Source organism: Scardinius erythrophthalmus (genome assembly GCF_964197995.2).
Source record: "Scardinius erythrophthalmus genome assembly, chromosome: 4".
Lineage (NCBI taxonomy): Eukaryota > Metazoa > Chordata > Actinopteri > Cypriniformes > Leuciscidae > Scardinius > Scardinius erythrophthalmus.
Genome location: NC_138224.1, coordinates 10,983,168 through 11,044,115, shown reverse-complemented (window position 1 = coordinate 11,044,115; position 60,948 = coordinate 10,983,168). Strand labels below are relative to the sequence as shown.

General features: G+C 38.6%; 1 protein-coding gene across 1 annotated transcript; it reads right to left on the bottom strand.

Annotated features, from left to right (window-relative positions):
* Positions 1–4,250: 4,250 nt before the first annotated feature.
* On the bottom strand, positions 4,251–29,781 carry pdzrn4 (PDZ domain containing ring finger 4; the record flags this gene model as incomplete). Its single annotated transcript, XM_081362752.1, has 8 exons — positions 4,251–5,849; positions 5,942–6,034; positions 6,410–6,511; positions 7,433–7,495; positions 8,891–8,989; positions 11,347–11,449; positions 12,390–12,637; positions 29,713–29,781. 8 exons carry the CDS (start codon positions 29,779–29,781, stop codon positions 4,251–4,253), a joined length of 2,376 nt encoding a protein of 791 aa, XP_081218878.1.
* Positions 29,782–60,948: the final 31,167 nt, after the last annotated feature.

Sequence of the window (60,948 nt, the reverse complement as noted above, 5' to 3'; positions counted from 1 at the left end):
CCAATTTCCTATATCGAAACAAAAGAACAATAATGATGCAGCGGCATTGATCCACAAAACCAAAATCGCATTAGTTCCCAAAATATCAGTGTGTTACTCCAGATTTCCACTCTGCATAATTGCTTGAAATGGCATTTGAGATACAACAAAATCGAGGTAAGAATACGTTGAATGTTGCATTCTTTTGAAGAGAATAAAAAGAAGACAAAATGAGACTGATAAGTGTGTCTCTGTGTGTGTGTTTGTGTGTGTGCTGCTGGCATGTTGTCAGCTCAGCTAATTATTACTGTGCGTCTCCTCCTGTGTGCTCACGTTTTTGACTGCCAAAACTTGCTGTGCTAAAAACTGCACCTTAACAAACCAATGAGAGCTGAGGGGCGGGAGGGGGTTGATTGCACCTGCTGAGATCTGAGTGTCGAGGCTGAATGGATTTTCAATGGGCCTTGCACTACATGCAAAGTTATAAATGAATGCCACTGCATTACAACTGGCATAAAATTAAACTTTCCTCAACTGTGTCACTGGACATGCAGTCACTGTCCTTCATGTTGCTAAAATCCCCAACTCTCATTGACAACGAATAACTTCAGGTCATTTCTCTGCTGCCTACGCTTTAGGACCCTTTATGTGTGACACAAAGTCACCAAACCTGCCAAGATCTACAGCTGTCCTCGTCTATTTTCTCTCTGTCTCCCAAATGATCCCTTCTTGCCTGCAGAAAATTATTCCTTTTGTTCTCAGTGTTTTCCTGAATGTGAAACATGAATCCGTAATGCCGCGTGGAGGATTAGAGTCGCTGCCGTGTTCAGGAAGAGCACTGCCTTAGTTTCAGGTTGACTCCATCTCCATGCACAAACAGATGCTTACTGTGGGATTAACACCCGTTGTTCAATGAATCTCGACATGGGCACTGATGTCTCACAGTGTAAGCCTTCAATTATGCCAGACACTGTTTTTGTCTGTTTCAGGACTCAAATATGGTAGTTTCAGAACTGAAGACTCACAGTGAGATGCACAAGAAAACAGTTGCTGTCCAAATTAAATCATGTAACATTATTGTGGTATAACATTGTAGTATTATTTTAGTTTTAGGTTTCTGCTTTGACCTGAATTCACCTATCAGCTTTTCACCTCAACTCAGGTTTTCTGTGTTTGACAGCTTGTTAAGAAATGCCAGAAAATAAATGTTCTAGCCTTTGTGTCCATCATCACCAAAGTCAGATGTCCATATAGAAAAGACACACTACTGTTCTCCTCCCACCCCGTCAACTCTCTGTTCTTTTGTCTGTTCATCTGCCCTCGTTTTTTTGGATTCACCCCATTATTTCTGTCATGCTCTCTCATGTCTCTGCTTTCCCAACGGGCTTAGAGAGCTCTGAGAGCTGGAGCTTCAAAAAGCATGCAAAAGGATGTTGCAGAGGGGAAAAAAAAAACTATCAAATACTGCTGAGTTCAGCTCAAGTTCACCAAAAAAGAGGAAAGTGACACTATACACCTCAGAAAAGAAAAATCATTAGACCGTGTATTCAGTCTGTCTAGACTCAACAATTAATGTTCTGTCTGTCAATATTTTCTAACTGTATGCTGTTTTTTTGGCTTTTTTTCAGTGGTTATTTCATTTTTTTTCAAACAGTAAAAATATATATTTATTACATGGCTCCCTGAAATACTTGAATCTGATTGGTCAGTTACAGCATTCAGTTCAATATTCTATGTTGTCCGCATGATATATACACCCCTGTTCCCCCGAGGGTATGCAAGTATAAATGATAACAGAATGTTTCAGTTTTCGGTGCACTGTTATTTTAAAGTATAGATAAAGCTCTTCTGCTAGGTGAAGTGTGAACATCACAGAAACTGACAGCAGTGCTCTCCATTATTCTTTGTAGTAAAGTAGAGAGAGAGAGAGAGAAAGAGAGAGAGAGAGAGGAGAAAAAAGGCACTTGCTTTGATATCCCTTCTCCCGTTTCACAAGTCTCCGCTCTGTCGGTCATAATGAGCATTTATGAATAAATAAATGTGAAAGAGAACCATAACGAGGTAAACGTCTGGCACACATACATAATACAACATTCTTTCGCTATATTCAGTCTGAGAGAACATCTTTCCACATCAGGGCCATAACGCAAGATGAGAGCAATTTCTGTTGCTGGTAATTAGGAAAATGTCATAAACGTGAGAGTTCAGCTTATAGGCGGAAGTTTGAAAACATCAAGATGGGAAGAATAAAGATGGATGGAACTAAAAATGGAGATGATACATGATGAGAAGATGGATCCACACACCTCTACATGCTGAAATATTCAAGAGCTCCCATGGCATGATTTTTGTTGGCACCCCTGATTTATCAGTAACACAAAAGAGCCTTCTAACAGCATCACACAGGTGGTTATGAATACATTCTTACAATTAGAATATTGTAAATGTTTACTCAAATTAAGGAGACTGACCCCAATAGTACAATTAGGATGTGTTCAAAAAGGGTCTCAGTTCTAGTGACTCAATGCAGCTAAGATTTTTGGCACCCGTTCATTAAATTTATGGTAGTGTTATCACTTTGAAACAGAGACAGACAGGTCTTTACATGCTGCACACATTCACACCAAAGATGAAAAACATTAGACTTCAAAAAGCCTCTAACCTCCCTCACACACAAACCATCCTATAACAGCCTCAGGCAGCTTTCATCCATTCAGAACAATCTGCGTAAAAATAATCTACACATATTACATTTCATTTAGATTATTGGTTTTTAGAGCATTTGTTGTCATACTACAAAATAAGTAAAAATGTGTCTGGTCTAAATATCCTTAAAACAATACATATCCTTGAGGAGCAAAGTTGCATAAGACATGTTTTCAGATAGTATATTTGCCACAACTGGAAAATAAAGTCATTTAAACATAAACGTAACATCGTTTTGTGAGGTTTATGCCAAAAATAAAGACTGAATCATTTGCTAATTGTGTATAAGTAAACTTCATAATATCTTGTTCAATTTTTTCTTTTGTTTAGATATTTTTAACAGCAAAAATACTAAGAACATGATCTTTTTTGCAGTGCAGTGTTTGAAGGGCTGATGGCAAGATAACCATTTATATATTCATGCAAAGAATTACATGTATTTATAATCAAACAGATCTGATTTTAATGCTACTGTCTGACAGGATGTCAGTTTAACAATGACAGGTGTGGTATTTGGGTGAGATGCGAACCGGACAAATGCCAATTTATTTTGTCTGACTCTAATGATATAATCACAGTTTATCTCAGAAATGCGGTTCTTGATCTCGAGCTTAATTAGGTCAAGCCGTCAATCAAGAAAAGTAATCAATCAAAGCCGAAAGTTACAATTATCTTTGTATGTTGAACAAAACTAGAAAATCTGGAAACCATTATTTGAGAAGAAAGGATAACAAAAATGTTTAACTTATATAACAATAATTTATTATCCTTTGTTACCCCATGTAGCACACCTAGAACACGTAGACCCGGCTACAAAGATGTCTTACACATCAAAAAAAGACTAAAAACATGACAGCAAGATTACTCAGGGTGTCTCTTCACAAAGTGTGGTAGAAAAATGAGCCTCTATACAAGGCACAATGAGAGTGGTAGAAACTCCATGTTTAGCGCTTGACTGAGATACAGACTGGGTCATTTGGCATTATAAAGATGGAATAAAATAACTTATTAGACTCAAAAATATAAATAATGTTCATACAGAGCAGTACAAAAATTGTACGTATTGTATACAATACCATTAAAATGGTAACATCGTGTGGTATGTCAAACAACTCTTGTAAACCCATTAAGCGGCAAAGAAGACCTTTACCCATGAAGATCTTGTTATAAGAACAGTTACAGATATTTACATTTCAGATTTAAAAGATGTAATGGCAGCAAAAGCCGAAATTCAAGTAATGTATTTTATCTCGCATGAAAACTTGCCATTTATAAAATACAAATGCATGAAAACACTACATTAAATGACAATGTAGTGTGTAAAATCCTATTAAAACCATCTTTATACATTCTAGTATGAAAACACAGCGAGGTCTGTAACGGTAGTGTCAACGTGTCAGTGTATCAAAAGAGTTTTTGAACATTCACATTTCTTGAAGTCTTGAGTTTAGTTGAAATGAGTTTTCACAAAACATGAAAAATATCTGCATCTTCACCTTTATAAAATGGCTACTTGGAATGAGGCAAGTACATAGGGTCGAGACCGCCTGTGGTCACGCTCTTCACTAAACTGTGGTGACTGAAAGGAAGGCGTTGTGAACTTTGGTGCCCTCAGGTGCTCGTGCTCCATGGCTCATGAGCTCTTGAATGGTCATCCAATTGTCAAGGATCTTCTTGTTTCGTTTCTTCAGCATCTTCTTATGGCTGAGCTCCAGAATGCTGACTTCCCCACTTGCCGACCCCATGGTCTCCTTGAGGCACTCAAGCCGGCTCCTCTGCATGAACTCCCTCCTGCGTCGCTGTTCTCTTGCCCGCGCCAGCTGCTGCTTGCGTTCTTCTTTGCTCCAGTACCGCCCCATCTTCAGCTCGCTGACTGCGTCGTCATCTGTAGTCATCCCACCGCTGCGCTCCTCCCGGATCCGCAAGGCTCGTTCACGTAGGATACGGTCTCGTGCGGGCCGACGTGCCACATACCTGGTTCCGTCTGCTCGCACTTTAACTTTCCATTCAATTCGGCCAGGTTGTGAGGATCCAGGCCGTCCACGGAGGCTGAGGAGGCTAAGCTGGCTCTGGGAGTATTCCAGAGAGGAAGAGGAATGTTGTTGTAGGAGCTGTAGGTAACTCTGGTAATGGCGTGTGCTGGGAGGCTGGGTTGTTGTGGTGGTGCTGTGGTAGGGCGAATGGTAGTGCTGAGCGGTTGCAACCCTACTACGGTTTCTTTCTTTCTCACAGCGCTCGTCATCAGCAGGAAGCGCTGGGTCTGACTCCGAGGGGTTGCTGGGGCTTTGTTCCAAGCTGCTGGAGAAGGCCTGGCTGGGTCCTTGTGAACCGGGACTGGTGATGGGGGTCTGTAAGGGTGGTGTGGAGCTGGTGTATGTATGGCCACGACTGTAAGAAGGGCTACTTTGGCTGGGTAAAGACAAAATGGGACTGTTGTAGGGACTCTGCAGGTGTTGGGTACTCCGCAGGTTCCTCTGATTGGTCAGGTGGACTCGACGCTGTAGCGAATGGTCGGGAGATCCTTCTGTTCCCAGTGGAGTTGAGCGGGAACTTTCGGCTGTATTGTAGGCACTAGAGCTGTCTTTATCTCTGAGCTTCTCACTTTGAAGTCTCTCAGGATGCTCGTTTATATCTGCAAGCTTGCCACGGCGCAGTCGACTTTCCTTATCCGTTCGGGGCGAGTCGTGCTTGCTCCTGCGCAACTGGTGGGCTTTCATGATGCTCTGGCACTCTAGTTCAATGCTGCGCAGCTCTTCGTTGAGCATGTGCAGCTCCCGTGCCACTCCACTTCCACCCTGCTCCGTCAGGCTACACTCGATAGTACTACTTCGTCTGTAGACCAACCCGCATTCTCCACCATTACGGATCTGGCACTTTAGCTCCAGGAGTTGCTGGAAATGGTCACATTCAACCCCATTCTCGCTCAACCTGCCCTCCTGCCCCTTCTCCTGCCTGGCTAAGCTAACGGTGTCCATAGGAACCAAATGCGAGCCCGCTTCCCACCTGTCTCGAAGTTGTTTTTGAGTCTGTGTTTGGGGATGAGAGAGAAATTCATATTCAGAACTCTCCTCAAAGCTGCATTTCACACCACTGTCCTTCTCCAGAATGGAAGAGGAACATGTTGCTGTATCTGTACTTGCGGAGGCTTCCTCGTGTCTTTTCGACTGGAAAACATGAACAGATACAACCCCTTAATGCATGTCAGAACATAAAGACTTGGTGCTAAGGAACTTTTGGCAAGTATGGTCATACTTACCCACTTTGCTTCCTTTTTCTGTTCTTCTAAAATCTCCATCTTCAGCTCCTCTAGAAAATCATGATGGTCCTCATCGAGCCAGCTTCCATCCATCTAAGAGAGACAAACTCAAAAGGGTTAACCAGTTCTGGACTAACCATTTGGCTGGTTACCACGACTCAGTTAGTGTCAGCTAGTAGATGCCATAGCTACACTATTTGGCTGCAAAAATGCATCTTTGACAGCCATTCAAAATATTTGTCACTGTTTTCTGCCTTTGACATCACAACTGGGTATACTGTAGTCACTATTGAAGGGTTTAACCATCAGCCAATCAACATTTTACTGATATCATTTCACATGGTTTTAGAGAACATGGCATTTATGGCTCAGGTGATTGGCTCAAAATAAATAAATAAATAAAGCCACACAAATAAATCTGTGGTTTTAATGTGCTTTAAGATTAGCAACTATGTCCACTAGTCTCACCTGTCCTTCAGGTCTGGTGACGAGTAACACTATGGATCTGGAATGTTCATTTGAAAGGAGAGCAACAGCCTCTTCCCTGTTCTGTACATCATGACCATTTATCTAGAAGAAACATGGACACAGAGAGACAATTACATACACACAAAGATAATGACAGAGTGTCAGGAATTTCACACCATGAAGTACACTTCATCAGTGACAGAAGTGGAGTAAAATTGCATTTCCTCATACACACCAAAACTAGGCTCCCTGCGTGAGATAACAACCTTCAGTCAATTATGCATTTACTGGGGGAGAGACTTTGCATCGATTACTAAGACTGTCGACTGGGCTGCAGTAGCCACAGCATTTATAAAAAGCGTTGTGGCGGTACACGCCCAGACACACAATTAAGCAGCCTCTGACAGGTGCCGTTCATCTTTTCTTCTATAGAGTAATGGCACTGTCAAAAGAAGATAATAGGGGTGGAGAGAGTGAGACAGACGTGCACTGAACCATTGTATTCATCTCCCTCAATGTTACATCCACAGATGCCTTGCGTCCTTTGTATCTCGTCTTTCTTTATCTTCTTTTGCTCATAAATTCTCCAAACCCCTAACCCTACTGTCTCTGCTGAATGTCACACCAGCTTGGTCTACATTCTGCAAACGCAGATCTAGTCAAAACTGCTATTTAAGAGAAATTTATCATGATGATCCAGTGGCTGACTTCGTTTGTTCAAGATTTGTACAGACACACACACACACACATATACAAATATCCATTATATATTATATTATATTATATTATATTATATTATATTATATTATATTATATTATATTATATTATATTATATTATATTATATTATATTATATTATATTATATTATAGTAAGTAAAGAAAAATCAAATTCAATGTGTTTTTGGACCCACTGTATCTACCAAATAAATAATCAAAAACATCATCTGGATTCATGGGATGGTTGCACGGAGCGTGTGAATGAGCTTGTGTATAGGTGTATAACAAGATTAAATGTATCCCACCTGTAAAATTCTGTCTCCCTCTCTGATGCGTCCATCCCTTGCAGCTATGCTGTTCAGTTCAACCTATCAACAGGACAATAAACATGGCATCAATATGTAAATTGTCATAATTCATCTCAACACACCAGCAATAATACCATGACTTATCACAAAAAGAATTCATTATTGTAACAGATTAATTTGCATATCTGTTCTAAAATGAGAAAAATCTATTCCTTTCAGACTATTTACAAAAGAAGGCAACATAATGCCCCCATATAATATATAAGGATTGGAAGTGAATCCTGAACAGAATATATAAAGGATGTGGAAATATTTGTCTTTTCCCCCTCATTTTTACAAGATTTCTGATTAAAACAACCATATTCTTTATGCATTGTAAGAATTTACATAAGAACGAGGCTGAAAACATCATTGCTGTACATTATACGCATAAATGCATTTTAACTTACTTCCACAGACATGTATTAATAGAACATTTCTGTAGGTTGTTTATAATACATTTTCTGGAGATGATACGAAAAGGAGAAGCAGTTCCCTTCTGTTTGATGTCAGGTGCTCCACATTTACATATCTCTGAGCGAGAAATGGTGTAAGAACAGGCAATATCTGTACAACAAGTAGAATTCTCCCTGTTGAAATGCAGTCCCTGTTTTCAGCCTTTGTTTTCCTTTAGGTGTGTCAAGGTGGTGAGAGGGAAAAAAGTGCCATTTTACTCTCCACAGGAGACAAGAGGGGCGCCATTTCTTACTAATTAAAATCAGCAATTAAAACACTGAAAAAAAAAGAACTGTCTGTATGCAGAATAATTTTCCAAACTTGACTTGATCTCTTCATGCTTGACTCAGTCCTGGTAGACTTTCGTCTGCCATTTGAACTTTGGAAAACAGGAAAATTTTCCATATTAAACACTTTTAATTTCAGTGAAGGAATACAGTGATGTGGAACAATGAGAATGGATCAAACTCAGCTTTTATCTTTTAATTACTTTTCACAAAATTTAAATTGATGTTAAAAAGGGTTTGGTACGGTTAATTTGATTGCCTGCATCAAATTTGATGCTTAGTGCCACATCTTACAGGTGACTTCAACAGAGATCACCAAATTAACATAATAACATTTGTTCTAAAAGCATTATTCGGTTCATTTTCAGTAGATCTTTGTCTGTTAAATTGAACTGGTGCATAAAAATCCACAAAATAGAGTCTGAAACTATAAAGTCAAAGTTTTTCCTTTGCAACACTTGTTTTGTCTGTGAAAGGAGATGATTAACCTTCAAAAAAGGTTGAACTTCAACAACATTACCTATTATACTGTCCATATATATGTCCCGTTTTACAACCCAGACACTAAACATTTTGGAAACATATAAGTAAATTTAAAACCCCCGATTTGTGTGATTTTTTTTTTCCAGCAATAAACTTTAAAAGTAAATGTGTAAAATAAAAAAGTACCCACCTGACCAACGAAAATGGCTGTATCTTCTTCATCATCAGTACGATAACAGAGAGTCAGGCCCAGTTTTTCCTGGCTGTTCATTCGACAGAGTTCAACCTCCTGTAACAAACACACAAAACACACACACACACACACACACACACACACGTTAAGTTTCGTTATCTTTGTGGGGACTCTCCAAAGACATAATGATTTTTCACAGTACAAACTGTATTTTCGATCCCCTAAACCTACCCATCACAAAAACCTTTTTGCATTTTTACATTTTTTAATTAGATTTTAATTCAACCACTATCCTTGTGTGGACATTTGGTCCTCACAATGTACAAAACTCAGACTATTAACTTTATGCTGATTTTACAGGCAGATATTTTCTTATGAAAGCAACTAGAAAATAGCTCAGCTCAGTACGTTTCTCTTCAGTTCAGTTTATTACTTAAAAGATAAAAGCCACCTATAGCTTTTAAACTCCAGCACGAATAGCATTGTTTTAGAGTAGTAAAGTCATCTTAAATGTTTGGCTTCACATTAAAATGAAACAATGACCAGTTCCTTTGGCTACAAATGTGTCCTACAAAAGGCCACCGTGAAATATGATATAATCAAGCAGGCCGAGGGGGTTATATGTCAAGACTGAAGCCTGGTGCAAGTGACAGCGCTGTATTCGAGAGACATTCCCCTGTCAGAGAAGAGCTGTTAGCCACAGCTCAACATACCACTGACACCGGTCTCAGTTCAGTCAAGCAAAACGGCTCATTTATCGGTCGCCGCTCCTGACCGAGCACTAGCATCATACATCAAAAACTCCACCCTCCACATTAACCAGATTTACCACTCCATCTAGGGTTTTCCCTTTTCTTCCACAACCATATACACTGAACTGTCAAGTGTTCATATTTGGCAAATCATTTCTAAAAATGCGATACCAACAAGCTCACGGCAACGTCTGTGGTGTGATATAAAAAGGCGAACTCTTTCTCATATTTCAGCTGAATCTGGGTTACTGTCAGTCCGCACAATGGATGCAGTTCATCACCAGAAGCTTTAATACGGCTTCATATTGATCTGCTCTATAAGCTCAGTGATACTTCATATTTTCTGCAAGTCTATTGTTCAGACCACATGCTCATCAGAAAGGATCAACCGACGTGCCGAGCAAAATAATCCACACAATCTCCCTTAAACTAGTGCGGCAAGCGACGGAACTGGAAAATCATAGTGATAATTTAACAGATCACAGTAGTAATCTAGGATATGTTCCTAAAGCGGTTAGTTTCCTCTTGGCCTGATATGAAAAATTTGCTGGTGATTGACAGAAGTTATCTTGCATGGAAGGGGTTCATCCAGACATTTATCACTGCTTATGCATACTACACATGGCAACTTCAGCACTGTGCAATTTTGATTTTCCAAGAAGGAAATTGTCACAAATTCGCCTACAGAAAAAATGTTTATCATAGATACATCCCAAAATCTCTCTCTTTTGAAGAAACATCTGGTGACAAGCTGTTTTTGTACCTTCAAACAGTCATAATAATATTAATGATTCATTAACACACATGCATTTGTTTTCCAAAATGAGCAAGCGACCCAGTAGGAAAGAACATTAATGTCACTAAAATAAAACTAATTACACCTCAGTGGAGTGTAATGCGCCTGTTTATTAGCCAAAGGAAAAATAGCATCGTTTGAAAGCTCTCCAGCTGTAACATGCTACTTTAACTCATTAATAGCGAAGGAATCTGCCTTTTTGAAACTCTTATTTCTAAAGTTTCACAATTAAATGAACCCAATACATCATTTGATCATACAACTCTTTTAATTCATATTCTTTTATTGATAAAAAGGTAACACTACTATAGCTTTATTTGTTAACATTAGATAATTAACTACATTAGTTAACATGAACTAACTTGAACAATAGCCTACATAGATACAGCATTTGTTAATATCAATTATTGTTAATCTCAACATTTACTAATCCATTTTAGATTAAAAGTTGTATCTGTCAACATTACTTAATTCAGTGTAAACTAACAAGATTTTTTTTTAATTAACTAACATTAAAAAAGATTAACAAATGCTCTAAGAATATCTTGCTCATTGTTAGTTTATAATGGATTAACTGATGTTAACAAATGAGACTTTAATGTAAAGTGCTACTGATAAAATAATAGTACCTAATTTTTGGATAAAATATAAATTATGTGAAGCATGCAATATTGAGTATGAATATTTGTCAAAATGTAAAACAATTTTGTGTGTGTGTGTGTGTGTGTGTGTGTGTGTGTGTGTGTGTGTGTGTGTGTGTGCATTGTATCAACATGCATTAATGTATAATGTAGTGATTCATGCCATCATTGACCATTTGTCATCGGGTCACCCGAGATGAATGTTAACACCAGGTGTATATCACTATATATATATATTTAAAAAATCATTTTTCTTTCACTTACCTCACACTCGAATTCAACTGCCCTGTCCACCTCTGCCTGAGTGCTGGCCACATACTCTGGACAATCATAATATTCATGCTCCATAGTCTGAATGGAATGACAACTAGAGAAAGACAGAACAAGAGAAATGAACTTTATATTAGGCTAAGATTTATTTCTGCAATTTTATTTGCAGAACTACAGACCGACCCGTTGCACTTCTAAGAAGATAACAGAATTTGTTTGTAGTCAGGGGAAGCATGTAATTACAAACAATACTCATTAATCTGTTAACACATCATGCTGGGGTACAATTGCAAATGCACTGTTCCAAGATCCTAAGCAATCTGTGCAAAGCACATACACAGACAAATGAGCTGAATGTTTGATTTTGCTGAGTTGTAGCCAGACAAACAGATTAGCAGCATAAATAAACCCAAAGCACATGCACATAAGGAGCCAAACAATCAGATGTGCCCTATCATCCCCAGACACAAGTCTTATTGGACAAACTCAAGCAGTTGAAAAAGCCGTAAAAGGGCATTAAACACCAAGAGAAACCTCTGTGCCAGCACGTTTGATATTTTAGCACTCCATTAGGTTTTAATCACCCTGTATACTACTCATTACAGGAAATGGATAAGGGAAGCCACTATAATAATTACACATAGGCCCTGGCATGACTTTTATGACAGCAGTGGGGGATATTTTGTGGGGGGGATGAGGGGGGGAGGGGGTTATGGCTGTTGCCTGGTGATGAAGAAATATTTGATAATAACATGTGCTGATGTTAGTATGCGTGGTCATATGGTTAAGAAAGCATCACTCGTTGAGGAAGCATTTGTCAATTTTTTTTATAAAAATAACTCTAAAGTAAATAAATAAATAAACAAATAATGTGTGTATATATATATATATATATATATATATATATATATATATATATAAATTCATAATGTCATTTCTTGTAGTAATGACATACTATAAATAGTACAATTAACTTTACAGGAAGAGGATTAGGTCTGAATCTAAATGTAATTAACGGTGTTGGCAGCATACTGTACCTGTCCGACAGCAGGAATGGGCAGATGTCTGGCACAGGTGGGGTAGTGGGTCTCATCTTAGCCAGAGCCATGATGTGCTCAAAGGTGATGTCCGTCTGAGTACACACGTCCACCACACACACCTCCTGTAGGCTGTTCTGGTTCCGGCCGGAGGGTCCCCGCCTCAGCACCTGCACCACAATGGGTTCCTTTCGCATGGCCTCCACCGTTCCCTCATGTCCAGACTTGGAAAATTCACGTCCATTCACCTAAAGAGAAGAGAAAACCACAAATCGCAATAGATTTATTCACTATTCCAAACCATTTTTAAAAAAATATTATATTAGTTTTATATTCATAAATTAATGTTTTTTTTTTTCAAGAGATTTCCAGATTCTTAAATGAGATTGTGAATGTAGCTCTGATATATGAATTTCATAAGTGACCAAACGTAATCACAGTGACATCTGATATGTTGCACCTGACACCTGTCAAAGCCGCCCCATCAGAATTCACTCACCCGCATCAGCAGGTTCACTGCCAGACCAATTAAATGAGCTTGTTATAAGCTCAAAATACTCAGCCTTTCAACCATTTATTTAAGACAGAATCATACCCAAGGGAACACACAAACCCCTTTACCTTTATGCTGTAGGTCTGCAATATAAATGACATGTCAATACCCTACATGCCGCTGCTGAAAAATATTTTTGTGATTAGTCTTCCATGTGTGAACTTACTTTACTGGTCCACAAACCCAACAAAAATCAATGAAAAGCTAGAAATCAGTCAAAGTGTGTCAGAACGAGACCAGAAAGAGAAGAGATAAACCAGATGAAAGATATATCAAATGTATTTAAACTTAGTGAACGGACAGGGATATCAAACCTTTATTTGGTCCCCAAATAGCCTTAGTATTTTGCAATTCAAAGCAATAAGATTTGAATTTACAAGTCAACCTATTTTGGGCTCATCAGCTAATAAAAAAAAAAAAATAGGTCACATTGTCCACAGTGAGAGTGCAAGTGCATATGATTTATTTTAGACTGAGCAGTTTTTCTTAAGCTATGTGGTAGAACAAGAAACTAGTCTAATTATACAGGGCTTCCTTAAGATTCCTTATCCTCACTTCTCATTGCTCATGGGTGCCACCAACAAAGAGTGGCCTTTAGACCTTTTTCATCTCTTCTTTTGTTTTAGGGGAGCGCATAGCATTTGGCACCTCAGGCTGTCAGGTAAAACTGCTGTTGAACGACCTCAACATTCGACACAACATGACAGGAACCTTTGCTCTCAGACATTCATCAAGTCACACTTGCATCCTGCACTGTTCCTTATGGGAAGACTGAAGAGCAAGTTGGATCTCACCAGATGGGCCAATTAATCCGGTGGTAACTAGGGAACAGTCCAACAGTGCAAACTCAACAGATGTGATCCTCAACTCTGAAAATGATACTTGTTAAAGTTAAATGTATTTAGGCACAACCAAAATGTCTTTTGAAGAAATAAAGGAAACCAAAACATTACACCAACAAAATAATACACCAAATGAGATACCAATACCAATACCACTGAGATATCACTCTTAAGATACATAACGAAGTCACTGAAATTACTGGACTTTAAACATAAATTAAACCTAAAATAAGCATGCCAATGTTGGTTTTCAAGGCTGGCTACTTCTTTTATTAAGATAACAGTTGTTACTTCCAAAGAAAGTGGTATAAAACAGGCATAGTCAATGAATAGCCACCAGAGTAGAAACAGCCAATTGATTTCTATATCTTGTCTAAAAGATCAGCAGGTGAAGAAACTCTGAAGTTCATGTTGGTGAACGTTGATCCACAGCGATATTAATTTAAAGGTCATTAACGTCAATGAAACGTGGCAGTCGCACACCAACGAAGCTTCACCAACCCACCTCCACATTCCTCCTCAATACATGACTCTGAAAAGGTCAGGTGCCAACTGGGTTTGATAACAAGGTCTGGAGCTGGAATGTACCGCAGTCACCTTAGACCTGTCATATTGATTTCAGACTTATAATACCAGCTCTGCCTCAAGAGGACCATGTAGTACATCTGAATGCTGAAGTGGAGGACAGAATCACAGCTAACATCAGTGGTGGAGGGTAAAATATGTGTGTTTATTGTCAGAGCTGTCATATTTGGGTCAGTTCTCGTCAGGTGACACATATCTAGAGGCTTGTTTATTTTCTCCCAACTGAACGATTTTGCACAGGTGAGATAAGCACAAAGAAGTGATAAGACTGCATGTGTGTGTGTGTATGCGCGTGTGTGTATGTGTGTGTTTAACACATGTGGCATGTGAGATAAGAATTGGATGAGAACCTCTTGGCCATACAACCGAACAGTGGAAAATGCAACAGCTACAGGCACATGCACACACAAACAGCATTACGTCAACCCAAAATGTGCCAACTGTTGTTTGGCAAACTGACTGTGGTAACAAAGGATCTAAATAACAATAAAAGCCCAATGAAAAACGCTAGACTACAGTCTTTTATATGGCACATTTGTAAGGGAGTCACACTATGACTTTCTAAACACCGTGAATCCAAAAGGAATAAAAGAATGAGAGCATAATATAGTGAAATCCCACCTGGGAAGTGTCAAGTAATCAGAAAAGGGTATTATGTGTGAGCAAAAACACAATATCTGACTCACGCTCCCATTCACAACCCCAAAAGCATCTTATCTTCGTATTGAGCACATGGCGAAACACCCTGTCACCCATCTATTCACTGCAGGTGCTCAATGACAATGCCACAGAGAAGTCTAATTGAAAAAGAAGACTTTCTCATTATTAGAACTTATCATTTCTATCAAATATCCGAATTTAGCATATTGCTTTAGAGCTCAGACTCTCTCTTTCTCTACACAGCTGCAGGAGTCTATAAAACGCCCGTCGACAACCATCATCTCGCTTTAACTGTGGAAAAGAAACCACTCTGTCACAGTCTGTTATTATTCTAATTCATTTTCTTCCTTAGATTTACTCAGAGACTGATAACTAACTCTCCATGTCGTTAACTATTCAGATATTCAAAAAGAGACTATTAACTATTTGCATATGCTATTTTCCATGTCGTCTCTGCACTGATTAATCAATGTGGCAAGAAATTAATGAGAGGCAATTAGTACCCTGACGAAACGCATGACTGAGTGAGAGATCAGTAGAGAAAAAGAGAGAAAAAAACTGCAAAGACTTTCTGTATAAGTGAAATTTGGTGCAAATTACTGTTGATGTGTGGCAGCAAAAAGGGAGTTTTGTCTCATTACAAGTATAATCCAAGCATACTAAATAGACTGTAAACAAACAACAAATTGAGCATATCAGTCATGATAATAACTCGGGGTAATTAATTAAAATCACTACAGCTACGCCACATACCCATATTATTCACCATTATGAACTTGGTGTGAAAATGATTAATTTGACAAATCTTAACTCTTTCCCTGCCATTGCTGGAATTTTTTATTTAAATTTTTTGTCATTTATGACCGTGCTTGGCGAAGTATTCCGGCAATCCATGTTTTCACAGTCATATGGTAGGGGCGCTATTACACATCTTCTGTTTTTTTGTTTGTTTTGTTTTTATGAAACTTACCCACATTTAAAGGTATAGCGGAGGATTTTCCCGAATTTTAGAAAAGAACCGCCCTCTCCACTTTTTGAAAAATGCACATGCGCAACACTCTACCTGCTCCCGAGAGGGAACGCCTATTAAACGTGTGCACGAGAGAGCATGCACGAGCTAATCATAGCTTACATTAACTTTTACTAGCAGTGATTTTAAATGGATTTCTCCAAATAGCATGCCAAACTTTACCTGTCAAGTAGAAACTTCGCGACTGAGGCATCAGTGGGAAGCCCAACCTGTGTTTTGAGCGCACGCCATCGTAAACATATCACTTTACGTAAACATATCACCAGAATGATTGACACTTAGGAGGACCAATAGTCTTGATGATCCACCCGGAAAAAGAAAATCCTCCGCTATACCTTTAAGTGTTGATAAAAAAAAAAAAAATGAATGAAGCTTTTAGGGAAACCAGTTTGAAAACAACTATTTTTGCAATTCCTTTGGTGATGCTATTACAACCTAACACCACTACAAACTTAACCATTAATTATTCTTAACCTAATTATACTATATAAATAAGAAGCAACTTCTAGAACGCCGTAGGCACCTGCAAGCACAGCCCCTCCCCCACTTTGTCATTTTTCAACATACATCACATATGCACAGTATTCCCACATCAGTATCTGTGATTACACAGTATCACCATAGAGATTCAACCCTCTCTACTGCCATTGCTTATGCATGTGCTTTTGTGTTAAATTAAAATTCCTCTTTAGGGACAAAAAATTACTCCTCAAAGAGGTTTTCAGCAGCAATATGCCACTGACTTGTTCTGTGGGAATCAGGCAGTGGGAGTTTGACTACACAACACAACGATGACAGAGTTCACCCTGCAGGGAAATGTCTACCTTTCGCAACATAATTAAATTCTCCATTAGCAACAACCTTGGGTTGATCCTCCAAGCTAAACAAATGCATCTCATTCTTCTCTATTTTCAGGTACAAAAATAAATAATGCATTTGAAATAACAGGCACATATATCACAGAGAGCTGTGTGTATGTGTAACTAATGAGTCCTTCAGCAGAACCCAGCCATGGATGACATGGGTTATGACAAACTGTGTCAACAAAATGCTTATTTAGCCTCAGTACATCAATACAATAACCTGATGCAAGCACTCTCCATAAGCACGATCATACTGCATGCTGTCATGGACTACATCATGTGTACTGAATCTAGATGTAGGGAATTGTTTTTCCATTGCTTGTCAACAGGAGTGTGAATAAATGAAATGTTCTCAGATTGATTTTTGACAGGGTTGTGTCTCTTTGTCCACATGTTGCCTGCACAATTTCCAGGCCTTAAACCGAAGTGTCGCAACATGTCCGGGCTTGTTGCTCTTCCATGGTCACTTATATATTTAATTAGGGTTTCTTTGGCACTTGAAATTGGTTTCCCAAAAACTCCCCCCATCTGCCATTGGTCAGAAAAACAGATAGTCCCGCCCCAAACTCATGCCATTGGTGGAGCCGATGTTTCTATATTGAGCTGGTCAGGATGTTCAAAAAAAATTAGAACCACATACTATCATGCTACTCTTTTTACCATCTTTCTATGGCAGAAATAGCTTGAGTAGTACGAAGGTATGTGGATCCAAATTCAGCAAATGTTTTGATAGGAGAAAGCATTTTCACACTGAAAAAAAAATGCACACTTTAGCTTTAAATGCCAGCCTTCAAAATCACTGATCCTTATTGAAGCAAAAAAACTGGACCAAGGCCTGAATTTAGCTATTGGTTTTGCTTTGCAGTCGAGTTCACTTCAAGGTTCACCAATAAATGTCAGGGCGAAAATTCTGTGGAACAAGCCAACATTAATCATAACCACCATGAAAATAACACAAGGCTATGCAATACAACAATACAAGTGAGAGTGACCTAAGGTTCAGGGCTAAACTTGCCCTTTTTTTTGTACATGCACTCACTTGACCTAATGCTGAAAATTTTGATTGTTCCTGAAAGGCAATGAACCTGGTGTCTTGGCCTTAAAATGTTTGAGAAATCAGTCAAGCGAGCCAAGGAGAGTTATGGGTACTGCAGTCAGGCTGAGAGAGAGCAAGAGAGACAGATCTGAGGGTGATTTGTGGTTTCAGTGGGTATGCTTCATTATTTTATCTGATTTCGCTGGCAGGAGTGTCCCACCATGCCTTACTAATGACTTTAATGAAGGACTCTGCTCTTGAGAGATACCAGCTCTGTTCCAAAGCCTATGAGCTAATTCACTACATAATAAAAAAGGCATGGGACCTCATAAGCGACAGATTTGGAACGCTCTAGGCAACTCAACAAATTAACAAACATTTTATTTCAATAGAGTTTCATGTCAGCTTGTTGCTGGATAAAATAATAAGTTTGTAATTACTAAAAAACTATTTTTTGCTCATTTCAGTATTGAAATGAATTTTTGACCTTCCTCTGGCTTCATCAACAATCTTGATTTTCATCACAATGCAATGCATTCTGTGGTTGCCTTCAAGGATGATCATACTATACTTTTCATTCCATTAACTTCCATTCATACGCATAAGAATGCAGGAGACAGGAAACACAGTTCAAGCGAATAAGTTCAAGTTTGGTGAACTCTGACCTGCAAATTTGTATCATGTGAAGATGTGTGACCAACAAAAGATTGTTACGCCACAGTGTGACCTTTTAGCTGAATTAAAAGAATGCAAATTTTAAATCTGCAGGATTGCAGTGTTGCAGTAGTAGATTGCAAATGTTTACATTTTTTTATGTTAAATCAGCATTGATTGTTTGATACGTTGAATTTTTTTTTTTTTTTTTTTTAGGTGACCGTTGCAGTGTCCATAGAAATTTTGTGTGCTCAAAGTCTAGTGTTAGGATTTTAAAATGAAAACTTTTCTTCTCAGCTCTCAACACGGGGATCAAGTTGGATAATGTCCTCTGAGTGAAAACTGTAGTACTAGTGTTCTAGTAGAGACAAACAGTCTAAATAGTGCCTTGTATTCCACGGTGAACTTCATGTGTCTCCCTCTCAGACTGACTTATAGATGTGGTGCGTCCAGTGCCAGAGGCTTATTGTCTGTTACTTCCTCCTACACACATTAGACACAGATTAACCTTACATCTGCCATCATTACAGGCAGGAACACCACAAACAATAGCGATTTGAATAGATAAACACACACACACACACACACACACACACACACACACACACACACACACTATGTTCCAGGGAATATTTAAATTAAATCAAGGCAGGGATACAGTAACTGCTTTCTAATCTGATGTATGTGAGTTCAAGAGGAGGTCAGAGCCTTTACCACAGCAAGTATTCAACAATGCATAAAGTTAATTTCTGAATTCTTAAGTTTTATACTAAATAACTTGAGTGTGGCCTAGCACATCAATATGACAGAAAGGCTTCTGTCGCTGTACTTTTCGCCTATAAAAGCACAATTGTTGTTGCACACTTGCGTGCCATCTCTTAACGAAAACATACTAATCAAAGTCCCTCCATCCACATGATTATGTGTGAATCTTTTGTCCTGCATCCCACTTTGTGGATCCAAAGCCTGATGAATGCGTCTGGCAGTTGCGCGTGGGTTGGCACGGGTCTTCATGCTCTGCGTGTAGTTAATGCACCACTACAGGTGTGGCACATGGCACCCGCCACCACACGGCCAAAACCGACATCTGCTCCCCATCAAATCTGAAGCCGAATATAAAAAGTTGAATCCAATAACCAGATATTTTAATGTGAAAACCTGCACCTTCTGAGTAAAACCAGAAACATTGTGCGAGTAGTTTAATGTGTGAACGACAGATTTAAATCAAAATATGTCAAACTTTTAATGAGCTACCAGCCATGAGATTTTTTTTTTCTCTGCCTTACTATGTGTCTAATTCCCGGATCTTCATGCCAATTAGCATTGTTTCTCAAGTGTGGAGTTGGATTTGGCTCTCAAGGGAAGAATGGGAAAAAAATAATGCACGCCTTCACACCTGAACAGTCTTCAAGAGCACATCAGATGTGTGTGAATGGACATCCAAACACGCACGCTTGCTTGAAGATTGTCTCTGACGCACACAGCCACATAATGCACATCACACTGAGATGTTTTGCAGTGCAATTTAGCTCTATTCAGTATGTCGACAGTCAGTCAGCTCCTGCTTTTACAGTTGCTCAACGGATGACTTGGAGTATGAATTGGGCGTAATTGGCTAATCAGAATATGGAAGAATTTGAATGAGCAGATAAAAAGACTCAATATTTTTCTTAGGATAATGCAAGGATAAGGGTGACACATTTGATTCCATTCATTATTCATCAATGTAGACTTATTCAATTATTATATTAATTATATGATGTTATATTATATTATATTACATTATATTTTGAATAGTCGCACTTTTGACTCCTCTAATTATTTCTAATGTAGATTTATTTTGTCAATTTATTAGATTTATTCTAAATTAATACACCAAAAAAGTTTATTTGAAATAAATAAATGTTAGACTCCATTCAATATTTATCAATGCATATTTAATAATATAATATAATATAATATAATATAATATAATATAATATAATATAATATAATATAATATAATATAATATAATATAATATAATATAATGTAAACAAAATATAATATAATATAATAACAAATAAATCGCTTTTAAACATTTATGGAGTTCAAAGAAATTGTTCTCATTTAAGACAGTTTAAAACTGGGTTTGAAATCAACATACTTGCTTGAATAAACAATAATAATTCAATAAGCTTATAACCCTGATATCCTTAATATATAGCCCCTGTGACAAATAGACCCCATCTCTTCTATATGCTTTAATAGGCCAATGCTGCATATCAAAGCACACAATAGGACATAAAAATTCAAATTTCCAAGAAACGATCTGCTCTAAGACTTGAACCCTACTGATGTTACAGAGAGCAGATCTGGTTACTGAGCGGAGACACCACGGCTTGCCCCACAGATGGGCCGCTTGATACTTAATACGCAAACGGACGGCGCAAGAGACCTCCGAGAGCTGCTAATGACTTTTCAAGCACACTAGAAACCCAACTCAAGTTTGATAGTGTCACAGTATTGAATGAACATACAGAACCTGTCCAAGACGTGCAAGTTTAGACTCATTGACCAAAAAGACCCGAGTGACAAGCAATGACAAGGGGAATCAAGGACATATGAGATCTACCAACCCGATCTCACGGCAATGCGTACGTATTTTACGAGGTGGCTAATTCATACGAATTCATACCTCACTCGTACGAAAAATTTCGCAAAAATCTTACATACTTTATGAGTTGCCCAATTCGTATGAATTGGTATTCGTATACCCCTGACCCCGCCCCTAAACCTACCCATCAAATTGTACGAATTCATACGAGTGAGGTTGTACGAATTCATACGAATTAGCCACCTTTTACTCATTCGTACAAACTGATCGTGAGGTGTTGGATCTACACGATTTACACAATTACATACCAGTCCAACACATTACAACCAAACACAGATATTAATGATTGGGTGGGACTTTTAGAAAATAAACAAACACATTTTTAACACTCTTACTGGTTTAGAATTGTCTTTTTTTTTATATGTAGCCTATCTGATGGTCTTGAACATTTCCACTTCAATGTCATTTCCACCACAAATTTTGCACATGACAATGGAAATGTAATCAAACATTTTGATTACCGCTATTGTTCATGGTTAGTTCATGTTAACTAATGTAAACAAATGAAACCTTATTGTAAAGTGTTACCAGTTAAATTTCAAGTTTTACTGTGGAAAAGGGTGAAATCTCAACCTCTCAGACATAAAAGTTTGTAGTTAAAGAAACCCCTGACTACAAGTTCAACACTTGCACTCATAAGGAATGTTTGACTGATATCAGCTTATCATTGTTGTTGAATAAAGGTTGTCGTGGTGTGCTTGTGTCAGACTCAGAGGAAATGACCTGGGCCAGTTTGTGTCTCACACTGACAGACTGTTACTCACACAGGGGGCCGGGGCCAGCCAAGAGGAACAGACAGGAGCAGTGACCTCCCTGTATATGTGTGTGTGTGTGTGTGTGAGACTGATGAAAGGTGAAATGTGTCCAATCCTGTATGCTACTGCCAGATGTAAGACAGCATGTCTGCAATGACAAGGTCTCTCTCCATTCTTCATCTCCATATAACAGTCCATTCAAGTGTACTAACAGTGTGAAGTTGACTCTGATAAACATTGCAATTTCAGTATCCCATAATTCCTCAGCCTTCTGCTCACTGTTTTCTCACAGAAAATGTCTCACCTTTGGAAGAACAAAAGAAGAGACAGAAAGTGAGTCGGGGGAGGGGTATCATCCCTCATTTCACGTGCCGTACAGAAACAAAACGCCCGACATCTATTTCTGTGCTTTAACCTTGCACACACAGATGCTTCATTAGCCTATTTGATCCATACCAAGTAACTGTGATACTGGGCTGAGCTGCAGCACAGATTGTTTTAATATCGCAGATACATCACACATAACCAATAAATTAACTGAATTTGACTGAAGAGCTCTTGAACTGTAATTCTCCACGATACACTGGCAGCTGCACAACAAACATGGTATTTCCTCCTTGGGTCCTCGGCCAGATGGGATATTAAGAATTGTCTAGCTAGAGATGTACCTGCTAATTGTATGTTAATTACAAATGGATCAATCCACTATCCTCCAGTGCACTATAAACCTGCTATATAGACCCAATCAATGTAGAACAAATCAACGCAAAACAACCTAATTTAAAGTCAATGTGTATTGCCATTTGAAACCCATTTTAATAGCTAGATGTATTTAAGATTGAAATCTAATATTAAGCATGGAAACATTTTTTTTTTTTGGTTGGTTTTATCAATAGGAAATCAATTGTTATCTACCTTGTCTAAATAGCTTGATAATGTGGCACTAAAAACAAAACTTTACAAGTGAATTAAAGCATCACAACATTGTTGTGAAAAAAAGAAAATTGTGTTAAAAAGTTTTTGTTTTTTTTTTAATGCTAGATCCATCACACTTGTGTTTCATTCGTGTAGCACCCATGTGTGACGGAGGTGTAATCAGCCCCTTTTGACTTGGCAAGTGGGCCGACTCAAAGAGGACTACATGATGAAGTAAAGACAAAACTCCATAACTTCTTATAATTACCAATCAGCTCTGAAGCCCAGCACTAATTACACACCAGTGTGTCTAGGGCAGACAAGCAGGTCATCTCCTCTGCGGTTCCAGACAAAGAACTTTTATTATCTCTTCTGCTGAAATTAGACTATGATTGTTTTAAGATTGAAAGAGAGACCAGGATCAGTTTAAGGATATAAAACGACAAGTTTGGGACAAAGGAATTTGATGTTCACATATTTTTTTATGCATCATCATCATTTTTAGCTTGTTTGGACTTCACAGTTTTAAAATGGAATTAGCAAATGAGTCTGTTCTGAAAGGGAAAAACGATGCTACAGTAAACGCAAATAATAAAATGCTCCTAAATGCAACCAAAAAGTGCAACCAAAAAATAGAGTTGTGAGTTAAACCCTATGCAATAACTATCCTCCAGAATGGCTGATGCAAGGTAGATTTTAGCAAGCTCGGCCACAGGTGGTGTATAGATATATACATATACATATATATATGGGAAAAATTGAGAGGAGAAAGAGGGGCAGATAGTAAAGACCTTCAATCAGAGAGTCTGGCTGGTCGAGTGGGTTTGCTATACATATGTAAAGGTCAAGCCTGCACTTTTTAAAATGAAATAACACAAAAAAGAAAAGGTCACCTCATCATTTCACTTGAGACAGTCATAAAGGAAGCAGATCAGACAAAAGTGTAAAATCTCATGAAACTCAATCCACTGAGCGGTAGAGACAGTAACAGCAATAACAATGACTCTGTTGGGACTTCTTTTTACAGTCAATGCTATACAACTTATAAAAATCCATAGAAATGAGTGCAACCTTACACCAATATATAAAAATTGTGGCCGATACCAATAAGCCGATTTGTTTTAGTTAATGTCGATAACCTTTAAATAGACAATATTAACATTCTATGCTATCTATACTGAGTAAATTAATAATGTACAGTAGCACTAAAACTACAAGTGAATTTATAACATTGCAATGAAAAACAAATATTCATTTTGTGGTATGCTGCAGATTACCTTTAACAGTGTTAGTATATAATCAGTGTTTTAAAGATTAACTTGAATGTTAGATTATGACAAAGGTAATCTAAATGTAAAAATAGAGGAAATAAGCATGCACAATTAATTATCCAATATCAAGCCATACAAACTAAGAATCATTTTTTAAAAAAAATCAGAATTTCTGCCAATAACAAATATGGTACTGAAATGTGATGCATCGCTAACAAAAGTGACTAATTTCATTAAATTTATTCAACAAATATGTAATTAACTGGATGCACAGTTATGAAAATTTTGTCCGATGTCGATAACCGATAATTCTTTATATTTGAAAGCCAAAAACCGATATATTGGCTGATAAATCTACATTTTTATGAGAGCCTGATTACAAAAACAAAAGTTTAACCATTAAATGTCCCAAGCACACAATTAGTTAGCCTATATGACACACTTGCGCTGCATATGTTGCACTGTAATTTCCTTTTTGAAGTGATCTCAATCATATTTCAAGCAATTCAAAACCATCATGGTGAACAGTACGCATCTGTGTGCTCAGTTGAAGGAAATAATTTTTATTTTATTTAATAATCGGCTTTAATATATCGGCCAAATTTCCTTATTGTGCCGATAACGATAAAAATGAACATATATCGGCCGATACCGATATGGTGGCCGATATATAGTGCATCCCTATAATGAACTCTCATACATCTGTTCATGTGTGCTTTTGAAATTTGAGATTACCTTGTATATATATTCACATGAAGTGTAAAAAAAGGTATGCAGTAAACATGAAACCATACACACAGCAGTAGGTAATACGGTGCATCTGGTAAGGAAGATCAGTGGCTGTGTAAATGACATGAGACAGAGGTTTAGATGAGGTCATCTGCTCTCTTTCCAGATCAGGATGAAAATATGTGAAATATGAAAATAAACTCCGCATCTGTTATTTCACTAAGGGAGAAAATCACCTGGACCACTAAGAGCGTAAAGTCTATTTTTAGCCATAATTATGCAATCATTCCATGCATGCTAGAGCCAAAAAGAATGATATGGGTTTTAAATGGGATTTCCATGATATGCACACACACATCCACACACGCTTCGCCTGGGCTGGAGTTGGCAGGGTCTGGTGATATGATCACCCCAGGGCCTGTGCTATCTGACAGGCTTATCATCCAACACGCTCACAAGATCAATCAAAACTACATGTTTCTCTGTCTTTGCCTTCTTTCGCTCCACACCCATCGCGTTTCATCAGCAAGGAGCATCATTCAGAGAAAGGCTCCGGGACAGGAAGATGGATGAGAGTGTTCTGAGAGAGAGACAGAGGACGTGGCCCAACAGTGACGATGCCAATAAGAGAGACCTCGGTTCAGGCAGGAGTGTGAAGCATCCTTACACAAATACACACTCGAAACTCAATCTAACACTCTTCACAAAAGCCAGTTCCTTTTGGCAAGTCTCTCTAAAGGTTGTCCTCCATCTGGAGACCCATTAAACTTGAAGGCTGTGATACACTGACTGCCCAATTCACTCGCACAGATCCATATGGCTGTTAGCGCTCTCGGGACCGACATTTCATCTGACCCTCGGTGGCCAGGGGGTGCAGAGGTAAACTTGTGCCAGCTTTTTCCATGTAAATTAAAAATCTAATTTTAATTTAATCGAGAGTTTGGAACAGATTTTTTAGAACAAGGTGAATTACAAATAATTCTAAATTTGGCCCATGCAAATTAAAGCTGAGGATGTGATTTCTTCTTGTAAATATTTTCTGTTTTTCATTATATCTCTGAATCTGTTGGATCTATAGTTGCTAAAAATGAATGTCTGAGTGAGAGTGAGTGAGTGAGTGGGAGGTGAAATCTCTCAGTCTCCTCCCGCTGATCCACAGACTGGAAATTACACAGAGCATCTGTCCCCATACGGGCTCCTGACCATGGCCGTAAAATGCACTGCTCCCATGAGCCTCAGCACTTCAGCTGAGTTTAGAGTTTTAGAGATTACCGAGGAAATAAATACATTAACATCCAGTTTTGATCAAATTTACCATTTGTTAACAACATTAAGTTTATTGCACTTTTTTGACTATTTTGGATTTAATGCTGATGAAGAAAATGCTGAAACTCTGAAAACTCATTAAATTGAGTAAGACCATTTATAGTGTTATATAATCAAATAGTTTAAAATATATCCATTTATTTACAAAAGAAATTACTGCTACACTGTAAAAAAAAATCTGTTAAATTTACGGTAAAAAACTGGCAGCTGTGGTTGCCAGAAATTTACTGTAAAAAATACGGTAGCAACATTTTAAGTTTTACAGTCTTAACTTAAATTTACAGTAATTTATTTTTTTATTTCATTATCTGATTTAATGTTAATTTACCGATTTATTGAAGTACTAATGTCTGTTTTGTACTATTGTAATACACTAACAACCACCAATCTCAGTGGTGAAGAGAGGGTTAGGCTAACCCTAACCCACATAATGAATCAAAGCTCATCACAAGCAGCTTTTCCACAAGTTGAGAAAGTTAATACTAATATTAAGAGGCGGCACAGTGTCATTCACACAAACACTAAACACCATCATGTTCACAAACATAAAATAAAAAAAAATGCAATAAACATTAATTTAACAACATTAAATGTGACATAAAACAAAGAAAAACTATGAAGAAACATAGTTATTAAAACAAAAATACATAAAATGTGAAGTGTCACGCAGGGAATTGTGGGAATATCAATTTACGTTTTTTCACTGTAAATTATACAATGACTTGTTCTTTTTCACTTCCAAAAACAGTAAATTTTACGGTAGTAGACTGTAACATGACATTAAATGTACGGTTAGATCTATCACAGTTATTCACCGTATATAGTACGGAAACTTCCTGTTAACCAATTAACAGTTTTTTACTGTAACAGTCTTTTACCGTTAAATCCAAGGATTCACATAATTTCTTTCCATCCTTTACTGTTAATGTTTACAGTTTGTTCAATAAAGACATGAAATACCTTTTCCCAGCAACTGTATATTAATAAACATCCACCATAATTTAACCTATACCTAACTGTCTCATGTGTATTTGCAGTCTTGTTTTTTACAGCACTGCAGGAAATAACACTTTTTCCCCCCTCAAAAGCTGTCATTTTGAAAGGTTACCTAATACAATTTAGTGTTTACCTCCCCCACAAATCATGTCATCTATAATAAGACTTTAAATGACATCACATTTTACATCATGATGGATAAACAGCAGCCAATCACAGAGATTTGCCAGCCAAATTAAGGTGAAATAGCTCAGATCTTACAATCCAAAACCTGATCTTGCTGATGGAACACAAACACACAGCTAAGTCCTCTGAGACTGAGAGTAAGAAAGAGCGAGGGAGAGAGAGTACGGGAAGTCATTGTAATGTGGCTAACAAAGAAAGAAGAATACATTTCCATGGTGAGCCCGTTGAGGGGCGAACACTCACACTAAACTCATAAATCTCACAGACCACCGGGGCTAAAAAGGCTGTGCTGCCAAGAATAGTGTCAAAATTGTCAAGGGGCGTGAAATTGCAGTGTAGGCGTGTGTTTGTGTTTATTCATGTCCGCTTGTTGTTGTGACTTCAAGAGTAACGCGGTGCAACATCTTCTTTGATTTCTTCTTGCGAACATAAAAGCTCAAAAATTTAAATTGCTGAATACCAGAAAAGGAAACATCTGAGGCAACACTTCCTTGACACACTTTCTTTTCAGCTTGGGAATTTACTCCACGGAGAGTAGATCCAGATTTCCTTTTCCTTTCAACCTTCCTTAGTACCTTCATCCTTCCTGGAGACATTGCACTATTTCTTTCTCTTCCCTTTCTGGTTTTCTTCTATTGAAAGTTGCATTCGGCTGCTAAAACACCAAAGGGACCAACATGTGACATATAAAAAGTCATCTCATGTCAAGAAAAAAAGCTAACCGTAACCCGCCAGACACACACACACAATGTCTAGGGTATCAAATGTCTTGGGTGTCAAAGCAGCAGCACGCCACTGGAAAAACGATGCCAGCCCCTCTTCACTCTATAGTGCCACAAAATAGCAAGCGTGTGTACAAGATTCGCAATCATAGGTTGTACCTCACTGCTGACAAGTCACTCTAAACACAAGCCCACTGTTTGAACCAGTAGAGATCAAACTTCTTTAACCTCAGCTCAGCCACCGACAGGGATAATCTCCCAGATTGGCATCCACACAGACAAAAGGCACGTTTTAACATCTAATTAGGGACCAAAGACATTTTGTACAACAGCTTAATGAGGCTGCGATAAGAGTATCATGAAAATATTATTTGGCACGCTTGATGCTCGGAAAGGAGCAGGGACTCTGACCTCCTGTGCAGCACTGGAACGTGGGTAATTCTCAACTCAGAGAGGAGCGGATCCAGGGGTTGAGCCAGTCTCAGACTAGCATCAACCTTGAACATTAGTGATGACCAAAAAAGCTAAAGCGTATCCCATTGTAGCATTGAACATTGTGCTATTGTGCAATCTGTTGCGGAGGTCCAATGGGTGCCAACTAAAGGTTTGGAAATATAGTGATATTATTCAGTGATATAATAAGCTACATAAATATGATATATCATGATGAATGTTCCTTCTGCAACTATTTGAAATGGTCTTTAATCAATTCTGGAAATCGCACCTTATCAAGGCTTGCTTCCTTCTTGCAGCTCTCACTTGCAGCTACATACCATAAAGACAAGTTTCACCAGTGTGTGCAATCCCAAATTCTCATCCTCCTACCTGCAAGCATCTTGTACAACAAGAATATTAAAAAGAATACTAGCACAGTTGTAAAGGGTGTGTGCTGCAAAACTTGCTTTGATCCCTGACAAATGCTTCCAGGTAAGTCCCCAATGCAGTTGGGGATTCATCACACACAACAAACAGTTCTCCTAAAGAACTCTTCCCACAAGACTGTGCAGATCCATAAAATTGGACAACTACTAGAATCAAACTAAAAGTCTTAGAAGACACTTCTCAAAACGGCACGTTTGAAGACTCATGGGCAAGCATTCCGACATGTAGCTTTGGGCAACCAGAGTTTGAATCCCAACTTGTTGTCCTTTCCATTCCCGCCCACCTCAATCTCTTCCACTTCGCTTTCTATCCACTCCCTGATTGTTGTTATCAAATTAGGGCAAAAAGGACAATAATAAATCTTTAAAACACAACATTTTTACCCATCGAATACTTGTAGGGGTACTTGTAGTGTCCTGTAACTTGAAACAACTGGTCCTACTGGCTCCTGTTATTCTCAAGTTGCTTTGGATAAACGAGTCTAAATTAACACTGTAAAGGATCCATTCTGAATCTGAATGAGTTGCAGAGAAAAGATTGTGAAGAAATGTCTAGAGAAGGTGAAAACTTGTGTTTTAACCCATGGAAATCCCATCTGATCTTATAACTCAACTTCACAAGGGTCTCAGGATATTCCAGAGTGGGTTAAACAAGTCGACTTACCTGGGAAATCTCGTAAAGCAGCTTGTAGTGCTCCTCTCTCTTCTGCAGCGAGCACAGGTTACAGCCCATCTCGCCGTCGCGGGTCCCCCAACAGATCTCTGGCAGTAGTGCACGCAAACAGGCACCCTGGGGATTTCCCTCAAATGTTGAGTAACGTCTTTCATCAGTGGGTACCTTTCACCCGTTCTTCTTTGTGTAAAAATCACGCATTGACCAGGCTGCCTGATGTAGCAGAATTCCTTGTGAATGACTGTGTGTGTGCATGCATCGTACCCCCTCGATCTCCTTGTGTCTCTCTCATCCACACTAGCTGACTAGCAGTCATCCACACACGCTGTACTAAACCCCTCTTCATAGAGACACACCCCCCTTATCTCTCTCTCTCTTTCTCTCTCTCTCTCAGTGCACATGACTACACCTACTCTAGCTCATGAATAATAATGAGTATCTGTTGGATATTCATTAAAAGATGATGTAGAAGGTGCTGTGACTGTGTTAACTGGGTATTTATCACAAGGCATTAAATAAGGTAGTAATGACCACCAACTAAACAACTACAAATACATCTCACATTCAGGTAACCCTAATTTATTTATTGATTGATTGATTTATGTTGTTTTTTTCACAGTCATTAGAGAGCATGCAGTATTTCAAGAATAGGGATCTGACTTGTGAACCGAGAATAAATACTTTCTGTTTTCAATATTTTCAGTCAAGTGTGAATTATTGTTGTCTAAAGGGATTTCAACCATTTTGTGAACACTGTGTCCAATCCAGACATGATGCAATATTGCAATAACAGAAAAAAGTATGTCTTTTATGTAAATCAGAGTTTTAATCAGCTGCAATTGGTGACTTGGTTTTTATGTCTGCTGTGTGGGTCAGCCTTGCCGACTGAGAAATATCATTGGTCTATAAGTGTGTATTAATCATTTAATTTCTTCTTGGCTGTGACTGTTTCACTTTGTGTACCAGATTTGGCCACCTTTTATCTGCCTGCAACCTTCGGCTGCAATTTGCCTCCCTAGTGCTAGTTGTAATGAACTTTAGTTTCAATGTGTTCATGAATCACGTTGGAAAACAAAGCAAAACGACAGAAAGCAAAACAACCATCCATTTAAAAAAAGTATCAGGACTTGGATCCGAAAATCGTACATACCACAGAATAGTCTGTCATAAGCATTGAAATGGCGCTAGACAAACTGGTTGGGTCACTCTGTCATCAACTGCATTATAATTGACAATATTTTGGCCATCAGCCACCCTGCTCTCAATATCAACACTGACACTTTAAACTATAGTATCGGTTGACCACTGTATACATGAAGCCACATATCCTGGACAGGGGCAAGAAATCAACTGAAAAACCCTCATTGGATGACCATTATTCTGAATATTGCAGGGGGACATCTGCAACTCATACTCTATGGTGATTATGGTCCTGCTGCTGCTGTATTTACCCACACGTGTCAGTGGTTGATAAATTAGATGAATGTTGAAAGACAATGGTCCAGTAAATATGCAAAAGAAACGGGAAGAGACACATACCTCTATTGATTGTCCTCAAATTAGTTTCCAGATTCACAGAGAGAGTAAAAAAGAGACACGCTGTGATAACAGTATACCAGGCAGTTGTCCACTGGCTGCGAGACTGCTCTCTTGGGAAGCAATAATCCGATTTGCAGAGCTTTAATTTCACTCAGTGGGTTTGGAAAGAATCTGAGCCAACTTTGCCCAAACAGGAGTTTCTCCCTTCCAAATACATCCCTCAACAATCCTCCACAACGTGTGCCTGGAGATACTGAATTCTGGAAGGTGCTTACTAACTCCATTTCCCTCCTTGCCATTGACAGAATTTTCCATCATTTATGAGACAACGTTTCCCCCGCCATTGACGTCATTTTATGGCTTTCCGGCTTTTACACATCTTCTGAAAGAGAACAGAATCTCCGGATCAAAACAGGCAAAAAAAAAAAAGAAGCAGAAACAAGCGATAAAAGCATTGCTCATGCACGTTGTAGTATTTAAAAAATAAATTAAATAAAACACGATTTTCTCAGCTTATTTTTCAAAATGTTGCTTTTTAATGAAACTTACCCATATTCAAGTTTCGATAAAAAAAGAATGCATGAAGTAAGAATAAAAGTTTTTTTAAAGCAGCGGCATATTCTTTTGATATATTGCATGTTCAAATATTCATGCAACAAAATATTCTGGGGGCCATGTACTGTACAGTACGTTCTTTTGAAAACGCTGGAGAGGAAAGAGTTTAAGAGGCTCCAAACAGCCTATAATCGGAAATGGTTGACTAAGACATTAAGAAATTACTACAACTAATAATAACAACAACAAAAAATATACTACTATAATATTGTTTGAAAGGTAAAAGCTATAAAACAAACCATGTTTACTCAATCACAAAACATCACCTACTACTGGTAATGAATCAATAACTAAACAGAACCATTAACCATCAAAGGGTTTCTTTGCCATTTAATCCCATTCCATTTCATTCAATGCCATTCCATTCTATTCTATCCCTTTCCACTCTAATTCAAAGTTCTAATCCATATTCACCAAGGAGGGAAAGGTCATCTGCAGGGATCAGAAGGCGCTGTAGCAGATAACATCAGCTGGTGACACCACGGGTCACTGAAGATGACCCCAAAAGGTGACATCATCAGGGATAAAAGTGCCTAGAGATGCTACAAAAAGGTGACCGCACGTATCAATTGGGTGTCTGAAAGCCCTGAAACTGCTTAATAGTATGTCTGAGTTAGCAAATACAGCTAAAGCAATGCCCGTCAATTGGTTAAGATTAGCATTCATACCTCTACTCTCGTTTTATCTGAGCTTAAGACAGCAGGGGTGCGTGATCTTTCATGTATACCGTCCAGGCACCTTGAGAACTGCACTTCTGTTCTTTTGCAAGCAAGGGCAGGGGAAGATGTGAAACACCCTTCAGTGTCATTCACACAGTTAAGACGAGTCATCAGTTTAGAGATACAAAATCCAGCAGACATCACCATCTGGGCCTCTGATTCCTTTGAGCATGATACAAGTTGTTCATTACAGTCCCATGTGTTAAAATGATAAATAAATGAAGTTAATTATGGTCTAGAGCCATTAACCATGTAACAAATATCTACTGGATGGTCTTTACCTATTATTAGGGATCATTATGAAGACAATGCTGCATTACGTAATTGATATATATTATTTAAGGGCTATTTGAGACCCTCAAGTGTTGACGTATGTGAACACCTTTAGATGACCGTTCACACACAGTACATATACCGGAAAACACAGACTAAAATGATGCACCCTGAGCAGGTGGCGTTTGAATGGAGATATCATGACTGAGGGCTAATGCGCCGTGTATCTCAATGCCCAAAAAACATCAATTATTTAAACCTATGAATCATTAATTGGAGCAAAAACACCAGTATAGCTGTTGTTAGAGCCCAGGTTGAGGGGAAGAAACGTGAAAACACTCCAAACAGAGATGCTTCAAAGAGCGATGATGTTGAAAATGCATGAATACTTTAGGCAGCAAGAGTTTTGGATGAATACAATAAAAATCACAGAACTCAAGACTATCTGTTACAACAATATGCAATATAAACTTATGAAATATTAATACAATAGGCTACCACAAAGATGGGATTCAAGATTCTGTAATTTAAAACTAGACCAGCCAGATGTTTGTTTTGTAGTGGTCTCAGACTTTTAGATCCAATGCATATTATCTAGAGTTCAATTTGTCAATTTTTCATAAACACATTGTAAATAATGATTTTTTTTTAAATTATATATAAATTTTTTATATAGTTTATTATGTTTAGCTGGTCTCTGATTTAAATTCAGCGAGTTATAGTTTCGTTATAGCTTGCACTTGCTAAATGACACAAAGCCATTTAGCAAGTGCTTAGTTTAGTGATTAGATTAGGTAAAGTCAATTTTCTACCTCACAATAAAAAAGAGATCATGAATCGTGTGCTAAAAATGTGATTAATTCAGTTTATACAAAAGCATAGACAAATACTTGGACTTTCTGAATAGTGGTTTAAAAGTTTTAAACAGCAAGGCCATTGCAATCCAGCCACAGTTGGAGCAAAAAAATATTTCAGATGTGTCCTACGGCCTGCCCCCCACCCATAGGTGCAAAAGGACCCCAGGTCCTGTTATATGTCCTGATACAAGTCTGACAGACAAATTGAAACTCATCTGCATCACACAGCTGAGTCTCACTTTACGCTGTGGTCAGAATAACCGTCCCATTCCCACACACATTCAGACATAACCTGCCCTCACGGTCCGCCCCAGCAGTGGCCCTAGGGCACGATAACCCACCAACATAAACACACACACGCTGCTGGAGCCCTATTCCATCTCTGATGCTTTAACTCAATAGACCACTCCTCATAAAATCATTATGGGGCTTCCCTGGTGCCCCCTCCGGCTTCCACTCTCAGGTGGTCAGATTGGAAACAGCACTGGAGGGCCCCTTTACAGCCAAACAGCATCTGTGCCAAACGTGAGATGCCTGCCATTAAGAACTGAAATAAACTGCTCGCCATGGCCGAGATTGCTATTCGGTTTCATTTCAACAGCAGGGCTACCGTAAACTAATGCCGTCCTGTGTCTGACTCCATCCTTTTCTCTCTAGCCGTCTTTTTAAACTCATCTTTGTCTCCCTCTCCTGATTAGTTGAACGTCCGCTTGGTGTCAGGTTGCGCATGGCCAGCTGTCTGCTGTTGCACGTTTGCCCCAAATTTATTGTCTTAAATAAGCTACTTCACACTTCCTACGCAGAGAGATTGTGAATCAACCTCACAAAAAACATGTTCTGGTCATATTTCAACCAAAAAGAAAAAAAATATATATAATAGGCTATAATATAATAGGCAATAATATAATTGGGTATAATAGGCAATAATGTAATTGGCTATATAATATAATATAAATAATATAAATAATATAATATAATATAAATAATATAATATAATATAATATAATATAATATAATATAATATAATATAATATAATATAATATAATATAATAGAATAGAATAGAATATAATATAATATAATATTTTTTTTATATTATTTAATATTATATATTAAAGGTAGGCCTATTTATATTTATATATTATAATACTGTTTAATAATAATAATAATAATATAATTATTATTAAAATTTTAATGTAGAATATAAGGCCTTTTTAACCTACTGTTACTATTATTTTTGCACTGTTCCATTATTTTAAAAGACAACTACAAATATTTTCTCAGTTAAATCTTATTACTGTATCTTTACTGGATGTTTTACTCATAATTTTGTTTGTCATTCTCATTTCTTTATATTTTGGGGACAAATATATGTAATAAATGCAAATTAATCATTTATGTTATGAAATTATAATTAATATTAAAAATTAATATTACATTTAGATATAGACATTTAAATATAGTCTAAATATAGACATTTAGAGTCTATAGCTTTATGAAATATAAAAAAATAACACAAGTCTATGGTGTATCTTCATATAGATAGCTAAGCAAACATATGTCTACACCAGCTGTTCCTCAATAATGCCATAGCTTATAACTTGATTACTGTTGTGCATGAGAGATCAAATGATGGGCTGAAGCTACAACTCAAGTAAACAAACAAGGACAGTGTTTCTCTCTCGTTCCTAATCTTCCTCTCAACTCTTTCTTCCATCTGTGTGTCCAGCGCAGTGAATCTGATATTTATCAGAGGTGTGGTTAAAAGCCAAAACAGCCTAATCTAAGCCTACCCAACAGAGAGAGCTGGAGGCTTGGGGTCAGATTTGTCACACTCCAGCAAGCCCCTCTCTGGGTTTAAAGGAGATATTCAGATATTCACATGTACTTCCGTTTAGTTCCAGGTGGCCGTGATCTCCTCTTCCTCCTCACTGGCCGGGTGGTGCGCGTCTGTTCCTGCGATAAGACGACACTTCCATTGTCTCTTCCTTCCTCCCTGGACACTCTTTTATCCACAACTCAGCCGTATAAGCTCAAACACATAAGCTTTCCCCCTAAAAGCTCAACTTTATCACACCGAGGATTTACATACAAAAGAGGCCTTTATGTTGAAGGTAAGCAGAAGGCGACAATATGCACAGTCAGCAGGGGCTTGAAGTGGCGTGTGGCATCTCTCCTGAGAGAAAGTAAAACAGTAGGAGGTGCATTAAGCTGGATGTGGTGGATTTTAAGAGCTCAGGTCTGGTCAGGAGCTGTAGTGCTCACTAAATTCATTTGAAACTCTTTCTCTGGGACCAGCCAGCTAGCAGGGGACCAATCAATACTCCACATAACAGTCTGGATGGAACAAGGGCTTCGGATCCTGTGGATCTGGCTAAAACAGATCTATACGTCCAATCTAAACAAATCCAAACACACAGCTCTATACTATCAGACGGCCCATTGCTGCAGTAAACAGCCCAATAAAACTTTTACTGGCCTTGTTCCCCAGGGCGAAGTAGCATCTAAATGATACAATGACCTATCTGACACATTTGTGATCCAATTTTACAGCCATCATGGGCCACAGTAATTGTTGAGGAGCATGTAACATGGTTATGGTTAGCACTCCTCCTTGTATGGTCAATACAAAGCTAGTTTTGACCCTTCATGCAACCATTTAGTTTTACACTTTTTTACACATTAATCAAATAAAAATATGTTGAAGTGCATCCCATTAGCACTAGACTGTTCAGAATTAAAATCTCCATGTTCAAAAATATTAGAATAAAAAAAATAGTTATTGATTATACATGTCTAAAATAAATAAATAAATAAATACATTTTTATATAATTAAACAAATCTATAATATAGATGCTAGTACCAGGCTGTACCCCCTTTTGCCTTCAGCACTGCCTTAATTCTTCATAGAATGGATTTAACAAGGTGCTGGAACGTTCCTCAGAGATTCTGGTCCATATTGACATGAGTGCATCACGCAGTTGCTGCAGATTTGTCAGCTGCACATCCATGATGCAAATCTCTCGTTCCACCACATCCCAAAGTTGCTCTATGAGATTGAGATTTGGTGACTGAGTTTAGTGAACTCATTGGCATGTTCAAGGAACCAGTCTGAGATGATTTGAGCTTTGTGGCATGGCGCGTCATCCTGCTGGAAGTAGCCATCAGAAGATGGGAACACTGTGGTCATAGAGGAATAGACAATAATACTCAGGTAGGCTTGAACAATGCTCAATTGGTACAAAGGGTCCCAAAGTGTGCCAAGAAAATGTCCTTGTGTCAAGAAAATGTTTCGCTGCATATTGCACAAAAAGCCCATGGTTAAAAATATGCAAATAAAATATATATTCAATATAAGAAAGAAAGATAGAAAGAAAGAAAGCAGTTTAAAGAACGAGCCACACGGCTGTGACATTGAATGAAGCTTGACCTGAGGTTTGAGCTCACGCCCTTCTTCAATATGCTAATAGTATGGTGTGGGACACTATCAGCTTACAGGCCCATCCACAACCCCACTGAATACACACACACACAAGCACACACGCACACACACACACACACACACACACACACACACACACACACACACACACGCACGCACACACACACACACACACTTAACCTTATGGAACGCACACAAAATCATTCAATAAAACTAGACACTTCTGCAGAGAAAGAACCTATTGAAATGTTTTTGTGCTGCAAACAATGGCAGCAAAAAGGAAAGAGCCGAAGGGGAAAGCGAATGTGGCCCTGGGGAATTATTCCTCATTTAAAGATAACCACATAAAAGCCCCAGACTCAAAATGTGAGCAAAAAAAAGAAAAAACATCATTTAAAAACAGTAATATTACAGGACTTGAAAAAGGAGAGCTTAATGTTTTAAAGCTACGGAAAGATGCAAATGCTTTTCGGGAGAATCTCTCAACCTTAAAAATTACAACCTTCTTCGGATATTAAATATTACAACTCAACAGATTTTTGAGAATCAACCATGTCTTCTCCAATAACCGTGCACTTTACAACTGAGATTCGCAAATACTATGATGGGTAAAGTGCGACAGTAAACATTTTATTGGGAAAGCAACAAACGCACCATAAAACAAAACATCTTTATCACCAGTCCAAAAGCCCTCAACCTGAACGAATGTGAAGTTTTGCTAAGAAACTTGTAAAATAAACAGAATTCCTCAAGCAATGGCCTACCTAGCAAGCCCATCTCCAAAGTTGAAAATCGATATTTGAGAAGGGCCTAGCAAAGACGCTTGCATGGAAATCCACTTGATGGAGTGCTGGCTGTTATGATTTTTCTTTCTCTCTCCCTCTTCAAAATTGTTCCCCCAGCCTTGTTGCGGTTGTCATAGCAACCCTGCTGTATGACGGAGTTGGTGACAGAGAGGTGGAGAGGTGAGATTTATCTCAGAAATGGGTTTTGGAGCTGCACTGGTGCTCCTCGCTTTCCTGCGAGTGCTGCGTAAAGCATGAATACGTTTATTTAAAACAGGCCTGACAGATGACATATGCTTATATGGCCACATCTTCACATGCCATGGATGGAGGGAGCGCTTGATGAAAGGAATAGCTTTTATCCTTCTAAAAGCACGTATAGAGGTTGACTGATCCAGAGACAGCAGAATAAAGGCTGTAAGTGACAGTTGTTTTATCTCTGAGGTAGTGATTGCTCCTCGTTTTATCGTCGTCGAGACAGATGTCATTGTGCATTTGCCATCAGCAACAATCCCCTTAACAGTGAGTGTGCTGTGCATCTGCTCTTTTTATACTTTCCATATAATACTTCACACATTCACAGAAAAAAATAGTTCACCATCAAAAGAAAACTATCATGTCCATTGACTTTTATATCTTTTAACTACATTGTATTTTAAACACACACTCACACACACACACACACACACACACACACACACACACACACACACACACACACACATACTTTCACATGCACATATATGCATACATCCATGCACACATACATACTGTACATCCCTACACATACATACATACATACATACATACATACATACATGCACACACACATACATATAAATACATAACATAGGCTACATACATACTGTACATACATACACACACACATACATATTTTAATCACAGGGATTCAGTGCTTTGAATCCCATCAACAACCATGAATCATCCGGGTTTTACACGGTATTGGCTTCAGAGCAGGAGAATCAAAGTTGTGAAATGACCCCAAATGGTCTGCCAGTCTCTTCATATTAAGGCCCGTTCACACCAAGGTCGATCACTATAACGATAACAATATAGTTTTCAAAATGGTTCAAAAATTTGAAAGAATACTAGAGTCCACACCACAGCTATAACAATAACGGCACAGAGGAACAATATCACTGGAATCACTTTCAGGTGTGGACCATTTCACAATGGTGTGGATGCTATCCTTAAAGTTATCTTTAGTTATCGTCCTTGGTGTGAGCGGTCCTTCAGTCTTATGTATATCTATTCTTTTGTCTAGTTCATTTAGCAGCTTATTGATTCCAAAAACCACCTAATTAGACATGAAGAAGCCCTCTGATCCTCTTTGAAGCACTTCCAAGCAGACATGACCCCGATAACACAAAGAAAGTGTGAGAAAATCTTGCTTAATAGTTTAAATAACATTTTTCCCACTACTGGCTGCCTCTGAATCACTTATGACCCATTGAGTTGATGTTTAACCACCTATTCACTCACTATATTCAAGGCTCTTACTCTAAAGACCTTCAGAAGAGTTACAGATGGCAAGCAATTACCCTGGAGGACAATAAGGCATGAAACCTCACAAAAGCTGTCACTGTAAGAGCAGGTATAGACTTCGTGTTATCACATGGCTCAGTGCAGACACATATCACAGAACTCTAGTTCAACAGACATTTGATCTTAAGAACCGTGCCCATTCATGCACAGCATACTGCAAACCATTCTGTAACTGATAAAGTAAATGCAGGATAGGCGGCTTAGTGGTATTTTGCCTTAACCTTTACCTTCAAATACCTTCAGCGACATATTTTCAGAAAGATAATACTAAATGACAGTGCAACTCCATTTCATCAATTACTCTCACCATAGGCTCATTTGACTCAGTCTACTGCCTTATGAGAGCATTAGAAGCCTTCCTATTCTTTGTGTCTAATTAAAACCTGATTTATAACATAGCTGGAGACCTCACAGACCATAAGTCCCAGGGTCAGGGGCGGTCAGTGAGACGCCCATCAACCAGGAAGTGAATACCTCACTGATCTGGGAATGACATATGTAATGGAACAAAGAATTGTGGGATCAGGTGCTTCGGCCTGAACTGTACATGGGATTTTGTGCACCTGCAGCCCACCCCCTCAATTTGGTCCCAGGACAGCCATTTGCTCATTGGCCTGTTACGTCCAATAGCAGCTGCAGTAATTGGCTATTTCAGGGCCGTGAAGGTTGAGCTAGCAAGGGGAGACAGGCCAAGCAAGCCAGATGTCAGTAACAAACACAGCCCTCATTTATCAATTACCACAATCAACATGTGAGTGACATGATCACAGTCTGGCCATGTGTCACCAAGAACATCTTACATATTTCCTGTTGAACATGTTTTTGTTTTTTGCAGATATAAAGATTAAGCATGAGAATTGTAAGTAACTATATACTTAAATATATACTAAACAATTAAAAAAAATCAATAATAAATCAATAAATAAATTCAATTATATGGGTATTCGATATTATATTTTTTCCCCCGGTGTTTTTCCTGTTTTTCTCTCATATCATAATTAAGACTGTAAGAGTTGTCTTATATTTTACATTTTGAAAATCATTTTTATCTTTAATCAATTTCTTTATTTTTTTATTTCAGACTTTTAAAAATGTCACGAAAAAAATGGGGGGGAATTACATAAAACAATTTCCACATTTGAAATGTAAATAAAAAATTAATATGAACAATTTAAAACACTGAAATCTGAATGAAAATGATTTTATCCCTTAATTTCTGGCCTGGTTTTGGCATTGCTTCTCGTCTGCTTGAGTAGTTTGTCTCAGCTGACCGCTTCAACACAGCACAAGCTGTCGTACATGATAAAATATTCCTGATTTCCAAAAGGCACTGGGCTTTTAAATTTAATTTTCAGCTTTGGTGATAATGCCTCCATTTGTGTGCATGTGTGTGTCGGGGTGTCTGTTATCGAAGGTCGCTATCACTATAGTCCTGCTGCTGGTCAGATGATCAACTTTTATGACTACTCACAGAGTACCAATATTACTAAGAGATGGAAGGAAAACACCATCTCAGAGAATCCTAATTAAAATATTAGACTCTCAGGAATAAGGGTCTCCAGGGATGTCAAACAGATATAGCCGCTTTAGTAAGCAAGATTGTGATTATGGCAAATGGCAGAGCCCTGCTTTATTCTTTCTCTCATTAAAGACGATAATTGCACCACACATCAAATAAAAACAGGCAGGAGGGTATAAGGGCCTAAGCATGTTTAATATTGTTACTTTTTTCCGGTGCAATTTTAACTTGACACATTTGCTAACAGCACAGCAGCATCCATTACGGAAGGCTTGATAAATTACGGAGGTCCGAATTGCAGTGGCAGAATAAATTTCAATTACTCCATTATCTAAAATTGGATTTCTCTGAAACCCACAAATACACACGGACACATGTATCCACCCCCCGAGCGCACACAAAAAGCACAGATACAAAAAAAAAATAATCACTGAAAGGTCACCCAGAATAAGGACTTTGATGTGGTCAACAAAGTTGGTCAAAATCAAACGATTCGTATAAAGCATTAGCATCTCGCAATTCTTTGAAGATGAGCAAGTGTCTTTGGACCGCCGCCTGTGCTGTGTTTGATTGTTAAAACTGCTGGTCCCTCTATAATTTGGGGTTATTTCCCAACAAGCATTGTCCAATGATTATCTGCTGGAAAAGCAGTGGATCTCTCGAATAAATCAACTGCGAAAAATACAGACTACCAAAAAGAACAAAAGTACATAGTGGATTTACAATAAGGATAACAGGTTTTGTTTTGAAAAACTTGTCAATGGCTGGGAAGCCTTGTGCCATATAGGGGAGAGTGGGGTGATTTGTGCCAGGGGGGGAAGTAGTTCCACCCCTTGTTCTGGAAAACCATAGAATAATTTGGTCATGTGACCACATAATTTTGAAAAGCAATCAATTTTACTCATCCTCCAAAGAAGAGAGATACATGGCATGAGAGTTAAGCACATTTTAAAAAACTGTTTTTTCCCTTTCAAAGTAAATTTTCTATGATTAAGGTTTTTTGATTGTAGTGTCTGGACAATTATAGACAAGTTTGAAAACATTTCACACATGTTTTAGTGCTTTAGTAGGCTACACAATGAGTCTATACCGTTAGCATGATGTTAGCTCTTAACTGCTGGATCATGCTAATTATTCAAACTTGTGGGTCTGGGGTGATTTGTGCCAAAGGGCATGGGGTAAGTTGTGCCAGATCCAGACCACCTAGAGACCTACATACTCACAGGGGATAATCTTGAGAAGTGAGGAGATGGGCATGCCTCATCAGTGTTTGACTTAGGCCTACCTGCTATTTGTTTAATTTAGCTAACACTGATTTCAGTTTTGAGTTTGCACTATGTTAATAAAGAGAAGTTTTATTCAGTTTTTAAGTGGCCTAAGTCACAATAGGATGTTTAGAAATTAGCCTAGTAACTTTATTCTTATGTTACATAATTGACAGACAGCATTCTGTCAACAGGCATCTATTGCCAAAGCCTTTTTTGCCTGAAATGAATCACAAATATCATATATTGTGTTGCTATGGTGCTCTAAATGGTTGCTAGGGCGTAGCTTGATAGCTTCACAATGATCCTGAGAGACTGATTGGTCGTCTGAGTAAAATGAGCCCGCCCCCTTGTCTCTGTGACACTGTGATCCAGAGTTGTGTTCAATACAAAATCCCTATGCAATTGACCATAGTAGGAAAAACGCATGCTATGGTATTCCAGGGTGACAATATCTAAATAAACCTTAAATTAGTCATTTTGTATTGAATTTGTCTTGCTTTCATATAGCATTCATAACAGTAAAATGTTCTGTTTTACTCCAGAAAGCACTGGCACAATTTACCCCAACATATTTCCCCAAAAGGCACAACTTACCCCGCACCAGGGGCAAGTTGTGCCATGAGACCACTTTTTTCCCAAAAGCTATATTTCTGAAACTATTTATTTCAGATCCAAAGTTATTATTCTCAGGGATGCACAACATCCTGAAATACATGTACATCCTTAAGTTGAAGGCATTACTGTCATGGCCTCACTTTAAAGTCACTTTGAGTAAAAACTGGCACAACTCACCCCACTCTCCCCTAAATGACGGAAAATCTCCAATGGTTAACAGCCACTCTACATCTACTTGGAGCATTCATGAGAAGAAAAGATGAAGATGAGAAGAAGCTATGCAAGATTTGTGAACAAACTCAGTTGAACCAGAGACTTTGCCCCCAAATAAGGAAAAAAAAAAAACACTTGAAATCTGATCTGACAGATTTCTAAGACACAAAAAAGACAGACAGACAGACAGACAGACAGACAGACAGACAGACAGACAGATAGATAGATAGATAGATAGATAGATAGATAGATAGATAGATAGATAGATAGATAGATAGATAGATAGATAGATAGATAGATAGATAGATAGATAGATAGATAGATAGATAGATAGATAGATAGATAGATAGATAGATAGATAGATAGATAGATAGATCTTTAACTGAAAACGAGATACACAATAAACTCACAATAATGAAGCTGGATGTGCACAAGGTGAACCCAAGAATCAGTAACAATTGATCTTGGACCGAAAGCCATTGCTTTTCAATACAGCTCCTCCAAGATGGTTAGTCTGACTGCTAATCTTCACTAAAAAAGCTGTCTGGATTGCCTCCTGAGAACAGACAACAAACTTGCAACTAATGGTGTATCTCCTGAATGAAGTACATTAACAATTAGGCTAAAGTTAAGGATAGACGGATGGGAAATCTATTCACATGCCTGAGACCACACTGAGCCTAAAGTCCTACAATAACATAAAATGGGAAGGAAACGGCAGTGCAACTAATGTAATCAGATAATTAGCATAATTAGCATTGATAACAATAACTATAATTACCAAAACCAATACCAATTCATTCATTGTACTTGAAATAAAAAGAACTGAAAATGCACTGTAAACAGTAGACCAATCACAACAGACTGGGCCGTCTGGCCAATCAGAGCAGTGTAAGCTCGTGGAACGGAGGGATTTAGAGAGACTGATTCATCCATAAAGTAGTTTGAGAATCATTGGTGATGTGCAATGTAGATTATGAGAAAATTAAAGTGTTTAAAATGTAAAGCTGTTGTAGGAGACTCCAATACAAAACCAGGAGTGTTTAAAAAAGCATAATAGGGGCACTTTAAGTTAAAACATACTGCATTTAAAGAATATTTATTTTTGCCTTTTATTATGATAGGACAGTATAGTATCAAGAAAGTTCGACGACCTGGGACTTGAACTCGGGTCGCAATAAGCTGAAAAGCAAAGAATGTCAGTGCAGAGTGCACTGACCACTAAGCTATTGGGTGTAATAATTAGATGCAATGTGATAAATATTAGAACCTGATTGTGTAAGAAACATAGGGGGAACAGAATCCGACGGCAAATAGTTCAGCTGTCAAAATCCGTTCCCTCACTCCTATTATGAGAGATGTTGATGTATCGGCTTAAAATATGCTTATTCTATTCTGTGTGTGTGGATGGAGCTTAAACAGTATCAATTTGAGAAATATTAGAACCTCAGTGTGTGAGAAATATGGGGGGAACAGAATCCGACGGCAAAAAAAACAGATGTCGGAATCCGTTCCCCCACTCCCATTATGAGAGGTGTTGATGTAATGGCTTAAAAAATGTTGATTCTATTTTGTGTGTGGATGGAGCTTAACTTACATCAGTTTAAAGATATTTTTTTTGCCTTTTATTATGATAGGACAGTATAGTATCAAGAAAGTTTGACAACCCGGGACTTGAACTCGGGTCGCAATAAGCTGAAAAACAATGAATGTCAGTACAGAGTGCACTGACCAATAGGCTATTGGGAATAGTAATTAGATGCAATGTGATAAATATTAGAACCTGATTGTGTAAGAAACATAGGGGGAACAGAATCCGACGGCAAATAGTTCAGCAATCGAAATCCGTTCCCCCACCCCAATGATGAGAGATGTTGATATATATCGCTTAAAATATGCTTATTCTATTCTGTGTGTGGATGGAGCTTAAACAGCATCAATTTGAGAAATATTAGAACCTTATTGTGTAATAAACATAGGGGGAACAGAATCCGACGGCAAATAGTTCAGCTGTCGGAATCCGTTCCCCCACTCCCATTATGAGAGGTGTTGATGTAATGGCTTAAAAAAATGCTGATTCTATTTTGTGTGTGGATGGAGCTTAACTTGCATCAGTTTAAATAAATGTTTTTTTTTTTTTGCCTTTTATTATGATAGGACAGTATAGTATCAAGAAAGTTTGACAACCCGGGACTTGAACTCGGGTCGCAATAAGCTGAAAAACAAGGAAGGTTAGTACAGAGTGCACTGACCACTAGGCTATTGGATCTAGCAATTAGATGCAATGTGATAAATATTAGAACGTGATTGTGTAAGAAACATAGGGGGAACAGAATCCGACGGCAAATAGTTCAGCTTTCGAAATCCGTTCCCCCACCCCAATGATGAGAGATGTTGATATATCGGCTTAAAATAGCTTATTCTATTCTGTGTGTGGATGGAGCTTAAACAGCATCAATTTGAGATATATTAGAACCTCAGTGTGTCAGAAATATGGGGGGAACAGAATCCGACGGCAAAAAAAAACAGATGTCGGAATCCATTTCCCTACTCCCATTATGAGAGGTCTTGATGTAATGGCTTAAAAAATGCTGATTCTATTTTGTGTGTGGATGGAGCTTAACTTGCATCAGTTTAAAGAACTTTTTTTTTTTTTTTGCCTTTTATTATGATAGGACATAGTATCAAGAAAGTTTGACGACCCGGGACATGAACTCGGGTCACCAAAAAGCTAAAAAAAAAAAAACATTATCAGGGCACTGACCATTAGGCTATTGAGGCAAGTAATTTTCCGCAATTTGATAAATATTAGGACCTTATTGTGTAACTAGATGTACCGCATCGCGGTACAAAATATGACCGCCGCTCAGGCCTGCACTTGCTTTCCTCAAAAATAAATGACGTGGAGTAATTTGGCTGTATTGCGTGTTTATGTATATACCTAAAAAAAGTAATAGTATGTGCATGTCTGTCTGTGTGTGTGTGTGTGTCTGTGCGTGTATGTATGTGTGCGTACATGTGTGCGCGTGTGTGTTTGTGTGTGTGTGTCTGTGCATGTGGATTTGTATGTGTGTATGGGTGTGTGTCTGTGCGTGTGGATGTCAGTGTGTGTGCATGCTTGCGTTTGTTTGTATTCCTGCATGTGTGTGTGTGACAGTATCATCCTAAACCAGCAACCCTTCGCTCAACAGCACCATCTACAGGCCGATGAGTGTACAGTCACTAAATGTGCACATAAATGAATTTATTTTATACCCCCCCATGGATGAAATTCTACAAAACTTAGCAGAGGATACCCCCAGAGGATGTCAAGTTAATCATACACATGAAATATGGTGCAGTTCTGAACATCTCCACTGAAGATAGGGGCGATTAAAGCAGAATAATATTGCATTTTCATTTTTTATGGGAGGGGCGCAAATCACAAATGAGTGATTATGGGCTAGGTTGATGTGGGCCCTTAAGAGCAACATACCATAAAAATTTCTTCATCCTCGGTGCCACGGTTCAGGTAGTTATTTAGGAAAAACTGCATTTTTTGGGTTTGGGGGGGCCTAGCGCGGGGGGGGGGGGGGAGTGGCCCCCGGGGACCAAACGAAATTTTTCCTTAGAAGTCTAGTGGGGCTACATGCCCACCAAATTTCATGTTCCCCGGTGTTTCGGTGTCCCTGGTATCGTTGACGAAAAATTTACGGGGGCCCCAGCGCAGGGGGGGGAAGTGGCCCCCGGGGACCAAACGAAATTTTTCCGTAAAAGTCTAGTAGAGCAACATACCATAAAAATTTCTTCATCCTCGGTGCCACGGTTCAGGTAGTTATTTAGGAAAAACTGCATTTTTTGGGTTTGGGGGGGCCCAGCGCGGGGGGGGAGTGGCCCCCGGGGACCAAACGAAATTTTTCCGTAGAAGTCTAGTGGGGCTACATGCCCACCAAATTTCATGTTCCCTGGTGCTTCGGTGTCCCTGGTATCGTTGACGAAAAATTTACGGGGGCCCCAGCGCGGGGGGGGGGAGTGGCCCCCGGGGACCAAACGAAATTTTTCCGTAAAAGTCTAGTAGACCAACATACCATAAAAATTTCTTCATCCTCGGTGCCACGGTTCAGGTAGTTATTTAGGAAAAACTGCATTTTTTTGGGTTTGGGGGGGCCCAGCGCGGGGGGGGAGTGGCCCCCGGGGACCAAACGAAATTTTTCCTTAGAAGTCTAGTGGGGCTACATGCCCACCAAATTTCATGTTCCCCGGTGTTTCGGTGTCCCTGGTATCGTTGACGAAAAATTTACGGGGGCCCCAGCGCGGGGGGGGAAGTGGCCCCCAGGGACCAAATGAAATTTTTCCGTAAAAGTCTAGTAGAGCAACATACCATAAAAATTTCTTCATCCTCGGTGCCACGGTTCAGGTAGTTATTTAGGAAAAACTGAATTTTTTTGGGTTTGGGGGGGCCCAGCGCGGGGGGGGGGGAGTGGCCCCCGGGGACCAAACGAAATTTTTCCTTAGAAGTCTAGTGGGGCTACATGCCCACCAAATTTCATGTTCCCCGGTGCTTCGGTGTCCCTGGTATCGTTGACGAAAAATTTAGGGGGAAGTGGCCCCCGGGGACCAAACGAAATTTTTCCGTAAAAGTCTAGTAGACCAACATACCATAAAACTTTCTTCATCCTCGGTGCCACGGTTCAGGTAGTTATTTAGGAAAAACTGCATTTTTTTGTGTTTGGGGGGGCCCAGCGCAGGGGGGGAGTGGCCCCCGGGGACCAAACGAAATTTTTCCTTAGAAGTCTAGTGGGGCTACATGCCCACCAAATTTCATGTTCCCCAGTGCTTCGGTGTCCCTGGTATCGTTGACGAAAAATTTACGGGGGCCCCAGCGCGGGGGGGGGACTGGCCCCCGGGGACCAAACGAAATTTTTCCGTAAAAGTCTAGTAGAGCAACATACCATAAAAATTTCTTCATCCTCGGTGCCACGGTTCAGGTAGTAATTTAGGAAAAACTGCATTTTTTTTGTGTTTGGGGGGCCCCAGCGCGGGGGGGGGACTGGCCCCCGGGGACCAAACGAAATTTTTCCGTAAAAGTCTAGTAGACCAACATACCATAAAAATTTCTTCATCCTCGGTGCTACGGTTCAGGTAGTTATTTAGGAAAAACTGCATTTTTTTGGGTTTGGGGGGGCCCAGCGCGGGGGGGAGTGGCCCCCGGGGACCAAACGAAATTTTTCCTTAGAAGTCTAGTGGGGCTACATGCCCACCAAATTTCATGTTCCCCGGTGCTTCGGTGTCCCTGGTATCGTTGACGAAAAATTTACGGGGGCCCCAGCGCGGGGGGGGGAAGTGGCCCCCGGGGACCAAACGAAATTTTTCCGTAAAAGTCTAGTAGAGCAACATACCATAAAAATTTCTTCATCCTCGGTGCCACGGTTCAGGTAGTAATTTAGGAAAAACTGCATTTTTTTTGTGTTTGGGGGGGCCCAGCGCGGGGGGGGGAGTGGCCCCCGGGGACCAAACGAAATTTTTCCTTAGAAGTCTAGTGGGGCTACATGCTACCAAATTTCATGTTCCCCGGTGCTTCGGTGTCCCTGGTATCGTTGACGAAAAATTTACGGGGGCCCCAGCGCGGGGGGGGGGGAAGTGGCCCCCGGGGACCAAACGAAAATTTTCCGTAAAAGTCTAGTAGACCAACATACCATAAAAATTTCTTCATCCTCGGTGCCACGGTTCAGGTAGTTATTTAGGAAAAACTGCATTTTTTTGGGGTTTGGGGGGGCCCAGCGCGGGCGGGGAGTGTCCCCCGGGGACCAAACGAAAATTTTCCTTAGAAGTCTAGTGGGGCTACATGCCCACCAAATTTCATGTTCCCCGGTGCTTCGGTGTCCCTGGTATCGTTGACGAAAAATTTACGGGGGCCCCAGCGCGGGGGGGGGAAGTGGCCCCCGGGGACCAAACGAAATTTTTCCGTAAAAGTCTAGTAGACCAACATACCATAAAAATTTCTTCATCCTCGGTGCCACGGTTCAGGTAGTTATTTAGGAAAAACTGCATTTTTTTGGGTTTGGGGGGGCCCAGCGCGGGGGGGGAGTGGCCCCCGGGGACCAAACGAAATTTTTCCTTAGAAGTCTAGTGGGGCTACATGCCCACCAAATTTCATGTTCCCCGGTGCTTCGGTGTCCCTGGTATCGTTGACGAAAAATTTAGTAAGGTGACAAAAAAAAAAAAAAAAAACTTTGACAATCCCTATATGACCGCTTTCGCTAGCTATGCTAGCGGCGGTCATAATAAACATAGGGGGAACAGAATCCGACGGCAAATAGTTCAGCTGTCAAAATCCATTCCCCCACCCCAATGATGAGAGATGTTGATGTATCGGCTTAAAATATGCTTATTCTATTCTGTGTGTGGATGGAGCTTAAACAACATAAATTTGAGAAATATTAGAACCTCAGTGTCAGTGTGTCAGAAATAGAATCCGAACGGAACAGAATCCGACGGCAAAAAAACAGCTGTCGAAATCCGTTCCCCCACTCCCATTATGAGAGGTGTTGATGTAATGGCTTAAAAAAATGCTGATTCTATTTTGTGTGTGGATGGAGCTTAACTTGCATCAGTTTAAAGAATATATTTTTTTGCCTTTTATTATGATAGGACAGTATAGTATCAATAATTTGATGTGGCTTATTTGATGTGGCAGTATAGTCTATTTTACAGTAAAAACTATAATCCATCCAAAACTAGTCAACAAAATGTTGTCTTTCATATTTTGTCTGTAACATATAGTTTTTATGATATATTAGGGCGTATTTTAATTTGCAGTTTAATAAGTTGCTTATACAAAGACATTTTATTTCAACATATTTAAGTCGATTTTTACTCATCTCAGTCTAACAATACAGTTGGGTAAAAGCTGTTCATTCATTCACACACAGAAACGCGATTTAAATTTAAACAGTGTTTTTGTGGTTTACATACACTACTCCATATTGCTCCATATCGCTATTAGAACAAAGCACTTAAGAATAAAGCACTTACTATTCAATCCTCAGCTGGATCCGTTGCTCCTCGAAATGAAAATAAACCAGCACTTCTGAGGTAAATTGTCCAGGATTATTATTACGATAGTATTATTCCTCACAGCGTCGCAACCTGAAGTACACTAATCTGATTAAACTTGGTGTATTTTATCGAGCTGATGTGGTCGTTCAAGGGTTTGCATGTATTGCCTCAGATCATTTGCGTTTGAATAGCGCGCCTCTCCATGGGCGTGGTCACATTAGCAGATAACGAGCTGTAATGAGCTGTACTGAGAACGACTGACATCTCTCTCTGTTCATACAGATTACATAAACAGAGAATATTATTTTAGTTTTGAATTAGATAATTTAAAAGCAGACAATTAAATGATTATAAAGATATACAGCTCATGCCTGGTGAATAGTATGCGCTGAGTTTTGTTTAAGTTTAGAGATGTGCTTTTAGAGAACAGTTTATTTTTTCATATTTCCTAAGTCAGTATGACTATAAATGACGGAGTATTTTAAGTCTATTTTGCTGCTATGTGAAATTTTTTTAGCAAAACGCGCTGACGCGTTTGCCGACCCCACAGGGTTAAGGCAAGTCACTGTACAAGCAAAACCTTCTCTTTTTTTTACACTGGTCAATTTTGAGTTTTTTGCTTTTTTGCTATTTGATGTCAATAACATCTTACAAACTGCTCTTCCAAAATACAAGGACTTGTGGGTAATATTAAACTAAAGCCATGCTGGGGTATAGTACCACAAATAGTGAACCATACTGGCACCTCTGACATTCTATGTTAAACATAGCCTGCTGTGATTCAGGATGCACCAATTCTTATCTGGCATACTATATAGTACAGATGCATGTTAGGATACTGACTTAAACATTTAAGCAGTTTATGTGATGTAGACAAACTTATGACTATTTAGAATTGGTTTACTGCAGACACAGCCATCAAATAAAACATAAAATGCACTGAAATTATAGAAGGCAATATGACCTTTCATTCCTCTAGAGATATTTACTGTAATTGAGTGTTATGTTGCCTTAGCCATGAGACATCTGGTTTCATTAAACACACTGAGGCACTCAGCAATATCATTTCATACAAAGCAAACACAATTTCACCAAGAAAGTGGAGTGTTTACGGTGATTAAAGGTGGATAAATGTGAGCAATTCTAATGAGAATAAGTTACTGAGGAAAAACTGATGATTTACCTCAAAATGGTATTTTGACCTTGTCATGGTCAGGGCTTCGGAATGCCATGGGTGGGACGGACCAGATGTTGATCGTCCTCTCTGGAACAGATTCAGCTTCACCCCTAAATCCCAACAGGGTTACTCTTGGGCCAGAGGTCATTGGATAATCCACACACGAAATCTGCCTATATTCAAACTATAGGTATGAGGCTTGTGTGATGGGATAGATGGAATGGGACTTAGGCATCTGTTACCTGATATATATATATATATATATATATCTTTTAAAACAAGACCCGATAGCTATAAAACATGTATTTACATGCAATAAAGCTTTTTATTAACAGGCTACTACCACATCCAAAGCTGAACCTTATGAATAAAATCAATTACATTATACACACACTCTATTACGAACAGTCCCATATATCTCCAACGACTCACAAATAGGCATTATATTAAAGTGCGGGCACTGTAATGCATCATTGTCTGACATAATTAGCCTGACATGGACCTTGTGACCTCTACACAATGCTCTCAAATACCATGAGGTCACCAGCACCTGGTGTGTCCTAGTGAAGCGGTAATAAGCAAAAAAAAATATAGCCTATATATATTAAAAATATGAATACAACAAGGTTCAGGTGTACTATTTACATCCAACATAAATTAACAATGCTTTGATACTTGTGTGAGTTTAAGAGTTGTGTAAAGCTAATTGCTAACACTGGTCCTTCTCACAACTCCCTGCCAAAGCCATAGAACACCATAAGCATATCTAGCTAGCATATCTAGTTTTATATATATAATAAAAACAATTTGTTATCATTTCAGTTATTAACACTTGACTAAATGACTATTGAAATAGAAGAACTTTTACACAATCTCATAAGTGTGTTTATATGAGATTATAAAACATAATTGCTATAGCCACCATCTAAAATAATACTGAAAGCTTTATATCATCATAAAAATAGTTATGGCAGAAATATAGAGATATAACAAACATTATTTTTGAAGTTTAGAGGGGTGATAATTGTCCAGCTGATGCAGCCAGATACGTTTTAACCTGATTTATATATCGAATAAACCCGGACATCTATATGGTGTAAAGCGTTTGCACTTTATAGAGTCAAGGCCTGCATTTTATGGAAAGTGCTCAGCTCACATCCATGCTCTCACTCTCATTTTCTCTGAGTGATTAAGCTCAATTAACTCATCTCATTAAGGTTAATGATCTACTCCACCATTCTCCATTTCAAGCTCTTGGGTGGAGGGGCAGCATAGACTGAAGTTGACATCCGTTATCTTCCAGTGAAAAGGGAACAAATCATTTTCTCTCAAATGACTTCTGTATTGTTTTCCTATAATTATAGAATGTGCTTTAATTATTTGATTCTGCTGTCTCCATTGCTCCTTTATTGCAGAAACATTGGTGGAATGTTTTGTTTTCTTCAGCGTTGGCCATTTCAGTCAATGTAGCTTTTAAAAACCCAATGCTCGTTTATAGGCTATGTTTGGTACAGCAAAATTTGCACACCCAGTATAGAAGTATATTACTTGTGCTATTTTTGCAGTACGTTTCCAGGGCACAATATGTAAATTTTCAGCATTCACAGAATGAGGGATAAGCTACTATATTTGGCACAAGGTGCAGTAATCCTACAGAATTAGAAAAGTGCAATGCGTTTGACTTGACCTTTATTTGATTAGAATGACAAATCTTAACTCAGTATATAGGGCGGATAAATGAATGAAGAATAAAGAAATTAAGTCATTATTATTATATATTAACTTTTCCATTTTACAGTGAAATTATACAATAATAATAATAATGTTATTTCTTATAAATATTATTATTATAGTCATTATAGTTTGTCTATATTATATCATATTATATAATATAATATTATACTATATAATATTATATAGACACATTGTGCAGCCTTACTAACAAGTGCAGCAAACCTGGAGCTGGAAAAAAGAAAGAAAAAAACTTTTAAATCGCAATCAATTTCCCCCCAAAATCATGCAGCCCTAGTCTATACTGAATAGTACACAGTAGCACTTCACTAATATTCCTTTCCGAACATAGCATTGCCCTTAGCAGAATCCACATATCCCAGCATGCACTTACGTATTCATGTCTATTCTACTGAGGATCCTGAGCTGGAAAAATCACCTATGCAACCATGAATACTTGAGACGAATATCTAATGCTTTCTGCAGCCAGTGGCTAAAAATAAATGTTACAGATTGCAAAAAACATGAGTTATTAAGGAGCAGATTAGATTACTGTGCTTTCAAGGACATCGTTATTCTTCCCACAAGCAGAGCAGGTGTTTCTAAAATGCACCCTGCCTCGGATGCAGGGAGATTTGGGACTGTACTTCCTCTTCGTAGTGAAAAATGTGAGAATATTTCATTAATTGCAGGCAGGTCCACTGGGAAAACGACATTTTAATGCTCATTAACAGGGCATAATGGTGTAGAGGGCAAGTCCTTTCTGTAGTAACCTGTGAGGACGTAAGGTTGCATATAACACACAGAAGAACCTATAATGACAGACATGAGCTGGAAAAGGCTCACAGTGTTTTATTAACTAATCCTGAACAACGTTCATCCTCATCTTGTCCCCAAGGTACCATCTTTCCACAGGGGTTGATTTCCTGCTATTTTTGTGTTCTGTTTGAACCGAGGACATCCTTCATAAAGCTTCGCATTATCTCTGGAGACTCCTCTGGAGCTGTCAGTGAAAAATACACACTTTGTTGCCAAACAAAAGAGTGTTTCAGGGAGCATTTTTTCTCTCTGCTGGGGAGACAGTGAAATGGCGAGGAGATTGTTACCTCCAGCACTGTCATGCTCACTAAACAGAAAGAACGAGAAAGCGAAGAGAAATAGAAAGGAAGAGAATGAGATTTCTGGGGGGGGGGGGGGGGGGGCAATATGCCCCCTGAATGTGAAACAATAGCTCAGTTCAACTGATACTGCACAATATCAGGGGTTCGATCCCCGAGTTAAGGCTTGAAGCCCCCAGAGAAAGTCAAAACAAAAGGCTGGATCTTACAGTTTTTCTCAGTCGCTTTGGTGCATTTCTCACATCACTATTTACATTTGCACAACAGTTAGTTCAACCTCCACAACATTTAGTCATTTGTGCACATCATAGTAGCATTTTCTCATTCCTTCCAACAAATTGCAAATGCTTTTGGACATGCATCAATTGCTTTCATACAACTCTCTGCTGTTTTATAACATTATCATTTGCTTATGTCATGTCAGTCAAAATTAACTATACTTGTGAATGCTGAATAGTCATTCCATATAAAACTAATAGTCCTCATTTCATTGCTTGAGTCATTACATACAAAAATGTTGAACTAGCTGTCAAAATTTGTCATTTAAAAAAAAAAAAAAATCCTGAAAAAATCTCCTAAATTGAACAATTTGCAATTGAGCAAGAGATGATATTCGCTGTGATGTAGATTACTGTAAATTATGTGACCAGACAGAGAGGAACGTCTGGATGTGCATGAATGATTACAGTACCATGTATGTTGTATGTTCAGTTCCAATATGTTCTGCAATATTGTGTACAGTTGTGCACAGCTCTACCCAAAGGGAGTTTATGTTTGTTGTAAATAATGGTGTATTTTTTCTTTGCACAATGCTGTGAACAAATTAGAATTGCAAAGAGCATATGCAGTAAAAATGTGAAACATACATATATTCAGTGTCTTGTACTCAGTTACCTCATAAATACAGTAATGTGTAACTTTACTGTATTTTTCAAATGGCTGTGCAAATAGTATTTAGTGCTGTATTGAGCATTTTCAGGTAGTGTCACCAAGATCTGACTTTTATCATTGGAAAACATTTACAGAGTAAACTGTCATAATGAAAACACGACTAAGCCATTTGACTATCTTGTTCATAAACGATGGTGTCAGGACTTTTTATTTTGATGACACTGACACTTTCATTGACATAAATACTTGCTTTTGAGGAATGGGCTATCCATTTTGAGCAAGTGACACGCTTTTGCAGGTTATCAACTAGGTTTTGCAGTTTGTACTATTTGTTTTGAGAACTGCATTAACTGTTGTGCAAATGTAAATAGTGTTATGAGAAATGCACCAAAGCGACTGAGAAAAACTGTAAGTGCGAAGGTAACCATAGCAACAGCAGACTCCGGCACTTTTGTTAGGATCATTATCAGATAGTTCATCAACAAAACATAAATACTGTCATTGCTTATTGTATTATTTATAGATTTATAGATTTACATTTCACTCATTGGTAGTGTTTTGTTTAGAAAAGTTGTGTCCACAATTATACACTATGCACTTATACTATACACTAGGTATATTTGGGATTTTTTTGCATGACTACTCACACTTTTAATACTACAAAATGGCATAGAATAGTGCAGAAGCATGTAAAATTGGGATACACCTAAAATCTTTAGGTTTGGTTCATATGTGCTAACTAATTTGTGTCTTGAAAACTTTCCTTTCAAGAAGTAGCCTAATTCTATAATCTGTTAGAATGTTAAATGTTAGAAATCTTATTAGCACTTAAAATGGAGGAAACTCGCAACACAAATACACTCGCTATACAAATAGCATTTCACATGTGAGCAGCAGACTCAACTGACTCCAGTACCATTCGATATAGCATGTTGCTAAGCTAACAACACAATACTTAAGCATACACACTGCTTACAAAAACTCCTTCGATGAAAACATTTCAATGAGCACATTTTAAAATGCATTTTGGGACTACATCTGTGTAGGACACGTGCAAATCTGCCTTAGCATGTTGCTAGGCAAACAAAGCAATGTTTTAATGAGCATAAACATAGGTTACAGCTCATATTAAATGAAATACTATTTCACTCCAAATTTCAATGGAATATAAGTGGATTTATAAATATTTAAGTATTCAATGGATTTAAATCTCCCATATCCTCCATCATGGATGAAAATTTTCAACAATCTCATTCACAATGCATTCTGGGATCTCCTAATCAGCAAAGAACACATGCACCAAAATGAAGAAATTTACATGGCAGCATAAATAACAGTATATATTCCTTCATTTTCATAAAACCTCAGTGACAGAAGAGCCTGTGATGCCTAAAATGCTAATTTACCTTCGATCTGAAAAGGTCTGGTTGATTAGGAACAAAGTTCTAATTGCAAAAACTGCTAATCGTAAGGCTTTAATCATCTAATCTACCACATAACCTAATTTAAGCGACTCCAGACGGGGCGAGCAACTGGCGTAAAAGCTCTTAACCATTAGTAACAGAATGGACAAACAATACTGTTTTAATTGAATTTACATGCTTCAGAGTCACATCACATTCTCCTAATCGAACCCCAGCCAGTCTTCGCCTTAAGAGCGTCTGCTTGTAAGAGACAGACAGCAAAGTCGAGACTAGAGCTAATTATACATCCCTGTATGAGGAATTCCTGCAGAATCAGGCGGGGGAGCATCTTCCCAGATGATTAATTAGGCACTAGTGTGTGTGTGTGTGTGTGTGTGTGTGTGTGTGTGCGTGTGTGGATGAAATGGAAACTGATAAGATTCAAATCAAAGTCTGGATCTCAATGACTGTAAAAGCAGATATGGTCATACATATACTGCCTTTAGGTGTCTTGTCTTCAAACAAAGCATACCACAGAGATGACACACCCAGTATCGTTATAAGGGGCTGATGGGATTGCAGAACAGTGAAGGTGGTTCTCGCCACAGCGCCGCTTATTATTAGTGCAGTCCACTATGTGGGTACATTTTAATGTCTTCTCCACAGCAGATGAGGTTCAATAAAGGCTACATGGCCATTAAAAATGCATTAATCTCAATTAGGTGATGAGTTTGGTGATTTCCCAAAGAATATCCATTATCCACTCAATTCACAACAATGGATACTTACACACATGTCTCACAGGTGTTCTGCGTGTGTGTTTTGGTGGGACAAGGTCTTCTCACATTAACTGATACACGTGTGAAAGCAATTCATAGCTAAACAAAGACTAAATAAATACAGTGATGGTTTAAGTTGTAATGTAACTGAACAAGCATTAGAGCTTTTATTTGTCCTTGTTACACATGTTATACTGTATGTACTTACTATAGTAATGCAAGTAATATGCATAATTACATTCAATACACCATAAACCAAACCCTAACTCTATAGTAAGTAGGCTACATGTTGTTAATTATTACTCAGTACTTAAATATAAAATTGCACAGTAACAAAGACACCTTACAATAAAGTGTAACCCAGTTTTTCTTCCATATTGTGACATACATTCTTTGTTGTTGATTGGATGGAGGCAGGATGGCTGAATTTGAGTTGGCCGTAAATTGTAAGAAATCGACAGGGTTTAAGCCGACTAAGTCCTGGTTTCACAGACAGGGCTTATATTAGTACAATTAGGACATTTAAGTAGCTTTTATAAACATTACTAAGAGAAAATCACAGCTTGAAACAAAACAAAACATTGTCATATTTTAAGATATGCCAGTGCAAGTTTCTTTCAGTTAAAACAGCTCAAACATGCATTTTAGTCTGGGTCTATAGCTTAAGCCTTGTCTGTGAAAGCGGGGGTAAATGTTTGAAAAAGTCTGGCATACGACATCGAAGTCTGTCTTTCACCGGAAGATCAAGTTGATTAAAAAAAAGGTAAGAAGTAGGCTAAAACATGCATGGATGAATCAATCAATCACAATAAGATCAATTAGTTGCATAATAGAAAACAGAGTGAATTTTATGCCAACTTTACAACAATTCTAGGTTAACTTATTTCCATGCCCATGGAAGTTAAACTCATTTGACCGCATCTGTTACAGAAAATAATTTTGACTTAATTTTTTTTTATCCACATTATTATTCAACAATGTGAATACACCTCTTATATAGCCATGATTTTCATTTCTGAACTTTGACATTTACGTTATGACCATAGAATGAATGACCCCTGAAGAACCTCATGACTATTCCAAAGTCTTTTAAAATATCAGATAATTTGACCTGACATGGAAGGTTAGTTCAGGTTATAAAATGTCATATGCGACAACCACCCTGAATGATTTTGTTTTACTATTTGAGGGAGGAGTTCATGGAAACCAACAGCATTAACTGTAGCTTAACTTGTTATAAACCCATATAACTCCAAAGCACTACATAATGCATGACTATCACTGTAACACACACTTCAGCTCATCTGGTGCTCAGTGATGAACACGAGTGACATCTCCACCGTCGATCTGTCTCCCTCACAAGCTGCTCTCAGATTGTCAGACCTGTCATTTTGCTTCCTGTCACTGTAGGCGAGTGATGACAATTCCTGTGCCTTGAGTTTACAGTACACCCCCCTCTCGCCTCTCTTTCTCTGTGATGGAGGGGCTTTTAATAAGGTAAAATACTGTTGTAGAGAAGACTGCAGGAATTATCTGACAGGAAACGCTCACTTCGAACACACAGTTTTGACATTTTAGACAAATTCAAGCTCAGTAATTCCAACAGGGTGAGAGAAAGAAGTTGAGCTTGAAAAAAATGATTCCATCCAAACCTCTCCAAGGAATAGCTCACCCTAAAGGTTTTTTGTCTTCATGAAAGCACGAATTAAGGGAAAAATGCCTACATAATTTCTATTTATACCTTAATACATTTATTGTGCCAAGCTGCTCATACAAATACATATCTGAGCCTTCTGGAATCAAAAATTGACCACAGAATACAAAACAGACAGATTCACTTTAAAGCTCCTAAGTCTATTCCCTGTCTTCACAGTCTGTATCCATCCTCAAAACTAATTCAAGGGTTGGATTTTTGAGAACATCATTCTGTTCCCAGCATGACATGAACAGACCTGCACTGTGTTAGACCGGCCTCAGAGATGCATCTGAACACACACATACACACACGGCATCAGACAGACTGAGAGTGTGAGAGTGTTGGTGAGAGGTTACTAGATAAGAGGACAGTGACTCTCAACAATGACATACTGCACTCTTTCATTGTCTCTCTCTCTTTGTCTCGCATATTCACCCTTTCCACTGAAATGCTTATGTTGATGCTCATATTAAGCCCAGAACACTAAAAAAAGATGGTTTAGCCCAGTATAATAATTAAACTTACTATAATTATGTTCAAATGTTTAAAGTATATATTACTATATATACTGTATGTGTGTATAAATTCCTAATAATAATCATTTTTCCAGATGAATCAACCAAATGCTTCAGACAATACTGGTTGACATTTTGAGGGTAGAAGGTTTAAGAGACCGTTGCAGAACCAGTTTTTCCAGTCTCACAACCACCTTTCTTCATGGAAAAGGGACTGAGACAAATTGGGTTTCCACAGCGCTATGTTTGTGGGAAAATGGGAAAACACAAACATGAATTGAGGCTATCTTTGTCCATAACTATCACTAGCAAGTCAAAATGAAATAAATTAAAACCAAATGCCATTTTGATGTGCCTTAACAGAGTATTAACTCAATCAAGTACAGCCGGTTATCTGTGCTTGGCTGTTGATGCTTTAGGCTGGATATAATCAGTGGTTCAGAACTCATTTCAGAATTCTGGGTAATCCCTAATTACGCTGGGAGATGATGGTGTTGATTGCCATCCGCCTTGCCAAGCTTCGTGCAGGAGTGGAAAATTGTGATTTGGTAGGAACAGCCAATGGAGGTAAAGGGTCTCGCAGCAGGTGAATACGGGCAAAGTGCTGACAAGCCAGAGAAAAGATTTGAAAAGCAATATCAGACTGAGCACACAAAAAAAAAACTCAATATTTTCTCTAAAGGAGGTGAGCTTCAATTGTGGGCCGTAAAACGCAATCGATCACCCCTGTAGAGTCACGAGTTAAATGAATTTATACAACACATTTGGTTCATCTGCCTGTTCGTTGCATTAGGGGTGAAAAATGCTGTTAGAAGATCCTAAAAAAGATGTCACGAACAAGCGGATCAGCATGGGATATGTTGAAGTCGAGGCACAGAGGAACACGTAGCGCTTCTTTACTGTGCAAACAATCCAATAAAAATGTCGGCACAACCAGCAATTACGTACATATATGACACCCCCTGCCAAACCAATAAAACTACAGGGGGTTTGACAAGCGCCGTAACGCTTTGGTGTGTATTATGAATGACAATCCGCATCAAACCGGCCCAGGAGGGTTGTATAAGTCATATATGTCCTCACCGAGACCCCGCTGAACCCTGAGATTCAGCGGCCCACTTCTCGAAAAATGCTTGCCGCTGCACCGCAGGCCCTGCCACACACATACAGTGATTTATGATCGTCTGTCAGAGCTAATATGGCCTATTTTACATGCTCCCAACCAAGCAAAAGGAGAGCCAGACTCATCCACCAGTGCCCCCATTCTGCCTTTCTGCCACAATGACGTCCCTAAATAACAGACATTGCGATGGCTGATGAAACATTGAATGTATGGAGCACAGATTCACACTTGATCTGCATAAAATGCATCTGTAGGCGGACACAGAACTATCTGGAAGAGAAAAGGCAGACATGCTTTAAATCTCAACTCTTGAGTCTTGGTTTGTGACATCTTTATAACTCCTCT